The 69,819-nt window shown below is 56.3% G+C and overlaps 1 protein-coding gene and 1 pseudogene across 1 annotated transcript; one reads left to right on the top strand and one right to left on the bottom strand.

Moving 5' to 3' along the window:
- The first annotated feature begins 29,973 nt into the window (after positions 1-29,973).
- On the top strand, positions 29,974-49,620 carry LOC138102371 (zinc finger protein 665-like; annotated as a pseudogene).
- Positions 49,621-65,184: 15,564 nt separating this feature from the next.
- On the bottom strand, positions 65,185-68,151 carry LOC138102369 (serine/threonine-protein kinase pim-1-like). Its single transcript, XM_069000059.1, has 6 exons — positions 68,142-68,151; positions 67,066-67,172; positions 66,898-66,948; positions 66,326-66,692; positions 65,565-65,677; positions 65,185-65,244 (listed from the first exon to the last, which is right to left on the bottom strand). Exons 1-6 carry the CDS (start codon positions 68,149-68,151, stop codon positions 65,185-65,187), a joined length of 708 nt encoding a protein of 235 aa, XP_068856160.1.
- Positions 68,152-69,819: the final 1,668 nt, after the last annotated feature.

Here is a 69,819-nt window from a genome sequence, read left to right as displayed (position 1 = left end):
CATGGAAGCAAGCCTCCATGATGGTTTTGGAGGGCCTCAGGGACCACAGGACCCATTGTGACACAGCAGGACCTGGTGGAACCAAGGAGCCTTTGTGATGCTCCAGATCCACATGGAAGCCAGGGTGCACTGAGACACAGCGGGGCCTTGTGGGAACCAAAGACACCTCTGCAAAAAGCAGGCTAGCTCATAGAAGCAAGGAGTCCATTGTTACAACGTAAAAGCTATGGAAGCAAGGGACCATTGTGACACTGCGGGGCCTCATGGAACCAATTGTCCATGATGACAATGCGGATCAAAGGAGACCATGGTGACACTGCGGAACCTGATGGAACCAAGGAGCCATTGTGACACAGTGGGGCCTCATGGAATCAAGGAGACCATTGTGACCCAGGTGTTGCATGGGAAGGCAAGGAGCCATTGTGACACTTTGGGCTTCTTCCCTTGAGCTCTGCAGCTGGCTGTCCCAGCCCAGCGCACCATGTGCCACCTGCTCTCCTCAGGGCTCTGCCTGCACACAGCCCCAGGAGAAGTTTTCCTGTTTGGAAGGAAAGAATGGAAAAGCCTGAGCAGGTTTCCTAAACAACAAACCCCACTCAGGAGCCACATGCTCAGTACAGGCTGCCTGGAGCGATGTCCCCTTTCTACAAGGGTCAGTGTGAGCAGGAATGAATGATCTCTGGGAGCAGAATTCTCGGAGTCTTTCCACTGAATTCTCTGTCCCTGTGTCTTGGGGTGACTTTATCATGTGTATCCCCTATTGCTGCTCTATGCCCAGAAGTGAACTTTGTGCATTTCTGTGCCTTTCAACTGAGCCTGAGAGGGGGGAGAGGAAAAAAAACCGGACAAACTTCTCAGAGCGTTTGTTCAAGGACACACATACACACTCCTCTGCATCCTGCTTGCAGCAAGAGCAGAGGAAGCAACCTTGTTTCTTTTTAGCCAGTTTTCAGCTCCTTTTCTCTGGAGGGAGATGGAGAGTTGAACTTTGTTTTCCTGGGACTTGGGGGGTTTTTTTCCCTTCTTCTCTTCTTGACTGTTTCCACATCAGAGCACATTGGGAGAATTTTCTCCCGAGGTGGGGGCCCTGAATGTGGGCCCATGAGCCAGCTGCAAGGAGGAGGAGAGAGGCTACACCTACGGAAGTGTTGGGGTTCCTCCCCCCTGCCATGAGGTCATGGGAGAGGGGACCCTGGGGTAGAGGCATGGCCTGGGCACGGGGGTCTCCCTGCTTACATGTGCCCTAATCCTGTTCAGCACTGCTTATTTTGTGTTGCCCTGTGCCAGGAGGGCCCTGTTTGTGCTGTGATTGCTCAGTTCTTTGGCAGTGCCCCGCCCGTGTGGCTGGAGAAGAAAGAGCTCTGAAACTTCTCTCAAGAATCGCTCCCTGTTTCTTTGCACGGGCCTCGCTGTCTATGGATGTTTCAGGAGACCCCACCGAAACACGGAAGGACTCTCAAATTATCCCAGGTTTCTCTCCACAGCGAGAGCTTTTAATATTTAGCATTGGTATCCTTTTCCTGTGTGTTTGTTAAAAAAATAGGTTTTATCTCTTTCACTTTCTTCCCAGGAAAATTCTTTTTTCCCGAACCTGGTGGGGGAGGGCTGGGTGTAACCTGCCTTCTATCAGAGGATATTTTCCTCCAAATTTGTCCAAATTGGCACAGCCTGTCCTTTCCCTGGGTGTCTGTTGCAGATGGAAGCTGCTGGTGCCATTGTCAGCTTGAAGCCCTCTTTTGATGCAAGCAGATGTTGCCAGGTGTGTTCAGCAGCTGTTGCTCAATGCTTATGCAAAGCTATTGTGTTCCTCATGGAACCAAGGAGCCATTGTGACTCTGCAGGGGCTGATGGCATCAAGGAGACCATTGTGAGAGTACAGAACCTCCTAGAAACAAGGCTCCATTGTGACACCGTGGGGAATCATGGAATCAAGGAGCCCATTGTGACACGGCCAGGCCGCACGGAACCAATGGTCCATTGTTACACGGCGGATTCAAGAAGAGCACGGTGACACCACGCAACATCATGGAACCGTACGTCCATTGTGACACAGCGGGGCCTCATGGAAACAAGGGGACCATTGTGGCAAAGCAGGGCCTAATGGAAGCCTGGAGAGCATTGGGAAATTGTGGGGAATCATGGAAACATGGAGAGCATTGTGACACTAAGGAAACTCCTGGAACCAAGATGACCACTGGCACATAATGGAACCTCATGGAAGCAAGCCTCCATGATGACTTTGGAGGGCCTCAGGGACCACAGGACCCATTGTGACACAGCAGGACCTGGTGGAACCAAGGAGCCTTTGTGATACTCCAGATCCACATGGAAGCCAGGGTGCACTGAGACACAGCGGGGCCTTGTGGGAACCAAAGACACCTCTGCAAAAAGCAGGCTAGCTCATAGAAGCAAGGAGTCCATTGTTACAACATAAAAGCTATGGAAGCAAGGGACCATTGTGACACTGCGGGGCCTCATGGAACCAATTGTCCATGATGACAATGCGGATCAAAGGAGACCATGGTGACACTGCGGAACCTGATGGAACCAAGGAGCCATTGTGACACAGTGGGGCCTCATGGAATCAAGGAGACCATTGTGACCCAGGTGTTGCATGGGAAGGCAAGGAGCCATTGTGACACTTTGGGCTTCTTCCCTTGAGCTCTGCAGCTGGCTGTCCCAGCCCAGCGCACCATGTGCCACCTGCTCTCCTCAGGGCTCTGCCTGCACACAGCCCCAGGAGAAGTTTTCCTGTTTGGAAGGAAAGAATGGAAAAGCCTGAGCAGGTTTCCTAAACAACAAACCCCACTCAGGAGCCACATGCTCAGTACAGGCTGCCTGGAGCGATGTCCCCTTTCTACAAGGGTCAGTGTGAGCAGGAATGAATGATCTCTGGGAGCAGAATTCTCGGAGTCTTTCCACTGAATTCTCTGTCCCTGTGTCTTGGGGTGACTTTATCATGTGTATCCCCTATCGCTGCTCTATGCCCAGAAGTGAACTTTGTGCATTTCTGTGCCTTTCAACTGAGCCTGAGAGGGGGGAGAGGAAAAAAAACCGGACAAACTTCTCAGAGCGTTTGTTCAAGGACACACATACACACTCCTCTGCATCCTGCTTGCAGCAAGAGCGGAGGAAGCAACCTTCTTTCTTTTTAGCCAGTTTTCAGCTCCTTTTCTCTGGAGGGAGATGGAGAGTTGAACTTTGTTTTCCTGGGACTTGGGGGGTTTTTTTCCCTTCTTCTCTTCTTGACTCTTTCAACATCAGAGCACATTGGGAGAATTTTCTCCCGAGGTGGGGGCCCTGAATGTGGGCCCATGAGCCAGCTGCAAGGAGGAGGAGAGAGGCTACACCTACAGAAGTGTTGGGGTTCCTCCCCCCTGCCATGAGGTCATGGGAGAGGGGACCCTGGGGTAGAGGCATGGCCTGGGCACGGGGGTCTCCCTGCTTACATGTGCCCTAATCCTGTTCAGCACTGCTTATTTTGTGTTGCCCTGTGTGAGGAGGGCCCTGGTTGTCCCTTGATTGCTCAGTTCTTTGGCAGTGCCCCGCCCGTGTGGCTGGAGAAGAAAGAGCTCTGAAACTTCTCTCAAGAATCGCTCCCTGTTTCTTTGCACGGGCCTCGCTGTCTATGGATGTTTCAGGAGACCCCACCGAAACACAGAAGGACTCTCAAATTATCCCAGCTTTCTCTCCACAGCGAGAGCTTTTAATATTTAGCATTGGTATCCTTTTCCTGTGTGTTTGTTAAAAAAATAGGTTTTATCTCTTTCACTTTCTTCCCAGGAAAATTCTTTTTTCCCGAACCTGGTGGGGGAGGGCTGGGTGTAACCTGCCTTCTATCAGAGGATATTTTCCTCCAAATTTGTCCAAATTGGCACAGCCTGTCCTTTCCCTGGGTGTCTGTTGCAGATGGAAGCTGCTGGTGCCATTGTCAGCTTGAAGCCCTCTTTTGATGCAAGCAGATGTTGCCAGGTGTGTTCAGCAGCTGTTGCTCAATGCTTATGCCAAGCTATTGTGTTCCTCATGGAACCAAGGAGCCATTGTGACACTGCAGGGGCTGATGGCATCAAGGAGACAATTGTGACAGTACAGAACCTCCTAGAAACAAGGCTCCATTGTGACACCGTGGGGAATCATGGAATCAAGGAGCCCATTGTGACACGGCTGCATGGAACCAATGGTCCATTGTTACACGGCGGATTCAAGAAGAGCACGGTGACACCACGCAACATCATGGAACCGTACGTCCATTGTGACACAGCGGGGCCTCATGGAAACAAGGGGACCATTGTGGCAAAGCAGGGCCTAATGGAAGCCTGGAGAGCATTGGGACATTGTGGGGAATCATGGAAGCATGGAGAGCATTGTGACACTAAGGAAACTCCTGGAACCAAGATGACCACTGGCACATAATGGAACCTCATGGAAGCAAGCCTCCATGATGACTTTGGAGGGCCTCAGGGACCACAGGACCCATTGTGACACAGCAGGACCTGGTGGAACCAAGGAGCCTTTGTGATGCTCCAGATCCACATGGAAGCCAGGGTGCACTGAGACACAGCGGGGCCTTGTGGGAACCAAAGACACCTCTGCAAAAAGCAGGCTAGCTCATAGAAGCAAGGAGTCCATTGTTACAACGTAAAAGCTATGGAAGCAAGGGACCATTGTGACACTGCGGGGCCTCATGGAACCAATTGTCCATGATGACAATGCGGATCAAAGGAGACCATGGTGACACTGCGGAACCTGATGGAACCAAGGAGCCATTGTGACACAGTGGGGCCTCATGGAATCAAGGAGACCATTGTGACCCAGGTGTTGCATGGGAAGGCAAGGAGCCATTGTGACACTTTGGGCTTCTTCCCTTGAGCTCTGCAGCTGGCTGTCCCAGCCCAGCGCACCATGTGCCACCTGCTCTCCTCAGGGCTCTGCCTGCACACAGCCCCAGGAGAAGTTTTCCTGTTTGGAAGGAAAGAATGGAAAAGCCTGAGCAGGTTTCCTAAACAACAAACCCCACTCAGGAGCCACATGCTCAGTACAGGCTGCCTGGAGCGATGTCCCCTTTCTACAAGGGTCAGTGTGAGCAGGAATGAATGATCTCTGGGAGCAGAATTCTCGGAGTCTTTCCACTGAATTCTCTGTCCCTGTGTCTTGGGGTGACTTTATCATGTGTATCCCCTATTGCTGCTCTATGCCCAGAAGTGAACTTTGTGCATTTCTGTGCCTTTCAACTGAGCCTGAGAGGGGGGAGAGGAAAAAAAACCGGACAAACTTCTCAGAGCGTTTGTTCAAGGACACACATACACACTCCTCTGCATCCTGCTTGCAGCAAGAGCAGAGGAAGCAACCTTGTTTCTTTTTAGCCAGTTTTCAGCTCCTTTTCTCTGGAGGGAGATGGAGAGTTGAACTTTGTTTTCCTGGGACTTGGGGGGTTTTTTTCCCTTCTTCTCTTCTTGACTGTTTCCACATCAGACCACATTGGGAGAATTTTCTACCGAGGTGGGGGCCCTGAATGTGGGCCCATGAGCCAGCTGCAAGGAGGAGGAGAGAGGCTACACCTACGGAAGTGTTGGGGTTCCTCCCCCCTGCCATGAGGTCATGGGAGAGGGGACCCTGGGGTAGAGGCATGGCCTGAGCACGGGGGTCTCCCTGCTTACATGTGCCCTAATCCTGTTCAGCACTGCTTATTTTGTGTTGCCCTGTGCCAGGAGGGCCCTGTTTGTGCTGTGATTGCTCAGTTCTTTGGCAGTGCCCCGCCCGTGTGGCTGGAGAAGAAAGAGCTCTGAAACTTCTCTCAAGAATCGCTCCCTGTTTCTTTGCACGGGCCTCGCTGTCTATGGATGTTTCAGGAGACCCCACCGAAACACAGAAGGACTCTCAAATTATCCCAGCTTTCTCTCCACAGCGAGAGCTTTTAATATTTAGCATTGGTATCCTTTTCCTGTGTGTTTGTTAAAAAAATAGGTTTTATCTCTTTCACTTTCTTCCCAGGAAAATTCTTTTTTCCCGAACCTGGTGGGGGAGGGCTGGGTGTAACCTGCCTTCTATCAGAGGATATTTTCCTCCAAATTTGTCCAAATTGGCACAGCCTGTCCTTTCCCTGGGTGTCTGTTGCAGATGGAAGCTGCTTGTGCCATTGTCAGCTTGAAGCCCTCTTTTGATGCAAGCAGATGTTGCCAGGTGTGTTCAGCAGCTGTTGCTCAATGCTTATGCCAAGCTATTGTGTTCCTCATGGAACCAAGGAGCCATTGTGACACTGCAGGGGCTGATGGCATCAAGGAGACAATTGTGACAGTACAGAACCTCCTAGAAACAAGGCTCCATTGTGACACCGTGGGGAATCATGGAATCAAGGAGCCCATTGTGACACGGCTGCATGGAACCAATGGTCCATTGTTACACGGCGGATTCAAGAAGAGCACGGTGACACCACGCAACATCCTGGAACCGTACGTCCATTGTGACACAGCGGGGCCTCATGGAAACAAGGGGACCATTGTGGCAAAGCAGGGCCTAATGGAAGCCTGGAGAGCATTGGGACATTGTGGGGAATCATGGAAGCATGGAGAGCATTGTGACACTAAGGAAACTCCTGGAACCAAGATGACCACTGGCACATAATGGAACCTCATGGAAGCAAGCCTCCATGATGACTTTGGAGGTCCTCAGGGACCACAGGACCCATTGTGACACAGCAGGACCTGGTGGAACCAAGGAGCCTTTGTGATACTCCAGATCCACATGGAAGCCAGGGTGCACTGAGACACAGCGGGGCCTTGTGGGAACCAAAGACACCTCTGCAAAAAGCAGGCTAGCTCATAGAAGCAAGGAGTCCATTGTTACAACGTAAAAGCTATGGAAGCAAGGGACCATTGTGACACTGCGGGGCCTCATGGAACCAATTGTCCATGATGACAATGCGGATCAAAGGAGACCATGGTGACACTGCGGAACCTGATGGAACCAAGGAGCCATTGTGACACAGTGGGGCCTCATGGAATCAAGGAGACCATTGTGACCCAGGTGTTGCATGTGAAGGCAAGGAGCCATTGTGACACTTTGGGCTTCTTCCCTTGAGCTCTGCAGCTGGCTGTCCCAGCCCAGCGCACCATGTGCCACCTGCTCTCCTCAGGGCTCTGCCTGCACACAGCCCCAGGAGAAGTTTTCCTGTTTGGAAGGAAAGAATGGAAAAGCCTGAGCAGGTTTCCTAAACAACAAACCCCACTCAGGAGCCACATGCTCAGTACAGGCTGCCTGGAGCGATGTCCCCTTTCTACAAGGGTCAGTGTGAGCAGGAATGAATGATCTCTGGGAGCAGAATTCTCGGAGTCTTTCCACTGAATTCTCTGTCCCTGTGTCTTGGGGTGACTTTATCATGTGTATCCCCTATCGCTGCTCTATGCCCAGAAGTGAACTTTGTGCATTTCTGTGCCTTTCAACTGAGCCTGAGAGGGGGGAGAGGAAAAAAAACCGGACAAACTTCTCAGAGCGTTTGTTCAAGGACACACATACACACTCCTCTGCATCCTGCTTGCAGCAAGAGCGGAGGAAGCAACCTTCTTTCTTTTTAGCCAGTTTTCAGCTCCTTTTCTCTGGAGGGAGATGGAGAGTTGAACTTTGTTTTCCTGGGACTTGGGGGGTTTTTTTCCCTTCTTCTCTTCTTGACTCTTTCAACATCAGAGCACATTGGGAGAATTTTCTCCCGAGGTGGGGGCCCTGAATGTGGGCCCATGAGCCAGCTGCAAGGAGGAGGAGAGAGGCTACACCTACGGAAGTGTTGGGGTTCCTCCCCCCTGCCATGAGGTCATGGGAGAGGGGACCCTGGGGTAGAGGCATGGCCTGGGCACGGGGGTCTCCCTGCTTACATGTGCCCTAATCCTGTTCAGCACTGCTTATTTTGTGTTGCCCTGTGTGAGGAGGGCCCTGGTTGTCCCTTGATTGCTCAGTTCTTTGGCAGTGCCCCGCCCGTGTGGCTGGAGAAGAAAGAGCTCTGAAACTTCTCTCAAGAATCGCTCCCTGTTTCTTTGCACGGGCCTCGCTGTCTATGGATGTTTCAGGAGACCCCACCGAAACACAGAAGGACTCTCAAATTATCCCAGCTTTCTCTCCACAGCGAGAGCTTTTAATATTTAGCATTGGTATCCTTTTCCTGTGTGTTTGTTAAAAAAATAGGTTTTATCTCTTTCACTTTCTTCCCAGGAAAATTCTTTTTTCCCGAACCTGGTGGGGGAGGGCTGGGTGTAACCTGCCTTCTATCAGAGGATATTTTCCTCCAAATTTGTCCAAATTGGCACAGCCTGTCCTTTCCCTGGGTGTCTGTTGCAGATGGAAGCTGCTTGTGCCATTGTCAGCTTGAAGCCCTCTTTTGATGCAAGCAGATGTTGCCAGGTGTGTTCAGCAGCTGTTGCTCAATGCTTATGCCAAGCTATTGTGTTCCTCATGGAACCAAGGAGCCATTGTGACACTGCAGGGGCTGATGGCATCAAGGAGACAATTGTGACAGTACAGAACCTCCTAGAAACAAGGCTCCATTGTGACACCGTGGGGAATCATGGAATCAAGGAGCCCATTGTGACACGGCTGCATGGAACCAATGGTCCATTGTTACACGGCGGATTCAAGAAGAGCACGGTGACACCACGCAACATCCTGGAACCGTACGTCCATTGTGACACAGCGGGGCCTCATGGAAACAAGGGGACCATTGTGGCAAAGCAGGGCCTAATGGAAGCCTGGAGAGCATTGGGACATTGTGGGGAATCATGGAAGCATGGAGAGCATTGTGACACTAAGGAAACTCCTGGAACCAAGATGACCACTGGCACATAATGGAACCTCATGGAAGCAAGCCTCCATGATGGTTTTGGAGGGCCTCAGGGACCACAGGACCCATTGTGACACAGCAGGACCTGGTGGAACCAAGGAGCCTTTGTGATGCTCCAGATCCACATGGAAGCCAGGGTGCACTGAGACACAGCGGGGCCTTGTGGGAACCAAAGACACCTCTGCAAAAAGCAGGCTAGCTCATAGAAGCAAGGAGTCCATTGTTACAACGTAAAAGCTATGGAAGCAAGGGACCATTGTGACACTGCGGGGCCTCATGGAACCAATTGTCCATGATGACAATGCGGATCAAAGGAGACCATGGTGACACTGCGGAACCTGATGGAACCAAGGAGCCATTGTGACACAGTGGGGCCTCATGGAATCAAGGAGACCATTGTGACCCAGGTGTTGCATGGGAAGGCAAGGAGCCATTGTGACACTTTGGGCTTCTTCCCTTGAGCTCTGCAGCTGGCTGTCCCAGCCCAGCGCACCATGTGCCACCTGCTCTCCTCAGGGCTCTGCCTGCACACAGCCCCAGGAGAAGTTTTCCTGTTTGCAAGGAAAGAATGGAAAAGCCTGAGCAGGTTTCCTAAACAACAAACCCCACTCAGGAGCCACATGCTCAGTACAGGCTGCCTGGAGCGATGTCCCCTTTCTACAAGGGTCAGTGTGAGCAGGAATGAATGATCTCTGGGAGCAGAATTCTCGGAGTCTTTCCACTGAATTCTCTGTCCCTGTGTCTTGGGGTGACTTTATCATGTGTATCCCCTATTGCTGCTCTATGCCCAGAAGTGAACTTTGTGCATTTCTGTGCCTTTCAACTGAGCCTGAGAGGGGGGAGAGGAAAAAAAACCGGACAAACTTCTCAGAGCGTTTGTTCAAGGACACACATACACACTCCTCTGCATCCTGCTTGCAGCAAGAGCAGAGGAAGCAACCTTGTTTCTTTTTAGCCAGTTTTCAGCTCCTTTTCTCTGGAGGGAGATGGAGAGTTGAACTTTGTTTTCCTGGGACTTGGGGGGTTTTTTTCCCTTCTTCTCTTCTTGACTGTTTCCACATCAGACCACATTGGGAGAATTTTCTACCGAGGTGGGGGCCCTGAATGTGGGCCCATGAGCCAGCTGCAAGGAGGAGGAGAGAGGCTACACCTACGGAAGTGTTGGGGTTCCTCCCCCCTGCCATGAGGTCATGGGAGAGGGGACCCTGGGGTAGAGGCATGGCCTGAGCACGGGGGTCTCCCTGCTTACATGTGCCCTAATCCTGTTCAGCACTGCTTATTTTGTGTTGCCCTGTGCCAGGAGGGCCCTGTTTGTGCTGTGATTGCTCAGTTCTTTGGCAGTGCCCCGCCCGTGTGGCTGGAGAAGAAAGAGCTCTGAAACTTCTCTCAAGAATCGCTCCCTGTTTCTTTGCACGGGCCTCGCTGTCTATGGATGTTTCAGGAGACCCCACCGAAACACAGAAGGACTCTCAAATTATCCCAGCTTTCTCTCCACAGCGAGAGCTTTTAATATTTAGCATTGGTATCCTTTTCCTGTGTGTTTGTTAAAAAAAATAGGTTTTATCTCTTTCACTTTCTTCCCAGGAAAATTCTTTTTTCCCGAACCTGGTGGGGGAGGGCTGGGTGTAACCTGCCTTCTATCAGAGGATATTTTCCTCCAAATTTGTCCAAATTGGCACAGCCTGTCCTTTCCCTGGGTGTCTGTTGCAGATGGAAGCTGCTTGTGCCATTGTCAGCTTGAAGCCCTCTTTTGATGCAAGCAGATGTTGCCAGGTGTGTTCAGCAGCTGTTGCTCAATGCTTATGCCAAGCTATTGTGTTCCTCATGGAACCAAGGAGCCATTGTGACACTGCAGGGGCTGATGGCATCAAGGAGACAATTGTGACAGTACAGAACCTCCTAGAAACAAGGCTCCATTGTGACACCGTGGGGAATCATGGAATCAAGGAGCCCATTGTGACACGGCTGCATGGAACCAATGGTCCATTGTTACACGGCGGATTCAAGAAGAGCACGGTGACACCACGCAACATCCTGGAACCGTACGTCCATTGTGACACAGCGGGGCCTCATGGAAACAAGGGGACCATTGTGGCAAAGCAGGGCCTAATGGAAGCCTGGAGAGCATTGGGACATTGTGGGGAATCATGGAAGCATGGAGAGCATTGTGACACTAAGGAAACTCCTGGAACCAAGATGACCACTGGCACATAATGGAACCTCATGGAAGCAAGCCTCCATGATGGTTTTGGAGGGCCTCAGGGACCACAGGACCCATTGTGACACAGCAGGACCTGGTGGAACCAAGGAGCCTTTGTGATGCTCCAGATCCACATGGAAGCCAGGGTGCACTGAGACACAGCGGGGCCTTGTGGGAACCAAAGACACCTCTGCAAAAAGCAGGCTAGCTCATAGAAGCAAGGAGTCCATTGTTACAACGTAAAAGCTATGGAAGCAAGGGACCATTGTGACACTGCGGGGCCTCATGGAACCAATTGTCCATGATGACAATGCGGATCAAAGGAGACCATGGTGACACTGCGGAACCTGATGGAACCAAGGAGCCATTGTGACACAGTGGGGCCTCATGGAATCAAGGAGACCATTGTGACCCAGGTGTTGCATGTGAAGGCAAGGAGCCATTGTGACACTTTGGGCTTCTTCCCTTGAGCTCTGCAGCTGGCTGTCCCAGCCCAGCGCACCATGTGCCACCTGCTCTCCTCAGGGCTCTGCCTGCACACAGCCCCAGGAGAAGTTTTCCTGTTTGGAAGGAAAGAATGGAAAAGCCTGAGCAGGTTTCCTAAACAACAAACCCCACTCAGGAGCCACATGCTCAGTACAGGCTGCCTGGAGCGATGTCCCCTTTCTACAAGGGTCAGTGTGAGCAGGAATGAATGATCTCTGGGAGCAGAATTCTCGGAGTCTTTCCACTGAATTCTCTGTCCCTGTGTCTTGGGGTGACTTTATCATGTGTATCCCCTATTGCTGCTCTATGCCCAGAAGTGAACTTTGTGCATTTCTGTGCCTTTCAACTGAGCCTGAGAGGGGGGAGAGGAAAAAAAACCGGACAAACTTCTCAGAGCGTTTGTTCAAGGACACACATACACACTCCTCTGCATCCTGCTTGCAGCAAGAGCAGAGGAAGCAACCTTGTTTCTTTTTAGCCAGTTTTCAGCTCCTTTTCTCTGGAGGGAGATGGAGAGTTGAACTTTGTTTTCCTGGGACTTGGGGGGTTTTTTTCCCTTCTTCTCTTCTTGACTGTTTCCACATCAGAGCACATTGGGAGAATTTTCTCCCGAGGTGGGGGCCCTGAATGTGGGCCCATGAGCCAGCTGCAAGGAGGAGGAGAGAGGCTACACCTACGGAAGTGTTGGGGTTCCTCCCCCCTGCCATGAGGTCATGGGAGAGGGGACCCTGGGGTAGAGGCATGGCCTGAGCACGGGGGTCTCCCTGCTTACATGTGCCCTAATCCTGTTCAGCACTGCTTATTTTGTGTTGCCCTGTGCCAGGAGGGCCCTGTTTGTGCTGTGATTGCTCAGTTCTTTGGCAGTGCCCCGCCCGTGTGGCTGGAGAAGAAAGAGCTCTGAAACTTCTCTCAAGAATCGCTCCCTGTTTCTTTGCACGGGCCTCGCTGTCTATGGATGTTTCAGGAGACCCCACCGAAACACAGAAGGACTCTCAAATTATCCCAGCTTTCTCTCCACAGCGAGAGCTTTTAATATTTAGCATTGGTATCCTTTTCCTGTGTGTTTGTTAAAAAAATAGGTTTTATCTCTTTCACTTTCTTCCCAGGAAAATTCTTTTTTCCCGAACCTGGTGGGGGAGGGCTGGGTGTAACCTGCCTTCTATCAGAGGATATTTTCCTCCAAATTTGTCCAAATTGGCACAGCCTGTCCTTTCCCTGGGTGTCTGTTGCAGATGGAAGCTGCTTGTGCCATTGTCAGCTTGAAGCCCTCTTTTGATGCAAGCAGATGTTGCCAGGTGTGTTCAGCAGCTGTTGCTCAATGCTTATGCCAAGCTATTGTGTTCCTCATGGAACCAAGGAGCCATTGTGACACTGCAGGGGCTGATGGCATCAAGGAGACAATTGTGACAGTACAGAACCTCCTAGAAACAAGGCTCCATTGTGACACCGTGGGGAATCATGGAATCAAGGAGCCCATTGTGACACGGCTGCATGGAACCAATGGTCCATTGTTACACGGCGGATTCAAGAAGAGCACGGTGACACCACGCAACATCCTGGAACCGTACGTCCATTGTGACACAGCGGGGCCTCATGGAAACAAGGGGACCATTGTGGCAAAGCAGGGCCTAATGGAAGCCTGGAGAGCATTGGGACATTGTGGGGAATCATGGAAGCATGGAGAGCATTGTGACACTAAGGAAACTCCTGGAACCAAGATGACCACTGGCACATAATGGAACCTCATGGAAGCAAGCCTCCATGATGACTTTGGAGGTCCTCAGGGACCACAGGACCCATTGTGACACAGCAGGACCTGGTGGAACCAAGGAGCCTTTGTGATACTCCAGATCCACATGGAAGCCAGGGTGCACTGAGACACAGCGGGGCCTTGTGGGAACCAAAGACACCTCTGCAAAAAGCAGGCTAGCTCATAGAAGCAAGGAGTCCATTGTTACAACGTAAAAGCTATGGAAGCAAGGGACCATTGTGACACTGCGGGGCCTCATGGAACCAATTGTCCATGATGACAATGCGGATCAAAGGAGACCATGGTGACACTGCGGAACCTGATGGAACCAAGGAGCCATTGTGACACAGTGGGGCCTCATGGAATCAAGGAGACCATTGTGACCCAGGTGTTGCATGTGAAGGCAAGGAGCCATTGTGACACTTTGGGCTTCTTCCCTTGAGCTCTGCAGCTGGCTGTCCCAGCCCAGCGCACCATGTGCCACCTGCTCTCCTCAGGGCTCTGCCTGCACACAGCCCCAGGAGAAGTTTTCCTGTTTGCAAGGAAAGAATGGAAAAGCCGGAGCAGGTTTCCTAAACAACAAACCCCACTCAGGAGCCACATGCTCAGTACAGGCTGCCTGGAGCGATGTCCCCTTTCTACAAGGGTCAGTGTGAGCAGGAATGAATGATCTCTGGGAGCAGAATTCTCGGAGTCTTTCCACTGAATTCTCTGTCCCTGTGTCTTGGGGTGACTTTATCATGTGTATCCCCTATCGCTGCTCTATGCCCAGAAGTGAACTTTGTGCATTTCTGTGCCTTTCAACTGAGCCTGAGAGGGGGGAGAGGAAAAAAAACCGGACAAACTTCTCAGAGCGTTTGTTCAAGGACACACATACACACTCCTCTGCATCCTGCTTGCAGCAAGAGCAGAGGAAGCAACCTTCTTTCTTTTTAGCCAGTTTTCAGCTCCTTTTCTCTGGAGGGAGATGGAGAGTTGAACTTTGTTTTCCTGGGACTTGGGGGGTTTTTTTCCCTTCTTCTCTTCTTGACTCTTTCAACATCAGAGCACATTGGGAGAATTTTCTCCCGAGGTGGGGGCCCTGAATGTGGGCCCATGAGCCAGCTGCAAGGAGGAGGAGAGAGGCTACACCTACGGAAGTGTTGGGGTTCCTCCCCCCTGCCATGAGGTCATGGGAGAGGGGACCCTGGGGTAGAGGCATGGCCTGGGCACGGGGGTCTCCCTGCTTACATGTGCCCTAATCCTGTTCAGCACTGCTTATTTTGTGTTGCCCTGTGTGAGGAGGGCCCTGGTTGTCCCTTGATTGCTCAGTTCTTTGGCAGTGCCCCGCCCGTGTGGCTGGAGAAGAAAGAGCTCTGAAACTTCTCTCAAGAATCGCTCCCTGTTTCTTTGCACGGGCCTCGCTGTCTATGGATGTTTCAGGAGACCCCACCGAAACACAGAAGGACTCTCAAATTATCCCAGCTTTCTCTCCACAGCGAGAGCTTTTAATATTTAGCATTGGTATCCTTTTCCTGTGTGTTTGTTAAAAAAATAGGTTTTATCTCTTTCACTTTCTTCCCAGGAAAATTCTTTTTTCCCGAACCTGGTGGGGGAGGGCTGGGTGTAACCTGCCTTCTATCAGAGGATATTTTCCTCCAAATTTGTCCAAATTGGCACAGCCTGTCCTTTCCCTGGGTGTCTGTTGCAGATGGAAGCTGCTTGTGCCATTGTCAGCTTGAAGCCCTCTTTTGATGCAAGCAGATGTTGCCAGGTGTGTTCAGCAGCTGTTGCTCAATGCTTATGCCAAGCTATTGTGTTCCTCATGGAACCAAGGAGCCATTGTGACACTGCAGGGGCTGATGGCATCAAGGAGACAATTGTGACAGTACAGAACCTCCTAGAAACAAGGCTCCATTGTGACACCGTGGGGAATCATGGAATCAAGGAGCCCATTGTGACACGGCTGCATGGAACCAATGGTCCATTGTTACACGGCGGATTCAAGAAGAGCACGGTGACACCACGCAACATCCTGGAACCGTACGTCCATTGTGACACAGCGGGGCCTCATGGAAACAAGGGGACCATTGTGGCAAAGCAGGGCCTAATGGAAGCCTGGAGAGCATTGGGACATTGTGGGGAATCATGGAAGCATGGAGAGCATTGTGACACTAAGGAAACTCCTGGAACCAAGATGACCACTGGCACATAATGGAACCTCATGGAAGCAAGCATCCATGATGGTTTTGGAGGGCCTCAGGGACCACAGGACCCATTGTGACACAGCAGGACCTGGTGGAACCAAGGAGCCTTTGTGATGCTCCAGATCCACATGGAAGCCAGGGTGCACTGAGACACAGCGGGGCCTTGTGGGAACCAAAGACACCTCTGCAAAAAGCAGGCTAGCTCATAGAAGCAAGGAGTCCTTTGTTACAACGTAAAAGCTATGGAAGCAAGGGACCATTGTGACACTGCGGGGCCTCATGGAACCAATTGTCCATGATGACAATGCGGATCAAAGGAGACCATGGTGACACTGCGGAACCTGATGGAACCAAGGAGCCATTGTGACACAGTGGGGCCTCATGGAATCAAGGAGACCATTGTGACCCAGGTGTTGCATGGGAAGGCAAGGAGCCATTGTGACACTTTGGGCTTCTTCCCTTGAGCTCTGCAGCTGGCTGTCCCAGCCCAGCGCACCATGTGCCACCTGCTCTCCTCAGGGCTCTGCCTGCACACAGCCCCAGGAGAAGTTTTCCTGTTTGGAAGGAAAGAATGGAAAAGCCTGAGCAGGTTTCCTAAACAACAAACCCCACTCAGGAGCCACATGCTCAGTACAGGCTGCCTGGAGCGATGTCCCCTTTCTACAAGGGTCAGTGTGAGCAGGAATGAATGATCTCTGGGAGCAGAATTCTCGGAGTCTTTCCACTGAATTCTCTGTCCCTGTGTCTTGGGGTGACTTTATCATGTGTATCCCCTATTGCTGCTCTATGCCCAGAAGTGAACTTTGTGCATTTCTGTGCCTTTCAACTGAGCCTGAGAGGGGGGAGAGGAAAAAAAACCGGACAAACTTCTCAGAGCGTTTGTTCAAGGACACACATACACACTCCTCTGCATCCTGCTTGCAGCAAGAGCAGAGGAAGCAACTTTGTTTCTTTTTAGCCAGTTTTCAGCTCCTTTTCTCTGGAGGGAGATGGAGAGTTGAACTTTGTTTTCCTGGGACTTGGGGGGTTTTTTTCCCTTCTTCTCTTCTTGACTGTTTCCACATCAGACCACATTGGGAGAATTTTCTACCGAGGTGGGGGCCCTGAATGTGGGCCCATGAGCCAGCTGCAAGGAGGAGGAGAGAGGCTACACCTACGGAAGTGTTGGGGTTCCTCCCCCCTGCCATGAGGTCATGGGAGAGGGGACCCTGGGGTAGAGGCATGGCCTGGGCACGGGGGTCTCCCTGCTTACATGTGCCCTAATCCTGTTCAGCACTGCTTATTTTGTGTTGCCCTGTGCCAGGAGGGCCCTGTTTGTGCTGTGATTGCTCAGTTCTTTGGCAGTGCCCCGCCCGTGTGGCTGGAGAAGAAAGAGCTCTGAAACTTCTCTCAAGAATTGCTCCCTGTTTCTTTGCACGGGCCTCGCTGTCTATGGATGTTTCAGGAGACCCCACCGAAACACGGAAGGACTCTCAAATTATCCCAGGTTTCTCTCCACAGCGAGAGCTTTTAATATTTAGCATTGGTATCCTTTTCCTGTGTGTTTGTTAAAAAAATAGGTTTTATCTCTTTCACTTTCTTCCCAGGAAAATTCTTTTTTCCCGAACCTGGTGGGGGAGGGCTGGGTGTAACCTGCCTTCTATCAGAGGATATTTTCCTCCAAATTTGTCCAAATTGGCACAGCCTGTCCTTTCCCTGGGTGTCTGTTGCAGATGGAAGCTGCTGGTGCCATTGTCAGCTTGACGCCCTCTTTTGATGCAAGCAGATGTTGCCAGGTGTGTTCAGCAGCTGTTGCTCAATGCTTATGCAAAGCTATTGTGTTCCTCATGGAACCAAGGAGCCATTGTGACTCTGCAGGGGCTGATGGCATCAAGGAGACCATTGTGAGAGTACAGAACCTCCTAGAAACAAGGCTCCATTGTGACACCGTGGGGAATCATGGAATCAAGGAGCCCATTGTGACACGGCCAGGCCGCACGGAACCAATGGTCCATTGTTACACGGCGGATTCAAGAAGAGCACGGTGACACCACGCAACATCCTGGAACCGTACGTCCATTGTGACACAGCGGGGCCTCATGGAAACAAGGGGACCATTGTGGCAAAGCAGGGCCTAATGGAAGCCTGGAGAGCATTGGGAAATTGTGGGGAATCATGGAAACATGGAGAGCATTGTGACACTAAGGAAACTCCTGGAACCAAGATGACCACTGGCACATAATGGAACCTCATGGAAGCAAGCCTCCATGATGACTTTGGAGGGCCTCAGGGACCACAGGACCCATTGTGACACAGCAGGACCTGGTGGAACCAAGGAGCCTTTGTGATACTCCAGATCCACATGGAAGCCAGGGTGCACTGAGACACAGCGGGGCCTTGTGGGAACCAAAGACACCTCTGCAAAAAGCAGGCTAGCTCATAGAAGCAAGGAGTCCATTGTTACAACGTAAAAGCTATGGAAGCAAGGGACCATTGTGACACTGCGGGGCCTCATGGAACCAATTGTCCATGATGACAATGCGGATCAAAGGAGACCATGGTGACACTGCGGAACCTGATGGAACCAAGGAGCCATTGTGACACAGTGGGGCCTCATGGAATCAAGGAGACCATTGTGACCCAGGTGTTGCATGGGAAGGCAAGGAGCCATTGTGACACTTTGGGCTTCTTCCCTTGAGCTCTGCAGCTGGCTGTCCCAGCCCAGCGCACCATGTGCCACCTGCTCTCCTCAGGGCTCTGCCTGCACACAGCCCCAGGAGAAGTTTTCCTGTTTGGAAGGAAAGAATGGAAAAGCCTGAGCAGGTTTCCTAAACAACAAACCCCACTCAGGAGCCACATGCTCAGTACAGGCTGCCTGGAGCGATGTCCCCTTTCTACAAGGGTCAGTGTGAGCAGGAATGAATGATCTCTGGGAGCAGAATTCTCGGAGTCTTTCCACTGAATTCTCTGTCCCTGTGTCTTGGGGTGACTTTATCATGTGTATCCCCTATCGCTGCTCTATGCCCAGAAGTGAACTTTGTGCATTTCTGTGCCTTTCAACTGAGCCTGAGAGGGGGGAGAGGAAAAAAAACCGGACAAACTTCTCAGAGCGTTTGTTCAAGGACACACATACACACTCCTCTGCATCCTGCTTGCAGCAAGAGCGGAGGAAGCAACCTTCTTTCTTTTTAGCCAGTTTTCAGCTCCTTTTCTCTGGAGGGAGATGGAGAGTTGAACTTTGTTTTCCTGGGACTTGGGGGGTTTTTTTCCCTTCTTCTCTTCTTGACTCTTTCAACATCAGAGCACATTGGGAGAATTTTCTCCCGAGGTGGGGGCCCTGAATGTGGGCCCATGAGCCAGCTGCAAGGAGGAGGAGAGAGGCTACACCTACGGAAGTGTTGGGGTTCCTCCCCCCTGCCATGAGGTCATGGGAGAGGGGACCCTGGGGTAGAGGCATGGCCTGGGCACGGGGGTCTCCCTGCTTACATGTGCCCTAATCCTGTTCAGCACTGCTTATTTTGTGTTGCCCTGTGTGAGGAGGGCCCTGGTTGTCCCTTGATTGCTCAGTTCTTTGGCAGTGCCCCGCCCGTGTGGCTGGAGAAGAAAGAGCTCTGAAACTTCTCTCAAGAATCGCTCCCTGTTTCTTTGCACGGGCCTCGCTGTCTATGGATGTTTCAGGAGACCCCACCGAAACACAGAAGGACTCTCAAATTATCCCAGGTTTCTCTCCACAGCGAGAGCTTTTAATATTTAGCATTGGTATCCTTTTCCTGTGTGTTTGTTAAAAAAATAGGTTTTATCTCTTTCACTTTCTTCCCAGGAAAATTCTTTTTTCCCGAACCTGGTGGGGGAGGGCTGGGTGTAACCTGCCTTCTATCAGAGGATATTTTCCTCCAAATTTGTCCAAATTGGCACAGCCTGTCCTTTCCCTGGGTGTCTGTTGCAGATGGAAGCTGCTTGTGCCATTGTCAGCTTGACGCCCTCTTTTGATGCAAGCAGATGTTGCCAGGTGTGTTCAGCAGCTGTTGCTCAATGCTTATGCCAAGCTATTGTGTTCCTCATGGAACCAAGGAGCCATTGTGACACTGCAGGGGCTGATGGCATCAAGGAGACAATTGTGACAGTACAGAACCTCCTAGAAACAAGGCTCCATTGTGACACCGTGGGGAATCATGGAATCAAGGAGCCCATTGTGACACGGCCAGGCCGCACGGAACCAATGGTCCATTGTTACACGGCGGATTCAAGAAGAGCACGGTGACACCACGCAACATCCTGGAACCGTACGTCCATTGTGACACAGCGGGGCCTCATGGAAACAAGGGGACCATTGTGGCAAAGCAGGGCCTAATGGAAGCCTGGAGAGCATTGGGACATTGTGGGGAATCATGGAAGCATGGAGAGCATTGTGACACTAAGGAAACTCCTGGAACCAAGATGACCACTGGCACATAATGGAACCTCATGGAAGCAAGCCTCCATGATGACTTTGGAGGGCCTCAGGGACCACAGGACCCATTGTGACACAGCAGGACCTGGTGGAACCAAGGAGCCTTTGTGATACTCCAGATCCACATGGAAGCCAGGGTGCACTGAGACACAGCGGGGCCTTGTGGGAACCAAAGACACCTCTGCAAAAAGCAGGCTAGCTCATAGAAGCAAGGAGTCCATTGTTACAACGTAAAAGCTATGGAAGCAAGGGACCATTGTGACACTGCGGGGCCTCATGGAACCAATTGTCCATGATGACAATGCGGATCAAAGGAGACCATGGTGACACTGCGGAACCTGATGGAACCAAGGAGCCATTGTGACACAGTGGGGCCTCATGGAATCAAGGAGACCATTGTGACCCAGGTGTTGCATGGGAAGGCAAGGAGCCATTGTGACACTTTGGGCTTCTTCCCTTGAGCTCTGCAGCTGGCTGTCCCAGCCCAGCGCACCATGTGCCACCTGCTCTCCTCAGGGCTCTGCCTGCACACAGCCCCAGGAGAAGTTTTCCTGTTTGGAAGGAAAGAATGGAAAAGCCTGAGCAGGTTTCCTAAACAACAAACCCCACTCAGGAGCCACATGCTCAGTACAGGCTGCCTGGAGCGATGTCCCCTTTCTACAAGGGTCAGTGTGAGCAGGAATGAATGATCTCTGGGAGCAGAATTCTCGGAGTCTTTCCACTGAATTCTCTGTCCCTGTGTCTTGGGGTGACTTTATCATGTGTATCCCCTATTGCTGCTCTATGCCCAGAAGTGAACTTTGTGCATTTCTGTGCCTTTCAACTGAGCCTGAGAGGGGGGAGAGGAAAAAAAACCGGACAAACTTCTCAGAGCGTTTGTTCAAGGACACACATACACACTCCTCTGCATCCTGCTTGCAGCAAGAGCAGAGGAAGCAACCTTGTTTCTTTTTAGCCAGTTTTCAGCTCCTTTTCTCTGGAGGGAGATGGAGAGTTGAACTTTGTTTTCCTGGGACTTGGGGGGTTTTTTTCCCTTCTTCTCTTCTTGACTGTTTCCACATCAGACCACATTGGGAGAATTTTCTACCGAGGTGGGGGCCCTGAATGTGGGCCCATGAGCCAGCTGCAAGGAGGAGGAGAGAGGCTACACCTACGGAAGTGTTGGGGTTCCTCCCCCCTGCCATGAGGTCATGGGAGAGGGGACCCTGGGGTAGAGGCATGGCCTGGGCACGGGGTCTCCCTGCTCCCTGCTTACATGTGCCCTAATCCTGTTCAGCACTGCTTATTTTGTGTTGCCCTGTGCCAGGAGGGCCCTGTTTGTGCTGTGATTGCTCAGTTCTTTGGCAGTGCCCCGCCCGTGTGGCTGGAGAAGAAAGAGCTCTGAAACTTCTCTCAAGAATTGCTCCCTGTTTCTTTGCACGGGCCTCGCTGTCTATGGATGTTTCAGGAGACCCCACCGAAACACGGAAGGACTCTCAAATTATCCCAGGTTTCTCTCCACAGCGAGAGCTTTTAATATTTAGCATTGTTATCCTTTTCCTGTGTGTTTGTTAAAAAAATAGGTTTTATCTCTTTCACTTTCTTCCCAGGAAAATTCTTTTTTCCCGAACCTGGTGGGGGAGGGCTGGGTGTAACCTGCCTTCTATCAGAGGATATTTTCCTCCAAATTTGTCCAAATTGGCACAGCCTGTCCTTTCCCTGGGTGTCTGTTGCAGATGGAAGCTGCTGGTGCCATTGTCAGCTTGACGCCCTCTTTTGATGCAAGCAGATGTTGCCAGGTGTGTTCAGCAGCTGTTGCTCAATGCTTATGCAAAGCTATTGTGTTCCTCATGGAACCAAGGAGCCATTGTGACTCTGCAGGGGCTGATGGCATCAAGGAGACCATTGTGAGAGTACAGAACCTCCTAGAAACAAGGCTCCATTGTGACACCGTGGGGAATCATGGAATCAAGGAGCCCATTGTGACACGGCCAGGCCGCACGGAACCAATGGTCCATTGTTACACGGCGGATTCAAGAAGAGCACGGTGACACCACGCAACATCCTGGAACCGTACGTCCATTGTGACACAGCGGGGCCTCATGGAAACAAGGGGACCATTGTGGCAAAGCAGGGCCTAATGGAAGCCTGGAGAGCATTGGGACATTGTGGGGAATCATGGAAGCATGGAGAGCATTGTGACACTAAGGAAACTCCTGGAACCAAGATGACCACTGGCACATAATGGAACCTCATGGAAGCAAGCCTCCATGATGACTTTGGAGGGCCTCAGGGACCACAGGACCCATTGTGACACAGCAGGACCTGGTGGAACCAAGGAGCCTTTGTGATACTCCACATCCACATGGAAGCCAGGATGCACTGAGACACAGCGGGGCCTTGTGGGAACCAAAGACACCTCTGCAAAAAGCAGGCTAGCTCATAGAAGCAAGGAGTCCATTGTTACAACATAAAAGCTATGGAAGCAAGGGACCATTGTGACACTGCGGGGCCTCATGGAACCAATTGTCCATGATGACAATGCGGATCAAAGGAGACCATGGTGACACTGCGGAACCTGATGGAACCAAGGAGCCATTGTGACACAGTGGGGCCTCATGGAATCAAGGAGACCATTGTGACCCAGGTGTTGCATGTGAAGGCAAGGAGCCATTGTGACACTTTGGGCTTCTTCCCTTGAGCTCTGCAGCTGGCTGTCCCAGCCCAGCGCACCATGTGCCACCTGCTCTCCTCAGGGCTCTGCCTGCACACAGCCCCAGGAGAAGTTTTCCTGTTTGGAAGGAAAGAATGGAAAAGCCTGAGCAGGTTTCCTAAACAACAAACCCCACTCAGGAGCCACATGCTCAGTACAGGCTGCCTGGAGCGATGTCCCCTTTCTACAAGGGTCAGTGTGAGCAGGAATGAATGATCTCTGGGAGCAGAATTCTCGGAGTCTTTCCACTGAATTCTCTGTCCCTGTGTCTTGGGGTGACTTTATCATGTGTATCCCCTATCGCTGCTCTATGCCCAGAAGTGAACTTTGTGCATTTCTGTGCCTTTCAACTGAGCCTGAGAGGGGGGAGAGGAAAAAAAACCGGACAAACTTCTCAGAGCGTTTGTTCAAGGACACACATACACACTCCTCTGCATCCTGCTTGCAGCAAGAGCAGAGGAAGCAACCTTGTTTCTTTTTAGCCAGTTTTCAGCTCCTTTTCTCTGGAGGGAGATGGAGAGTTGAACTTTGTTTTCCTGGGACTTGGGGGGTTTTTTTCCCTTCTTCTCTTCTTGACTGTTTCCACATCAGACCACATTGGGAGAATTTTCTACCGAGGTGGGGGCCCTGAATGTGGGCCCATGAGCCAGCTGCAAGGAGGAGGAGAGAGGCTACACCTACGGAAGTGTTGGGGTTCCTCCCCCCTGCCATGAGGTCATGGGAGAGGGGACCCTGGGGTAGAGGCATGGCCTGGGCACGGGGGTCTCCCTGCTTACATGTGCCCTAATCCTGTTCAGCACTGCTTATTTTGTGTTGCCCTGTGCCAGGAGGGCCCTGTTTGTGCTGTGATTGCTCAGTTCTTTGGCAGTGCCCCGCCCGTGTGGCTGGAGAAGAAAGAGCTCTGAAACTTCTCTCAAGAATTGCTCCCTGTTTCTTTGCACGGGCCTCGCTGTCTATGGATGTTTCAGGAGACCCCACCGAAACACGGAAGGACTCTCAAATTATCCCAGGTTTCTCTCCACAGCGAGAGCTTTTAATATTTAGCATTGGTATCCTTTTCCTGTGTGTTTGTTAAAAAAATAGGTTTTATCTCTTTCACTTTCTTCCCAGGAAAATTCTTTTTTCCCGAACCTGGTGGGGGAGGGCTGGGTGTAACCTGCCTTCTATCAGAGGATATTTTCCTCCAAATTTGTCCAAATTGGCACAGCCTGTCCTTTCCCTGGGTGTCTGTTGCAGATGGAAGCTGCTGGTGCCATTGTCAGCTTGACGCCCTCTTTTGATGCAAGCAGATGTTGCCAGGTGTGTTCAGCAGCTGTTGCTCAATGCTTATGCAAAGCTATTGTGTTCCTCATGGAACCAAGGAGCCATTGTGACTCTGCAGGGGCTGATGGCATCAAGGAGACCATTGTGAGAGTACAGAACCTCCTAGAAACAAGGCTCCATTGTGACACCGTGGGGAATCATGGAATCAAGGAGCCCATTGTGACACGGCCAGGCCGCACGGAACCAATGGTCCATTGTTACACGGCGGATTCAAGAAGAGCACGGTGACACCACGCAACATCATGGAACCGTACGTCCATTGTGACACAGCGGGGCCTCATGGAAACAAGGGGACCATTGTGGCAAAGCAGGGCCTAATGGAAGCCTGGAGAGCATTGGGACATTGTGGGGAATCATGGAAGCATGGAGAGCATTGTGACACTAAGGGAACTCCTGGAACCAAGATGACCACTGGCACATAATGGAACCTCATGGAAGCAAGCCTCCATGATGACTTTGGAGGGCCTCAGGGACCACAGGACCCATTGTGACACAGCAGGACCTGGTGGAACCAAGGAGCCTTTGTGATACTCCACATCCACATGGAAGCCAGGGTGCACTGAGACACAGCGGGGCCTTGTGGGAACCAAAGACACCTCTGCAAAAAGCAGGCTAGCTCATAGAAGCAAGGAGTCCATTGTTACAACATAAAAGCTATGGAAGCAAGGGACCATTGTGACACTGCGGGGCCTCATGGAACCAATTGTCCATGATGACAATGCGGATCAAAGGAGACCATGGTGACACTGCGGAACCTGATGGAACCAAGGAGCCATTGTGACACAGTGGGGCCTCATGGAATCAAGGAGACCATTGTGACCCAGGTGTTGCATGGGAAGGCAAGGAGCCATTGTGACACTTTGGGCTTCTTCCCTTGAGCTCTGCAGCTGGCTGTCCCAGCCCAGCGCACCATGTGCCACCTGCTCTCCTCTGGGTCCGGCGGCCGGTGACGTCACGAGCAGCCCGAGCTGCCATTGGCGGGCAGGAAAGAGCGGCGCCAATGGCGGGGCCGGAGGCGGCTCTGGGGGCGGGGCCGGGCTAGGGGCGGGGCCCAGCGGAGGAGCGCGATGGCTCCAGCGCTGGGGCCGGGGGCGCTTCTGGGGGGGCGAGGGGCGAGTGGGACCCCCGGCACAGGAACCCCCGAACCGCAACTCCCGGGCACGGGAACCTCCTGAGCTCCCATTTCCGGGCACTAGAACACCCTCCACCGCCATTCCCAGACACTGTGACCTCCCTGCATCGCCTACCCCAGCACCGGGACACCCCTGTTCCCCCTTGTCTGGCCCCGGGGCCTCCCCCAAACCCCCTGGACCACTCTTCCCGATACTGTGACCCCCTGCATCCCCCTGCCCAACACCGGGACCCCCTGTTCCCCTTAGCTGGCACGAGGACGTCCCTGAAGCCCCATTCCCGGCAAGGGGACTTCCCTGAACCCACATTCTCCGTCCCAGGAAAACCCCCTGAGCCACCGTTTCTGGGTCCCGGGACCCTCCTGAAACTCTATCTCCGGGCCGGGGACTCCGCCGTCCCCCCCCGTCCACCCAGGTCCCGGCACCGGGACCCCCTGACCCCCCCATTCCCGGCACTGGGACCTCCTTGCACCCCCATATCCAGGTCTGAACCCCCACTCCCGTGCACGGGGACCGCCCGGCACCCCCATCCCCGGAGCTGAGACCCCCCCGAGCCCCCTTATCCCGCACCGATACCCCCTCGCACCCCCTCTTCCCCCGGCCCCGCGCCCCCTCGGGCACTTCCGCGGCTCCCAAACTGCGCCACCGGGATCCGCCCGGCGAGCGGTGACTGCCCCGGCACAGGGACCCCGCTCCCGCCCCCGGCTCCTCCCGGGGCCTTCTGGAAACAGCAGAGGGAAGAGTTCAACAATTCATCATTATTTCAATTGATTTCGTTGGTTTCCGGGGAGAGCCGGTGGGACAGCACCTCACCACAAACCTCCGGGAGGGGAACAAAGGCTGCGTGAGGGGGAATAGAGAACAAAAACGATGTAATAGAAGAAAGAAAGGGGAAAATACCCTAAAAGTAAAATAGATTTTACAGTAAAATAGCATAAAATAACTATGGGGGAAAAAAAGAAAATAACGGCAGAGCTGATTCTGTTGGGACTTTGGGTTTCTTCTCCGAGCTCCGAGCTGGGTCTGAGCCAGGAGCCGGTGGCTGGGAGAGACATCGCTGCTGAGGGGCTGAATATTTCCGAAACTGAAGTATCAAGGGACACCTGGAGGTTCCAGCAGTCCCCGCGCACACGTTCGATTCCCTCATTTCAAGCTGAAAGCTCAGCTCCACTTGTGACTCTGCTTTGTAGCGATGAATGGAAACATTCCCCGCAATTCCCGTCGAAAGAGCCCGGCAAGGTTCGTGTCGGGAGAGCTCCCTCGGGGCAGCCCCGGCTCCTGCCCTGCTTGAGTCCCTCTCGAGCCCGCTGTGGTTTGCAGCTGCTTCGCTCCAGCTGCCCCAAATGCCCGTGAATTGCACGGAACTGGAACAGATGCGAGTCCTCGTGGCTCAGGCTAAGGGCAGGGAGAGGTCACTCAGGGATCGCCATCGCGGCCACAAGAGCCCCGACGTGGGGAATGAACTGGATTTGGGACGGAGCGGATCAGAACAGGAGAGTGAGGAGGAAAATAAACCCTGGTACAGAACTGTCCCCCGACCTCTTTCTCCTTGCCGGAGTTCACTTTATGCCCGGCTCCTCCCTGCTGTGCCCAGCGGGGCAGGGAGAAGGGATGGGAGTCGCGCTCAGTTCGTGCCGCTGCTTCGCCCTCGGGGACAGGAATCCTTCCCTGCTCTGGCCAGCGGGGTCCCTCCCATGGGGTCAGTCCCTGCCCTGGCCAGCGGGGGGACCCTCCCATGGGGTCAGTCCCTGCCCTGGCCAGCGGGGGTCCCTCCCCAGCCGTGCGGTCACTCCCCGGCCCGGCCCTGAGGCGCGGGGCAGTCGCGGGGCAGCCGCGCTCCGGCCCCGTCAGCAGCAGCGCCGCTTCGTGCCGGGCAGGAGCGGCAGAAGGAGCCGGGCGGCGGCGAGGAGGAAGAAGAGGAAGAGGAAGAAGAGGAAGAAGAGGAAGAAGAGGGAAAAGAGGGAAAAGAGGGAAAAGAGGGAAAAGAGGGAAAAGAGGAAAAAGAGGAAAAAGAGGAAAAAGAGGAAAAAGAGGAAAAAGAGGAAGGGGCCGGGGCCGCCTGCGGTGTCCGATCCCCGGCAGCAGCGGGGAGGCCTCGGGCAGCGGTGGCGAGCGGGGCCCTTTGGAGCCGCCCCGAGGGCTCGGTGCCGCCCCGGGCCCCTGAAGGAGCCGCTCGGCGGGACGGGCGAGCTGGGAACGAGAGAAAACCCCGAGGAAAGAAGAGAATCCGATCAAAGAGCCGCACCGAGGTGCGTCTCCGCCGGCCCGTGGCACTGAAGGAGCTGCACCGAGAGACCGGCGAGGAGCCCGGCGGTGATAGAGCCGCAGCGGAGGGCGTGGGATGGGAGATGCGAATGGAATGAAATAAGGAGAATGGAATCATAAATTATAGAAGAAATGCCCGGGGAGTGGCGGCTGCGCGGCGACTGAAAGAGCTGCAGCGAGGGAGCGTCGGGGCAGCAGCGCGGGGTCTCGGCCGCTCCGTGTGACCGAAAGAGCCGCAGCGAGGGACGGGCGGGGCGCGGCTCGGATCGAGCCCTCCAGCTGCGCCAAGAGCGGCGACACCGCGGGACCGCGCCGGGGCCGGGCGGCGGCGGCAAGCCGGAGCCGGGGAAGCGGCTTGGAGCGGCGGAGACGAGCGGGGTGTTCCCGTCAGCTCCGCTCAGCCCTCGGGCACTGGGGGGTTCCGGGGCTTGTTCCCGTCAGCTCCGCTCAGCCCTCGGGCACCGGGGGGTTCCGGGGCGTGTTCCCGTCAGCTCCGCTCAGCCCTCGGGCACCGGGGGGTTCCGGGGCTTGTTCCCGTCAGCTCCGCTCAGCCCTCGGGCACCGCGCTGGGGCCCCGCGCACTTTTCCAGCCCGGCCGCCCCCACGGGCCGGGCCCCGCGGCTCCCGCTGCCGCCGCCTCGACCCCGCCGAGCCCAGAAACCCCGGAACATCGCTCCCATGCACTAAAGAACCTTTCCGTGCGCAGCCAGGGGCGCAGAGGGGGGATCCCTATGGAGTCCCCTCCCCTCAGTCCCTGCTGGGCACGGCCGGGCATTAGCGCAGCTCCCGGGGCTGTGTCCCGGCACCGGCTGCTGCCACAGGGCACGGGGCTGCCGCGCTTGGGCATCAAACGCGACAGATTTGGGGAGCAGGGACAGCCACAGAAACCCTCGGGGAGCCCTCGGGAGCCTGGAGCTGCCCGAGGGGCACAAAGGATGCCCTGGACACAGCGATGGCCCCAGCAGCGGCTCTGCCCCCCAGCACGGGGCTGTGTCCCAGACCCCACGCTCCAGCCCGAGGTTTGGGGGCGGCAGCGGAGCTGCTGGACGGAGGACGGCTGGAGGAGCAGGAGCGGGAGGAAGAGGAGGGATAAAGGGGGAGGGGCGGGAGGAAGAGGCGGGACAGAGGAGGCCGGAAGAGGAGCCTCCACGTGCCTCCATCGCTCTCTGTGTCCGCAGCTCTCGGATCCGGGAGCATCGCTCCCCCCATCCCGCAGGTGACCGGGGAGGGGCAGCTCGCCCCAAAATCTTGGGCGGTGCCTGGGGTTGTTTTGGGAGAGGGGCTTTTTGGAGCTTGGAGGATTCCAGCACCGAGCCCCAAATATCTTTTTTGATTCCTGGGGGAAGGGGGGTTTGGTGCGGCGGGGGGGAGGCGGATGTTTGGATCTTACAGGACTCCGAATGTGAGTCGCAAATGCCCGTTGGGGGATATTGGGGAGTCCCCGGCACGCGGGGTTTTGGGGTCCCGGTGGCGGCTGCCGGGAGAAATGGGATGGGGCGGGATGGGGCCCGGGAAGGGTGGGATGTGGGATGAAGTGTGGCGGAGGGGGATGGGCGGGATGGGGCCTGGGATGAGGCAGGCGAAGGTTGGGGATGATGAGGCCGGGGGGACCCCAGTCCTCAGGGGCCTGCGGGGTATCCGCCAGCTCTGAGGGAGTTTTGGGGCACCCCTAATCCTGAGGGGGTGGTGCTGGCAGCGGGGGACACGTGGCTCCGGCACCTCCGGCCCCAGCTGAGCCCCCCCCGCCCCCAGCGCCCCCCGGAGAGGAATTTGGGGAGGGGGAGGTGGGGGCAGCCAGGCCGGGCCCCCCCGCGCTGTCCCGGCGGGGGCCGAGTGCGGGCGGGAGCCCCGCGGGGCCCGGCCCTGCCCGGGCACGGCTGATGCCGCCCGCCCGCGCTCCGCACTGGTCCGGACTGGTGCTCCCAGTGCCGTGCGGGGCGGGGCCGCTCTGGGGACCCCCCAGGGCACAGCGCGGCTGCTTTGGGGCTGTCGGCAGCGCCCGGCGCTGGGCATGGGGCGTGTGGGGGCAGCTGGGGCCGCACTGGTGGCACTGGTGGTACTGGGAGCCCCCCCGGGCGCGGGGTGAGCGGTGAGAAGGGGGGCGGAGCTGAGACCCCAAATTGAGCGAAATGGGGAATGGAACCCCCAAAGTGAGCAGGAGGGGCCTGGAACCCCCAAAACCAAGGCCGGGGGAGGGGAGGTGGGGATTGGGGATGGGGAAGGTGCAGAAGGAGGAGGGGAAGAGGGGAAGAGGGGGCTGGGACCCCCAAAGAAAGCGGGATGGGGATGGGACACCCAAATTGAGCTGGAATGGGGCTGTGGATTGGGGGAACGCTGAGAAAGGGGAGGAGAGGGGAGGGAAAGGTGGGGTTGGGACAGAAGAAGAGCGGTTCCATGGGGGTGCAGCCCTGTCCCCCAGCACCTGAGCCCTGGAGCGATTCCCTGGGGCTCTGGGGAAGGGAGGGATCCACACTGGGGGGGTCCCCAACCCCCCTGTCCATCCCTGGGGCTGATCAGGGAGCTCCCCCCACACAGCAGCTGGTGCTGCGGCAGCCGTGGGGCAGAGGGGGTGGGAAAGGGGGGGCAGGGTGGGAGTGGAGGAGGAGTGGGAGGAAGAGGAGGGAGAGAGGAGGAGGAGGAGCTGGAGAACCATGAGGTTCCACCGCCCGCCCACTGTGTCCACAGCACCCCCAGCCCCGGTAGCATCTTCCCCCCCATGCTGCAGGTGAGCGGGGAGGGGGAGCTCACCCCAAATCTATCGGGGGGTCACCAGGAGGGGTTTTTTTGGAGGGGTGTTTGGAGCTTGCAGATTCTGGAATCAAGCCCCAGATGTCCTTGCATGTCCCTGGGAGGGATTTTTGGTCCAGAGGGGATATGTGGATCTTGCAGGACTCCAAAGCTGAGCCATAATTGCCCCTTGGGGGTCTTGGGGAGTCCATGTGAGGATCGCCCGGTACTGGCAGGGTGGGACATTGGCTTTGGGGATCCCCAGGAGAGCTGGGGGCTGGAACACGGGATCCCTGGAGTGGGGAGAGCAGAGAGGGATGATACCAGAGCTGGGGGACCCCCAAGAGCCTGGAGGGGTGGGGGGGGGCCTGGAGATGAGGCAGGGCTGGGACCCGTCGTCCCTGAAAGGGGCAGTGAGGAGAGGGGGGAGCCCTGAGTGCCTGGAGTGGAGGGAGGCTGAAGACCCTGGGACCTCTGGGAGCCGAAGCAGAATCAGGAAAAAGGGGCCTGTGGGACCCCTGAAACCCCCCAGCATCCCTAAGCAGGACCCCGGAGAGGGGGGATCTCCAGGACCCACGGGACCCCCAGCAGCCCTGACAAGGGGGACCCCCAGAACCCAAAGTGAGGAGACTGGAAAGGGGGAACTCCTGGAGGCTTTTTTTGGACTCACTGTCAATTTTTTGTTGGTTTTATGGACACCCGGTACCCGGTGACTTCTAGAGGTGGACTTGGGCAGGAGGAAGCCCCAACCCAACACACTCATCCCTTGTTTCTCCCCAAACCAGGATTTCCCATTCCCAGCCCTTGGCCGGATGGAGGAGGAGGCTGTGAGGAGGAGGAAGATGCCCCGGGACCCCCAGGCAGGTGAGGAGGAAGTCAGTGCCCCTTTCCCCCTCTCTCCTGCTCCACCTCCCAGCCCAGCATCGCCCCCGGCTGCAGGACAACCCCGCTGCTGACGCCGTCCTGCCGGGGACAGACTGGGGGGATCTCCTTCCCCTTCCCTGTGGCACGGAGGCAAATCCCATCCTCTCCTTGTCCTTCCTCCCCCAGCCAAGGAGCTGAGGACGGAGCCCAGGGAGGACAAATCCCCGCGGCAGAACCTGGTGGAAGAGGCCGTTTTGAGCGGCTCCACGGTGCAGGAATCCAACGGGGAGGAAAAGCCCCGGAGATCCCCCACGAGGCGGGACTCCAAAACCAGCCCAGGGTGCTCTGAGGAGGGAAGACCCACCCTGTGCCGGGAAGGTGGCCGGAGCTTCAGCTGGATCTCCAACCTGGTGATCCAGCAGCAGCTTCACACCAGGGAGCGGCCCTACAAGTGCCTGGAATGTGGGAAGAGCTTCAGCCACACTTCCAACCTCTTCACCCACCGCTGTGTGCACACGGGGGAGAGGCCCTACAAGTGCCTGGAATGTGGGAAGAGCTTTAGGCGGAGCTCCAGCCTCATCACGCACCAGCACCTGCACTCCGGGGAACGGCCTTATGAGTGTGGGCAGTGTGGGAAGAGCTTCAGGCAGAGCTCAGCACTAGCTGGGCACCAGAGGATCCACACCGGGGAGAGGCCCTACGAGTGTCCCAAGTGTGGGAAGAGGTTTCAGACCAGCTCCAATCTCCTCCTGCACCAGCGAACACACACAGAGGAGAGGCCCTTCAGCTGTCCCGACTGTGGGAAGGGCTTCAGGCAAAACTCCCATCTCATCGCCCACCAGCGCATCCACACTGGGGAGAGGCCCTACAAATGTGAGGAGTGTGGGATGAGCTTCAGCCAAAGCTCCAACCTGACCTCCCACCGGATGACCCACACCAGGGAGAGGCCCTTCAGCTGTCCTGACTGCAGGAAGGGCTTCAACCGCAACTCCCAGCTCGTCACCCACCGGCGCATCCACACCGGGGAGAGGCCCTACGAGTGTCCCCAGTGTGGGAAGAGCTTCTCAGACAGCTCTCTCTTGACCCGGCACCAACGGAGGCACCGCTAAGGGAAGCCCTGCGAGTGCCCCGACTGCGGGAAGAGCTTTGTCCTCTGCTCCAAATTCATCCCCATCAGAGGACCCACGCTGGGAAGAGCCCTGGTGACCCACATTCCTGGTGATTCGTGTTGGGAAGACACCTGGCTGATAGTCCTTTTGTTTTGGCCCTAATTTTCTTTTGATCCATCTTCATCCCTTAAAAACACCCAAAATTGGGGTAAAAATAAAGAAATTGATCAGAGACATCTAAAGTCTCACTTATTTACTGGTATGTGGGGGGAATTTTGGGTTCAAGGTGATATTTGGGAAGATTTGAGGGTTCTATGGGGATTTGAGGGAGTTTGTTCCATCTCTTCAAACTCCAAAAGCCAAGAGGGATCAATCCGTCACCTCAAAATTATAGGAACCCAGAGTGCCAAGAATATTTCTCTGCCTGTTTTTAAGGGTTCTTACCCCCCTGAACAAGACTGTTTTAGCTTCAAACCTTGGAAAAAATTACCAGCAGTCAGACAGGAACTAGAAAATACAGTGGTGTGAATTAGGTGATAGACTACTATGTAAGATTGTCACAGGGTGAAAAATTTAGAGGTTTTAGGCTTCTCTTTGTAGTAAATAGATAAGAGTAAAAAATATCAAAATGGAGGATTGTTATTGTTCTCTAAACCTTCTTCTTCTTCTACTACTCCATATTCTGCAGTAAAAGTAGTTTGGAATGATTGGATGGAAAATTCTGCAGTTCCTAGTCGTGTTACTGAATAATTGGTAGGAAAGTGAAAATAATGTACGTTTTCAGTAACTATTGGTTAAAATATCTTTAAAAGCTGTGTAAATCTTGATAATCAGGGTTCACTCCTGCTTTTCTGTCTTCTATGCTGTACCTGGGTCACGCTAGTGGCTCTGTTCCTCTGATAAGACTTAATAAACAACTATCTGGAAGCATTGAAACGAAAGGAAAAGTCTCACCTTATCTTTGAAACTCCTTGCAAGGACTTTCAGTAAATTCTCTCCCATCCAGAGGGACTAGATTTACGGCATGGTACAGTGTCAAAAATGACCCAATTCCACTGAAAAGGACTCAATTCTGTTCCAAAATGTCTCAATCCCACTCCAAAATGTCTCAATTGCCTTCTAAAATGACTCAATCCCAACCCAAATTTACACGATTCCACAGCCCTTCAAGGTGGGGTGTGGTTGGAAGGGGACTGGCAGAAGTGGGATGCAAATTGGGAGGGGTGGGATGGGCATACACATGGGGGGTGTGGGTGGGATGGGGGAAATAGGGATTGGGAAGGGGGTCTTCCTGCCCAGGAGGGGTGGGATGGGCTCTGGATGAGACAGCTGAAGGCTGGGGATGGTGAGGCTGAGGGGGACTGTTGTGGGGACCCAGCCCTCTGGTGGGCTGTGGCCGTCCAATGCCCATCAAACCCTGGCTATCCAGTGCTGGGAACACCAGGAGGCTGAGGACAGCCCAGAGGGCGGATCCGAGGGCGGCACCGAGGTTTAAGGCCACAGCCTCCCTCTAGAAAGTTCTTCCCAGTTCAACACCCCGTTGGTTCCCTGTTGTAGCTCCCACCTCAGCGTTATCCCCATTGGTTATTGTTCCTATTGTTCCACCCCCTCTGCTGTATCCCGTTGGTTGTTCCCCTTCTCTCCATCCCCTTTCCCTGAGTATAAGAACCCTGGACCCTTCCATTTTCCTTGTCTTTTGTCCCTGGTCCCTCCACCCAATAGTTGTGGTTGGAGCCCATTCAGAAGACTCCTATCGTTCCTTTCCGTCGGGAAGATGCTCACTGGCCGCCTGCAGTTTGGGCCTGCTCCATTTACAGAGCGCCGGCATCGCCGCAGCACCGACAGCAGCTGCGCTGCGTTCCTCGCGGTTTGCAGGAAGGACGCTGCGCCCCTGAATTTGTGGGCAGCCCAACAGCGTCAGGGGGCCCCGTTCCTGAGCGGGTTCTGGGGTATCCCACATGCCTGAAGGGATTTTGGGGTATCTCGTGTTCCTGAGGCAGTTTTGGGGTACCCCATTGCTTAGGGGGGCATTCTCAGGGCGGGGCCTGGTGGCTACGGTACTTGGAACGGGGCCCTGTGGCTTTGTCGAGACGGACAGAACAGCTCACCCTTGTTGTAATCCAAAGCTGTAAAATGTTTTTATTTTCTCTGCTGCTGTTCTTAGCAGTTCTAGCTCTTCCCAATGGCTGTGCCCTGTTGAGATTGGCTGCTTAGCAAACAGTGACAAGGCTGTCTAACAAGCAATGACCATTCAGGCAGTAAAACAATCATCTGTACAAGCAAAGGTATCGTTGTTACATATTATCCACAAGTTCTTCCTTGTACACTCTCAATGTCCCATAACAAGAACATCCTCTCCTCGTGCCCAGAACATCTTCTCTCATCGATTATCTTCTTGGCCTTCTCTGTGGCTTTCACTGAAGCTGCAGAATTTCACTGTAAAATTCTCACGGGTAAACTGACCAATTTCAAGTCTGACTCTGTGGGGCCCCCAGACCAGCTGTCAGCCTCATCAGATTGGCTCTGCCGGACAGAGCAGAAGCTTCCAGCAGCTTCTCACAGAAGCCACCTCCGTGGCCTCTCCCACTACCAAAAACTGGGCTGAGCCCAAATCAGCACAGGGTCATTCCACCGCTGGTGGTTGAGGGCACCGCTCCCAAAACCGCACAAGAGTGAGGCTGCCGTGGGGTGAGGGTGCAGGGGGAGCTGGAGTGCCTGGGAGCCCAGAGCTGGCTGCTGGGGGCTTGGAGGGTGCAGAGCTGGGTGACAGGACCGGGCAGGGACCAGGGCTGACTGATGGGAGCTGGGCTGGGATCCAGGGCTGGTGGGAGCTGGGGGGATCCAGGGCTGGGAGTGGAGGGCTGGTGGTTCCAGAGCTGGGTGAGGGGGCTGGGCAGGTCCAGGGCTGGATGCTGGGAGCTGGGGGGATCCAGGGCTGGATGCTGGGGGTATCCAGGGCCGGATGATGGGAGCTGAGGGGATCCAGGGCTGGATGATGGGAGCTGGGGGAGATCCAGGGCTGGATGCTGGGAGCTGGGGGAATCCAGGGCGGGGTGATGGGAGCTGGGGGAGATCCAGGGCTGGATGCTGGGAGCTGGGGGGATCCAGGGCTGGATGCTGGGAGCTGAGGGGGATCCAGGGCTGGATGCTGGGAGCTGGGGGGGGATCCAGGGCTGGATGCTGGGAGCTGGGGGGGATCCAGGGCTGGATGATGGGAGCTGGGGGGGATCCAGGGCTGGGTGATGGGAGCTGGGGGGATCCAGGGCTGGATGATGGGACCTGAGGGGGATCCAGGGCTGATGCTGGGTGCGAGGTACTCAATGGATGCTGATTCTGGTTGCAGATTCTACTTCACTCTACCTCAGGAAGACTCTCGAGCTGATAGTTGCTTCTGTCACTTCCCTACCTACAAGTCCCTGGCCCTGCCTACCAGCAGATTCACAGGGTCTGTTTGCAGAGACACATTCATCACATTCCTTTCAATGTTTCCCTGAAATCGCTGTATTGTTACACTGAATTCAACAAATCTTTGCTTTTGGTGGATGCCTTTTTCTTGGAATGGACAAGAGACCTTCATGTGTGCAAGCCGTGTGCCTTCCTGCTTGCTCTGCTCTGAGGGCAAAAGTCGCTTTCTCTGTTCAGCTCTGCTGCTCCTTTCCACTGTGGTGGCTCCAACAATGGACACTGGCACTTCAAACCAGTGGGAGGAGTTGGAAAATGTGAGTGAAAATAGATTATCCAGAACCACCCTTGATCTGTCCTCGATCACTCACTGGGCTTGAGGAGATCCTTGATAAGTGCTGCCCGGGAAGCCTGTGAAAACAGGAGTCAATCTGATTTTACCACCCGTGTGCTGTAATGCAGCCTCCAAAAGGATCGATGCTTTTCTGCACCTGTGCACACACGTGTCTAAAGCACGTGAATCCTCCATTAGTTCCACACTCATTCTGAGGTTTTGCACCCAACTGTTGATTTGGTCCTGATGTTGCTCATTTGAGCTTCAATGGTTGCAAAACAAAGCAGATCAGAGGAAACAAGAAATTTAAGTTTAAAAACCCAAGAACAACCTCTGATGAAAATGCAGAAGAAAGATTTTATTACAGTATAGTTTTTCTTTTATTAAATCTTTTGTCAGTGGATGTGTTGTGCCCAACTACTTCTTTATGCCTTTTGAACCACAGCTATTTATCATTATTCCTTTTTAGTATTTATTATGACTTTTGAACGTCATGTACAACAGACTGATGCCATCACAAGTAGTTTTCTGTCCAAAGAGATTAAAAATCACGTTTCATCATCCCAAAGAGACTAAAGCCGGTGTGTTTGGCGTCCCATCTCCCACAGCCGGTCCCGGTATCTCCGCAGGGGATTTCTGCCCTGGGGCAGCCCCGTGGCCATGGTGACACCCTGAAACATAGATTTAAAAGAAACATAAAGATTTTAGTTATAGGCTAGCTGTGTTGAAATTAGTTAGAATTAGAAGGAAGTTGAGCTGGACTAGAGTTAATTAAAATAGTTTGGAGAGCTAGATTTGAAATGGTTTTTAAGATGTTAGTAATTGATTACAGAATAATTGATGCTCTGTCATTTGTATGTTTGTTTAGCTGTGCTTAGAACGAGGAACAGAAATATTGATCAGTTGGTGTAGGGAACAAGGACAATTCCCAATTTCCTCCCTCTGTGGGAACCTATTCAAAAGTCAGGCAAGAGGAAATTGGGAGGTCACTAAAGTAATTAAGATTGTTAAAGTTCAGAAAGGCAAAAAAGGTCCAAGTGGGGGAGATGAGCTTACTTCATCTGTCTGGGACCACCGACCCAATTCGAGAGCAGCGACTCAATTCAGAGCACGCACTACACATGCTAAATGACATTAAAGCTCATTTCCATACGAAGCGGAGAATGGGAGGGGTCACTGTTATAAATATGTATTTGTATTTTGGATATTCATCACTTTTGTGGATAAATGAACTCTGTAACCGTTCATACCTGGACACGGCGCATTAGGAAGCTGTTCCACGCCGCTGTCCGGCGCCAATCAAACATTCACTTTCTAACTCTAAACTGTTAGAGAGCTTTTGTCTGTCTCAGCTGGATATCGATATGAGATCGATATTCACATCTTGGTAAATCAAGCCCCGAGCACGGACACAGGGGCCGGTGTGCGAAGGCGTTTGGGACTGCACGGACGTTCTTTAGCAGCAATGTTTGTCTTTATTCTCTCTCTCTTTATTCCCTCTCTCTTTACTCTCTGTGTCTTTCTATCTTTTTACTCTCTCTCTCTTTACCCTCTCTCCTTTCTCTCTCTTTTCTCTCTCTTTATTCGCTCTCTGAAGAAAATGAATACAAAAGCTAAATTTTTTAGCAATATAATATTGAACATTTATTAGTCGAACAAAACCAAATCACAGCGCTGGGGCGCTTGACAGTATCGCCAGAGGCGCCCTCCATTCATTTTACTGTGGACTTAAGGACTCTCTTAAACTGTTACATATTCATTAAGCCCAGAAAGTCATTTACACTTCACTCAACTTTCCCCCTCTCCGGTCTCTGCCCCTTCCCCCAGCACGCCGCCGCCTCGGTGCTCGGGATCGCTTCAGAACTGAAGGCAGGCACCCCCCTCCGGTGCCTCCCCAGTCTCCAGCCTCATTTGCAGCTGCCAGTTCCCTTGGAAGGTGTGAGTTCTGAGGAGAGAACAGTCTTCCTGGGATGCATGCGGCTTATCTTCTTTGTTTCTCTAAGATATCTCGGCTCCTGGCTCTGTAGTTTCTCAGCTCAAAAGACATTTATTGTCATGTGTTTATTAATACATTTCTTAGCGTATTACAACTATTTCGAAGTTACAATTTACCTTAATCTCGTTTCTACTTAACTACATTTTGCCTTAACACTATTTCTACATAGCACATCATCACTTCTAAATGTTAAAATCAGAGATGCGAAAGACAACATTTATCATTCACTCATTTATCATAATTGGAATCTGGACTGCAAAAGCTGACAGACAGACCCCGAGCGCCGACGGACACCCGTCAGCGGCGTCACGGCCCAAGGGATCGGAGCTGCGGCTGGCGGGGCTGGAAGCTCCGTCCAGCAGCTCCGCTGCCGCCCCCAAACCTCGGGCTGGAGCGGGGGGTCTGGGACACAGCCCCGTGCTGGGGGGCAGAGCCGCTGCTGGGGCCATCGCTGTGTCCAGGGCATCCTTTGTGCCCCTCGGGCAGCTCCAGGCTCCCGAAGGCTCCCCGAGGGTTTCTGTGGCTGTCCCTGCTCCCCAAATCGGTCGCGTTTAATGCCCAAGCGCGGCAGCCCCGTGCCCTGGGGCAGCAGCCGGTGCCGGGACACAGCCCCGGGAGCTGCGCTAATGCCCGGCCGTGCCCAGGAGGGACTGAGGGGAGGGGACTCCATAAGGATCCCCCCTCTGCGCCCCTGGCTGCGCACGGAAAGGTTCTTTAGTGCATGGGAGCGATGTTCCGGGGTTTCTGGGCTCGGCGGGGCCGAGGCGGCGGCAGCGGGAGCTGCGGGGCCCGGCCCGTGGGGGCGGCCGGGCTGGAAAAGTGCGCGGGGCCCCAGCGCGGTGCCCGAGGGCTGAGCGGAGCTGACGGGAACAAGCCCCGGAACCCCCCGGTGCCCGAGGGCTGAGCGGAGCTGACGGGAACAAGCCCCGGAACCCCCCGGTGCCCGAGGGCTGAGCGGAGCTGACGGGAACAAGGCCCGGAACCCCCCGGTGACCGAGGGCTGAGCGGAGCTGACGGGAACACCCCGCTCGTCTCCGCCGCTCCAAGCCGCTTCCCCGGCTCCGGCTGCCGCCGCCGCCCGGCCCCGGCGCGGTCCCGCGGGGTCGCCGCTCTTGGCGCAGCTGGAGGGCTCGATCCGAGCCGCGCCCCGCCCGTCCCTCGCTGCGGCTCTTTCGGTCACACGGAGCGGCCGAGACCCCGCGCTGCTGCCCCGACGCTCCCTCGCTGCAGCTCTTTCAGTCGCCGCGCAGCCGCCACTCCCCGGGCACTTCTTCTAGAATTTATGATTCCATTCTCCTTACTTTATTCCATTCGCATCTCCCATCCCACGCCCTCCGCTGCGGCTCTTTCACCGCCGGGCTCCTCGCCGGTCTCTCGGTGTAGCTCCCTCAGTGCAACGGGCCGGCGGAGACGCCCCTCGGTGCAGCTCTTTGATCGGATTCTCTTCTTTCCTCGGGGTTTTCTCTCGTTCCCAGCTCGCCCGTCCCGCCGAGCGGCTCCTTCAGGGGCCCGGGGCGGCACCGAGCCCTCGGGGCGGCTCCAAAGGGCCCCGCCCGCCGCCGCTGCCCGAGGCCTCCCCGCTGCTGCCGGGGATCGGACACCGCAGGCGGCCTCGGCCCCTTCCTCTTTTTCCTCTTTTTCCTCTTTTTCCTCTTTTTCCTCTTCTTCCTCTTCTTCCTCTTCTTCCTCTTCTTCCTCCTCGCTGCTGCCGGGGTTCAGCCCCCGCCGCCGCCCGGCTCCTTCTGCCGCTCCTGCCCGGCACGAAGCGGCGCTGCCGCTGACGGGGCCGGAGCGCGGCTGCCCCGCGACTGCCCCGCGCCTCAGGGCCGGGCCGGGGAGTGACCGCACGGCTGGGGAGGGACCCCCGCTGGCCAGGGCAGGGACTGACCCCATGGGAGGGTCCCCCCGCTGGCCAGGGCAGGGACTGACCCCATGGGAGGGACCCCGCGCCGGAGCAGGGAAAGATTCCTGTCCCCGAGGGCGAAGCAGCGGCACGAACTGAGCGCGACTCCCATCCCTTCTCCCTGCCCCGCTGGGCACAGCAGGGAGGAGCCGGGGATAAAGTGAACTCCGGCAAGGAGAAAGAGGTCGGGGGACAGTTCTGTACCAGGGTTTATTTTCCTCCTCACTCTCCTGTTCTGATCCGCTCCGTCCCAAATCCAGTTCATTCCCCACGTCGGGGCTCTTGTGGCCGCGATGGCGATCCCTGAGTGACCTCTCCCTGCCCTTAGCCCGAGCCACGAGGACTCGCATCTGTTCCAGTTCCGTGCAATTCACGGGCATTTGGGGCAGCTGGAGCGAAGCAGCTGCAAACCACAGCGGGCTCGAGAGGGACTCAAGCAGGGCAGGAGCCGGGGCTGCCCCGAGGGAGCTCTCCCGACACGAACCTTGCCGGGCTCTTTCGACGGGAATTGCGGGGAATGTTTCCATTCACCGCTACAAAGCAGAGTCACAAGTGGAGCTGAGCTTTCAGCTTGAAATGAGGGAATCGAACGTGTGCGCGGGGACTGCTGGAACCTCCAGGTGCCTCTTGATCCTTTAGTTTCGGAAATATTCAGCCCCTCAGCAGCGATGTCTCTCTCAGCCCACCGGCTCCTGGCTCAGACCCAGCTCAGAGCTTGGAGAAGAGACCCAAGGTCCCAACAGAAGAAGCTCTGCAGGTTTTTTCTTCGTTCATATTTATTTTATGCTATTCTATTTTATAATCTATAACACTCTTTTTTTTTTTTCTTTTATTCTTAGTTTCTTTTTTTTTTCAATTTTTTTTTCTTCTTCTATTACATCGGGTTTTTTCTCTACTTCACCCACACAGCCTTTGTTCCCCTCCCGGAGGTTTGTGGTGAGATGCTGCCCTACCGTTTCTCCCCCGGAAACCAACGAATTCAATCGAAATAATGATGGATTTTTGAAGTCTTCCCGCCGCTGTTTCTAGAAGGTCCCGGCCGGGTCCTGCCAGGAAGACCCGGGCGCGGGGAGGTGCCTCAGGGCTTAATTGGGGAGAACAGTTTAATTGGGGCGAGAAACACTTCAATTCTGGGGAGAAAATGTGAATGAAGGGGAGAGAAAATGAACTGCGGGGAGGAGCCCCCCAGCCCCCGGCTGTGCCCCGAAGGTGCTGCCCGCGGCTCCCCTGCTCCCACCCCCGGGCTGGGGGCGCGGAGCTGCCGCTGCTCCCGGGAACGTCACGGGATAAAAACTCCATTCAAGCTTTTCCAGCCGCAGCAGCGACGCTCAGCATTCCTCGGACCTTCCACTGCCCGTGGACATCCCGTGTCCCTCGGCTGTTCCGCGTCCCCCGGGTGTTCCATGTTCGCCCAGTTTGCTCCCGCACGCTCCCAGCCGCTCCCAGCCGCTGCCAGCTGCACTCAGCACGCTCCCAATTTCTCCAAGTCGCCCTCAGAGTGGTCCCTGTTGCTCGCAGTGTGACCTGTGTTACCCAGTTCTGGTCCCAGTGGGTTCCGGTCCTGGTTCTGGTCCTGGTGTATCCCGGTGTCCCAGTCTGTCCCAGTCCGTCCCGGTCCCTTCCCGGCAGCCGCCGCCGTTTCCCGGATCCTGCCCCTCCCGCCCCCGGAGCTGCCGCCGGACGCCCCCCAAGATGCTGACGGGGGCCGGGGGCTTCGTGTTGGGCTTCGCCCTCCTGGGCTGGGGCTCGGCCTCCACCTCTGGGAGAAGGTGACGGAGGGTCCCCGGGGGTCGTGTCCCCCCCCTCGGAGCGCGTGTGACTCCCCGATGTCCCCCCATGCCGGGGTCACCCCCTTTTCTCTCCCACAGCGCTCCTGACCCAGCTCCTGCTCCCCCCTGGGAGGGGCTTTGGGAGCCCCCCTGGAACCCCCTTGAATCCCATTCCTGGGCACTGGGAACCCTCTGCATTTCCTTCCCCAGCTCCGGGACCTCCCTGCACCCCTCATCCTGCACCAACACCCCCTGCACCCCCTGTCCCGGGTATCCTCCTCTCCCAGCCCCTGCCTCCCCTTTTTCCCTGACCCCTGGACCCCCGGACCCCCATTCCCGGCCATCCCGGGGCACCTCAGCCCCAGGCCTCCCTTTCCTGGGAAACCCGAGCTGGGCACGGGGCTCTGCAGCCGCTCTGGGATTTATGATCACCCAAAGGAAAGGGACAGGAGAGGAGAGAGAGAGAGAAGGAGATTGGGAGTCAGGGATCAGGGTCCCAGCGCCCAGTCCTGCTCCGCCGGGGCTGGGGCCCCGCAGCCGCAGGACAAAATGGATCCGCGGGTCCCGGTGCTTGCCCCGCTTCGGGCCGAACCCAGCGGGTTCCAGGCAGAGTTTGGCCGCGGGGCCCGGGAGCTCAGCCCAGCCTGGCCCGGGGGTCCCGCAGGGCGCGGCCGAGGAGGGTCCGGGGGATGCCAGGAGGGGATCCAGGGGAATTCCCTGGAATTGCCCCGTCCCCTCCCCCGCGCTCCCTCGGTCCCTTTGGCTTCTCCGTCTCATGCCCTGCGCCGCCGGGATCTGCCCGGCGACTGGTGACGTCACGAGCAGCCCGAGCTGCCATTGGCGGGCAGGAAAGAGCGGCGCCAATGGCGGGGCCGGAGGCGGCTCTGGGGGCGGGGCCGGGCTGTGGGCGGGGCCCAGCGGAGCCGCGCGATGGCTCCAGCGCTGGGGCCGGGGGCGCTCCTGGGGGGGCGAGGGGCGAGTGGGACCCCCGGCACGGGAACCCCCGAACCGCAACTCCCGGGCACGGGAACCTCCTGAGCTCCCATTTCCGGGCACTAGAACACCCTCCACCGCCATTCCCAGACACTGTGACCCCCCTGCATCCCCTTCCCCAGCACCGGGACCCCCCTGTTCCCCCTTGTCTAGCCCCGGGGGCCTCCGTGAAACCCCCTGAACCACCATTCCCGGGTGCTGTGACCCCCTGCATCCCCCTGCCCAGCACCGGGACCCCCTGTTCCCCTTACCTGGCACGAGGACGTCCCTGAAGCCCCGTTCCCGGCAAGGGGACTTCCCTGGACCCACGTTCCCCGTCTCAGGAAAACCCCCTGAGCCACTGTTTCTGGGTCCCGGGACCCTCCTGAAACTCTATCTCCGGGCCGAGGACTCCGCCGTCCGCCCCGGTCCCGGCACCGGAACCACCTGACCCCCCCATTCCGGGCACCGGGACCTCCTTGCACCCCCATATCCAGGTCTGAACCCCCACTCCCGTGCACGGGGACCGCCCGGCACCTCCATCCCCGGCGCTGAGACCCCCCCGAGCCCCCTTATCCCGCACCGATACCCCCTCGCACCCCCTCTTCCCCCGCCCCGCGCTCCCTCAGGCACTTCCGCGGCTCCCAAGCTGCGCCACCGGGATCCGCCCGGCGAGCGGTGACTGCCCCGGCACAGGGACCCCGCTCCCGCCCCCGGCTCCTCCCGGAGCCTTCTGGAAACAGCAGAGGGAAGAGTTCAACAATTCATCATTATTTCGATTGATTTCGTTGTTTTCCGGGGGAGAACCGGTGGGACAGCACCTCACCACAAACCTCCGGGAGGGGAACAAAGGCTGCGTTAGGTGAAAATAGCGAAAAAGACGATGAAATGGAAGAAAAAGTAAAACAGATTTTACAGTAAAAGAGCATAAAATAATTATGAATAAAAGAAAATAACAGCAGAACTTCTTCTGTTGGGACCTTGGGTCTCTTCTCCGAGCTCCGAGCCGGGTCTGAGCCAGGAGCCGGTGGGCTGGGAGAGACATCGCTGCTGAGGGGCTGAATATTTCCGAAACTAAAGTATTAAGTGGCACCTGGAGGTTCCAGCAGTCCCCGCGCACACGTTCGATTCCCTCATTTCAAGCTGAAAGCTCAGCTCCACTTGTGACTCTGCTTTGTAGCGATGAATGGAAACATTCCCCGCAATTCCCGTCGAAAGAGCCCGGCAAGGTTCGTGTCGGGAGAGCTCCCTCGGGGCAGCCCCGGCTCCTGCCCTGCTTGAGTCCCTCTCGAGCCCGCTGTGGTTTGCAGCTGCTTCGCTCCAGCTGCCCCAAATGCCCGTGAATTGCACGGAACTGGAACAGATGCGAATCCTCGTGGCTCAGGCTAAGGGCAGGGAGAGGTCACTCAGGGATCGCCATCGCGGCCACAAGTGCCCCGACGTGGGGAATGAACTGGATTTGGGACGGAGCGGATCAGAACAGGAGAGTGAGGAGGAAAATAAACCCTGGTACAGAACCGTCCCCCGACCTCTTTCTCCTTGCCGGAGTTCACTTTATCCCCGGCTCCTCCCTGCTGTGCCCAGCGGGGCAGGGAGAAGGGATGGGAGTCGCGCTCAGTTCGTGCCGCTGCTTCCCCCTCGGGGACAGGAATCCTTCCCTGCTCTGGCCAGCGGGGTCCCTCCCATGGGGTCAGTCCCTGCCCTGGCCAGCGGGGGGTCCCTCCCGACCCGTGCGGTCACTCCCCGGCCCGGGCCTGAGGCGCGGGGCAGTCGCGGGGCAGCCGCGCTCCGGCCCCGTCAGCGGCAGCGCCGCTTCGTGCCGGGCAGGAGCGGCAGAAGGAGCCGGGCGGCGGCGGGGGCTGAATCCCGGCAGCAGCGAGGAGGGAGAAGAGGAAGAAGAAGAAGGAGAGGAAGGGGCCGGGGCCGCCTGCGGTGTCCGATCCCCGGCAGCAGCGGGGAGGCCTCGGGCAGCGGCGGCGGGCGGGGCCCTTTGGAGCCGCCCCGAGGGCTCGGTGCCGCCCCGGGCCCCTGAAGGAGCCGCTCGGCGGGACGGGCGAGCTGGGAACGAGAGAAAACCCCGAGGAAAGAAGAGAATCCGATCAAAGAGCCGCACCGAGGGGCGTCTCCGCCGGCCCGTGGCACTGAAGGAGCTGCACCGAGACACCGGCGAGGAGCCCGGCGCTGAAAGAGCCGCAGCGGAGGGCGTGGGATGGGAGATGCGAATGGAATAAAGTAAGGAGAATGGAATCATAAATTCTAGAAGAAGTGCCCGGGGAGTGGCGGCTGCGCGGCGACTGAAAGAGCTGCAGCGAGGGAGCGTCGGGGCAGCAGCGCGGGGTCTCGGCCGCTCCGTGTGACCGAAAGAGCCGCAGCGAGGGACGGGCGGGGCGCGGCTCGGATCGAGCCCTCCAGCTGCGCCAAGAGCGGCGACCCCGCGGGACCGCGCCGGGGCCGGGCGGCGGCGGCAGCCGGAGCCGGGGAAGCGGCTTGGAGCGGCGGAGACGAGCGGGGTGTTCCCGTCAGCTCCGCTCAGGCCTCGGTCACCGGGGGGTTCCGGGGCTTGTTCCCGTCAGCTCCGCTCAGCCCTCGGGCACCGGGGGGTTCCGGGGCTTGTTCCCGTCAGCTCCGCTCAGCCCTCGGGCACCGGGGGGTTCCGGGGCTTGTTCCCGTCAGCTCCGCTCAGCCCTCGGGCACCGCGCTGGGGCCCCGCGCACTTTTCCAGCCCGGCCGCCCCCACGGGCCGGGCCCCGCGGCTCCCGCTGCCGCCGCCTCGACCCCGCCGAGCCCAGAAACCCCGGAACATCGCTCCCATGCACTAAAGAACCTTTCCGTGCGCAGCCAGGGGCGCAGAGGGGGAATCCTTATGGAGTCCCCTCCCCTCAGTCCCTCCTGGGCACGGCCGGGCATTAGCGCAGCTCCCGGGGCTGTGTCCCGGCACCGGCTGCTGCCCCAGGGCACGGGGCTGCCGCGCTTGGGCATTAAACGCGACCGATTTGGGGAGCAGGGACAGCCACAGAAACCCTCGGGGAGCCCTCGGGAGCCTGGAGCTGCCCGAAGGGCACAAAGGATGCCCTGGACACAGCGATGGCCCCAGCAGCGGCTCTGCCCCCCAGCACGGGGCTGTGTCCCAGACCCCACGCTCCAGCCCGAGGTTTGGGGGCGGCAGCGGAGCTGCTGGACGGAGGACGGCTGGAGGAGCAGGAGCGAGAGGAAGAGGAGGGATAAAGGGGGAGGAGCGGGAGGAAGAGGCGGGACGGAGGGGGCAGGAAGAGGAGCCTCCATGTGCATCCATCTCTCTCTGTGTCCGCAGCTCTGGGCCTCGGGAACACCGCTCCCCCCATCCCGCAGGTGACCGGGGACTGGCAGCTCGCCCCAAATATCTTGGGCGGTGCCTGGGGTTGTTTTGGGAGAGGGGATTTTTGGAGCTTGGAGGATTCCAGCACTGAGCCCCAAATATCTTTTTTGGTTCCTGGGGGAAGGGGGGTTTGGTGCGGCGGGGGGGAGGCGGATGTTTGGATCTTACAGGACTCCGAATGTGAGTCGCAAATGCCCGTTGGGGGATATTGGGGAGTCCCCGGCACGCGGGGTTTTGGGGTCCCGGTGGCGGCTGCCGGGAGAAATGGGATGGGGCGGGATGGGGCCCGGGAAGGGTGGGATGTGGGATGAAGTGTGGCGGAGGGGGATGGGCGGGATGGGGCCTGGGATGAGGCAGGCGAAGGTTGGGGATGATGAGGCCGGGGGGACCCCAGTCCTCAGGGGCCTGCGGGGTATCCGCCAGCTCTGAGGGAGTTTTGGGGCACCCCTAATCCTGAGGGGGTGGTGCTGGCAGCGGGGGACACGTGGCTCCGGCACCTCTGGCCCCAGCTGAGCCCCCCCCGCCCCCAGCGCCCCCCGGAGAGGAATTTGGGGAGGGGGAGGTGGGGGCGGCCAGGCCGGGCCCCCCTGCGCTGTCCCGGCGGGGGCCGAGTGCGGGCGGGAGCCCCGCGGGGCCCGGCCCTGCCCGGGCACGGCTGATGCCGCCCGCCCGCGCTCCGCACTGGTCCGGACTGGTGCTCCCAGTGCCGTGCGGGGCGGGGCCGCTCTGGGCACCCCCCAGGGCACAGCGCGGCTGCTTTGGGGCTGTCGGCAGCGCCCGGCGCTGGGCATGGGGCGTGTGGGGGCAGCTGGGGCCGCACTGGTGGCACTGGTGGTGCTGGGAGCCCCCCCGGGCGCGGGGTGAGCGGTGAGAAAGGGGGCGGAGCTGAGACCCCAAATTGAGCGAAATGGGGAATGGAACCCCCAAAGTGAGCAGGAGGGGCCTGGAACCCCCAAAACCAAGGCCGGGGGAGGGGAGGTGGGGATTGGGGACGGGGAAGGTGCAGAAGGAGGAGGGGAAGAGGGGAAGAGGGGGCTGGGACCCCCAAAGAAAGCGGGATGGGGATGGGACACCCAAATTGAGCTGGAATGGGGCTGTGGACTGGGGGAACGCTGAGAAAGGGGAGGAGAGGGGAGGGAAAGGTGGGGTTGGGACAGAAGAAGAGCGGTTCCATGGGGGTGCAGCCCTGTCCCCCAGCACCTGAGCCCTGGAGCGATTCCCTGGGGCTCTGGGGAAGGGAGGGATCCACACTGGGGGGGTCCCCAACCCCCCTGTCCATCCCTGGGGCTGATCGGGGAGCTCCCCCCACACAGCAGCCGGTGCTGTGGCAGCCGTGGGGCAGAGGGGGTGGGAAAGGGGGGGCAGGGTGGGAGTGGAGGAGGAGCGGGAGGAAGAGGAGGGAGAGAGGAGGAGGAGGAGCTGGAGAACCACGAGGTTCCACCGCCCGCCCACTGTGTCCACAGCACCCCCAGCCCCGGTAGCATCTTCCCCCCATCCTGCAGGTGAGTGGGGAGGGGGAGCTCACCCCAAATCTATCGGGGGGTCACCAGGAGGGGTTTTTTTGGAGGGGTGTTTGGAGCTTGCAGATTCTGGAATCGAGCCCCAGATGTCCTTGCATGTCCCTGGGAGGGATTTTTGGGCCAGAGGGGATATGTGGATCTTGCAGGACTCCAAAGCTGAGCCATAATTGCCCCTTGGGGGTCTTGGGGAGTCCATGTGAGGATCGCCTGGTCCTGGCGGGTTTGGACATTGGCTTTGGGGATCCCCAGGAGAGCTGGGAGCTGGAACACGGGACCCCTGGAGCAGGGAGAGCAGAGAGGGACGATACCAGAGCTGGGGGACCCCCAAGAGCCTGGAGGGGTGGGGGGGGGCGTGGAGATGAGGTGGGGCTGGGACCCGTCGTCCCTGAAAGGGGCAGTGAGGAGAGGGGGGAGCCCTGAGTGCCTGGAGTGGAGGGAGGCTGAAGAGGGAGACCCTGGGACCTCTGGGAGCCAAAGCAGAATCAGGAAAAAGGGGCCTGTGGGACCCCCAAAACCCCCCAGCATCCCTAAGCAGGACCCCGGAGAGGGGGATCCCCAGGACCCACGGGACCCCCAGCAGCCCTGACAAGGGGGTCCCCCAGAACCCAAAGTGAGGAGACTGGAAAGGGGGAACTCCTGGAGGCTTTTTTTGGACTCACTGTCAATTTTTTGTTGGTTTTATGGACACCCGGTACCCGGTGACTTCTAGAGGTGGACTTGGGCAGGAGGAAGCCCCAACCCAACACACTCATCCCTTGTTTCTCCATAAACCAGGATTTCCCATTCCCAACCCTTGGCCGGATGGAGGAGGTGGCTGTGAGGAGGAGGAAGATGCCCCGGGACCCCCAGGCAGGTGAGGAGGAAGTCAGTGCCCCTTTCCCCCTCTCTCCTGCTCCATCTCCCAGCCCAGCATCGCCCCCGGCTGCAGGACAACCCCGCTGCCGACGCCGTCCTGCCGGGGACAGACTGGGGGGATCTCCTTGCCCTTCCCTGTGGCACAGAGGCAAATCCCATCCTCTCCTTGTCCTTCCTCTCCAGACAAGGAGCTGAGCACGGAGCCCAGGGAGGACAAATCCCCGCGGCAGAACCTGGTGGAAGAGGCCGTTTTGAGCGGCTCCACGGCGCAGGAATCCAACGGGGAGGAAAAGCCCTGGAGATCCCACAGGAGAAAGGGCTGCAAACGCAGCCCAGGGTACTCTGAGGAGGGAAGACCCACCCTGTGCCGGGAAGGCGGCCGGAGATCCAGCCAGAGGTCAGAGCTGGTGGTTCATGAGCAGCTTCACGATGGGGAGAAGCCCCACAAGTGTGGGGAATGTGGGAAGAGCTTCAGATGTAACTCCAACCTGATCGACCACCAGAGGGTCCACACCAGGGAGAGGCCCTAGGAGTGTTCCAAGTGTGGGAAGAGGTTTCACACCAGCTCCACTCTCCTCCGGCACGAGCGGATTCACACGGATGAGAGGCCCTTCCGCTGCCCCGACTGCAGGAAGGGCTTCAACCGCAATTCCACCCTCGTCAGGCACCGGCGCATCCACACTGGGGAGAGGCCCTATGTGTGTCCCCAGTGTGGGAAGAGCTTCTCCTGGAGCTCTAACTTGATCATCCACCAGCGCATCCACACCAGGGAGAGGCCCTACGAGTGTCCCCAGTGTGGGAAGAGCTTCTCTCAGAGGTCTCACTTGATCGTCCACCAGCGCATCCACACCAGGGAGAGGCCCTACGAGTGTTCTGAGTGTGGGAAGAGGTTTCACACCAGCTCCACTCTCCTCCGGCACGAGCGGATTCACATGGATGTGAGGCCCTTCCGCTGCCCTGACTGCAGGAAGGGCTTCAACCGCAGCTCCCACCTCGTCACCCACCGGCGCATCCACACCGGGGAGAGGCCCTACGAGTGTCCCCAGTGTGGGAAGAGCTTCTCAGACAGCTCTAACTTGACCCAACACCAATGGAGGCACCACTAAGGGAAGCCCTGCGAGTGCCCCGACTGCGGGAAGGGCTTTGTCCTCTGCTCCAAATTCATCCCCCATTAGAGCACCCACGCTGGGAAGAGCCCTGGTGACCCACATTCCCTGTGATCTGTGTTGGGAAGACCCCTGGCTGGTGCTCTCCACATTCTCCTGGATCCCCGTAGGCACCTGGGTGAACGCAGGGGCAGGAACATCCATCAGGACTCAGATCAACATTGGAAATTCATTGGGAAGAGCTGATTTTTTAACTTTACACCCTAAAAAATTTCATCTACTCTATCCAAATGTTTCTTCTGCTGGCATCAAGCCACCCTGGATGATCTTGGAGGTCTTTTCCAACCTAAGTAATTTCCATGTTTATCCTGTCAAAACAAACAAAATTGGGGTAAAATTAAAGAAATTAAACAAAGAGATCTAAAGCTCCACCATTTTCCCGGAATTTGAGGATGAATTTGTGGTTCAGGGAAATATTTGGGAGGATCTGAGTGCTGCAGGGCTGCGAAGCCAGGCAGATTGGGGCCACAATCTCACAGTTGTGGGGGCAGAACGTGTCCTCCTGAGCCCGTCTGTTCTCCAGGAATTCCGGTTGTCTGTCCCAGTCCCTGGCCTGGGTCTGCCCATCGGGGGTGTCCCCCCCAAAGTGCCCAAATTGCTACTGAAGTGCCTGAGCTGCTCCAGGCTTTGGATGTTCCTGTCCCCCAGCCTGTCCTGGTCGGTGCTATGGGGGCTGGGAGAGGGTCTGGGGGGACTGGGTGGGATGGGATTTGGGGGCTTTTGGGGCAATCTGTGAGGGAGTTTTGTGGTCCTGGCATGGCTTTGTGGCTTTGGGAGAATTTGGGTGGGTGTTGGGGGGATGGGAAGGGGATTTGGTGGCTCTTGGAGCCATTTCTATTGCAGGGAGTGGTTGGGAGAGTCCTGGCTGAGAGCTGTGGGGTGGTTTGAGGGGTCTGGGAGTGGCTGTAGGGCTGGGAGGTGGTTTTAGGGCAGATGTGACCTCTCCAGACCCCCAAAGCTGCCACCAGACCTCACCCCCAAGATGCTGCCGGGGGTCGGGGGTTCCATGTTGGGGTTCATCCTCCTGGCACTGCAGAAGGTGAGGGGGGTCCCCAGAGGACGTGTGTGTCCCCCCCAGAGTGTGTGTGACCCCCCCCCCATCCCGGTGTCACCCCCTTTTCCCTGCCCACAGGGCTCCTGAGCCAGCCCCTGCTGCCCCGGGAGGGAATTTGGGGAGGGGGCAGAGGGGGTGCGCAGCCCCCGCCGGGGGATGACCCCGGCCCAGCGCCCTTCATTCAGCACCGAGCTGGGCTTGGGGCCGCAGGAGGAAGAGGCCGATGGGAAGCAGATCCTGCAGGGGGGACAGGGCTTGGGCTCAGGGCAAGGTCCTGCCCTGCACACCTGTCTCAGGTGTGAGCCTGCCCCAGGAAGGGAGCGGGACATTCCCATCCCCACGGATCAGGGCTGGGAGCAGCACTGGGACCAGGGACATGGAAATACTGGGAGCCACTGGGACCGCACTGAGGGGTGAATTATCCCCCCCAGCACCTTTCCAGGCCGCCCTGCGACCTGAGAAATGCTCGCTGGGCCTCGGCCTTGGCCAAGAGCCCCCGGGCTCAGCTGCTCTGAGCTCAGGCGCTGCCGGCTCCCGCAGCCCGCCCAGGGCCGCCCTGCCCATGCCGGGGCTGTGCTGGAATTCTCTGCTGCTGCTGGGCCACTCGGGGGGTCTGGCCCAGCAGGAAAGGTGACCTTGAGCCAGGAGCTTTCCTTGGCTGCAGCAAAGCCTCAGCATGGAAAGACCTTCCCAGCGCTGTGCCCTGGGCCGGGAGGGATTGTGCCACCAGAGCTGTCCCTCCATTTCTTCTGCCAGGCAGCTCTAGGACATGGAAAGTGGAGAAGCCAGAGCTGCCTCTCCGCTTTCCGCAGTCCTCCAGAGGAATCCTGTGTGGGAAGCAGCCTGGGAACAGGGTTGAGGTGCCAGGGCAGGGGAATTCAGAGCCCTTTCCTCCCCCGTGGGCCCAGGCTCTGGCCCTTGCCCTTTGCAATGGCCCTGCAGCTGCCAGAGGGGCCTTCTTGGCTCAGCTGAGAGCAGTCCTGCTGCAAGGCTGTCCTCGAGCTGCTTGGGCTGCACATGTGCCCAGGGAATGCTCATTGCTTGCAGTCTCAGGTGCTGTGCGTGTGCAGGTGTAACTACTGCAGGAGGGAACAGCTCTGCCGGGGGCAGGTCTCTTTTTCTTGGTGGTTTTTATGTTGAATGAACGTTCCCTGCCAGCTCCGGGCAGAGCTCTGTAGCTGTATGTGCCACTTGTCTGTGGCACTGTGGCTCAGGAGGTGGCCAAGGGGAGCTTGTCCGAGGTGTGGGCAGAGGAATGGCCATCAGGCCAGGCTGGGGGGTCAGCGGCCGGTCAGTTGCGTTGCGTGGCCGCGGCTCTGGACGCTTGTGTGGGAGCGTGTGCAGGGCTGGAAGGCTGGGGCTGCCGCCGCTGTGTCGCAGAGCCGGGAAGGCCGGGGCTGGCCCGGCCCTGGCCCGGCCCCGCCAGCTCTGCCAGCTGCCGGCGGGGACACAAAGGGCAGCTCCGAGCTGCGGCCGCTGCGCTGCGGCCGCACAAACGCAGCGCCCGCAGAGCTCCAGGGCAAGGTGCTGGCCCTGGCTCGGGGCTGGGCCGGGGCCAGCGGCAGAAAATCAACTTGCAGCTCGGGCCCCGCAGCAGGGAGGAGCAGCAATTGCTGGGGGAGAGAGACTCTTGCCAAGGGCCTGCGGGGCCGGGCCCCAGGGAACGGCTTCCCGCTGCCCGAGGGCAGGCTGAGATGGGATGTGGGGCAGCAATGGTTCCCTGGCAGGGCGCTCAGGGCCTGGCACAGGCTGGCCCGAGAAGCTGCGGCTGCCCCCGCATCCCTGCAAGTGTCCCAGGCCGGCTCGGCCATTGGGGCTTCCTGCCCAGGAGGGCTGGGCTGGGCTGGGGCTGCTGAGGGCGGGATGGGCTCTGGCTGAGCCAGCTGAAGGCTGCGCATGATGAGGCCGGGGGGACCCCGTTGCTGAGTGGGTTCTGGGGTATCCCACATTCCTGAAGGGATTTTAGGGTATGTCCCATTCCTGCGGTAGTTTTGGGGTCCCCCCAATGCTTAGGGAGGGGTTCTGAGAGGGGGGCTCTGGTGCTTGGAAGGGGGAGCTATTGTCAGGGAGCCGGGGAGCCCATTTTGGGAAGGATGCTGCTGTTTCTGGCAATGTTGAGAGGTTCTGAATGGGCTGTGGTGCCCTGGCTGTCATTTTGGGACTTGAGGTGAGCCCATGGGCACAGCAAGGGCTGAGGAGAGGTTCCAAGCTCCCATTTGGGATGGAGGGATTGAGCAGGTGCCTCCAATAAACTCAATCCCAGCCCCAATGTGTCGATGGCAGCCCCAAATGGCTCGATCCGTCAGCCCCAAGGCCTGGCTGTGGGGAGTCAGGAGCCACAGAAGGGGAATTGGTGTCCAGGAGGGATGGGATGGGATGGGATGGGATGGGATGGGATGGGATGGGATGGGATGGGATGGGATGGGATGGGATGGGATGGGATGGGGGTGGCATCATGGGGGTGGGATGAAGTTTGGGATTGATGGGGTGGTTTGAACACTTGGAGTGGGGCACTCCAGGGAGGAAAACCAGGAGCTGCTTTTGGGGAGGCTCCTGCTGCTTTTTGACAATTTTGGGGCCTTTAAGTGGCTTCTGGGAGGTTGCAGTGAATTTGGGGAAGGTGCCGTAAGCCCCCCACAATTTGGGGGGCTGAGGTGAAATCCCCACATTTTGGGAGGGTGAGAGAACCCTAATTGGGAGGGGATCCTGCTGCTTTGCACCCCTTCAATGGGTTGGGAAGCGGCTTGTGAGGGAAGGAAGGAAGGAAGGAAGGAAGGAAGGAAGGAAGGAAGGAAGGAAGGAAGGAAGGAAGGAAGGAAGGAAGGAAGGAAGGAAGGAAGGAAGGAAGGAAGGAAGGAAGGAAGGAAGGAAGATGAAAAGTAAAATAGAAGAAAGAAAAAAAGAAAGAAAGCAACAAGAAATAATAAAGAAAAAAAAAAGAAATAAAAGCATTTAAAAATGAAGTAAGGAAGCAAGCAAAATATAATAAAAATTAAAGAAAGAAAAGAAGAAAGGAAGAAAATCAAAAGACAGATATAAAAAAGAAAATGAAAATGATGAAAGAAGAGAAGAAAAAGAAAGAAAGCAAGACTAAATAACATGAAACCAACAAGAAAAAAATTATTAAAAAACAAAGAAAAATCATTAAAAAATGAAGCAAGCACATTAAAAGATAATAAAAATGAAGGAAAGAAAGAAAAGAGGAAAGAAAAAGAAAGAAAGAAAGAAAGAGAAAGAAAGAAAGAAGAAAAATTAACAAGAAAATGAAAAAAGTGAAGAAAACAGAAAAGAAGAAACAAAGAAACAATGAAAGCAAGAGTACATAACATGAAACCAACAGGAAAATAAAAGAAAAAGGAAAAAAAGAAGAAAGAAAGAAGCAAGGAAAAAAGAAAAAAAGAACAGAAAGAAAGACACAAGAATGAAACTAAAGAAGAAAAGAAAGAAAGCAAAAAGAGAAAGAAGACAGAAAGCGGCAATAAAAATTTAAAAGAAAGAAAAAATACAAAATAATGAAGAAAGAAAGCTAAAAGAAATCAACACGAAAATTTAAAAAGCAAACAACAGTAAAAGATAAAAGAAAGATTCAATAACGTGAGACCAAGAAGAAAAACAACAAAAAAAAGAAATGAAGAAGAAAGCAGCAAGAAACAATAGAAAACCAAGAAAAATAATCAAAAATTCAGAAAGAAAAAAGCAAAAAGATAATAAAAATGAAAGAAGGAAAGGAAGAAAAAAAGAAAGACTGAAAACATGAAACCAAGAAGAAAATAAATGTTAAGAAAAGTGAAAAGAAGCAGAAAGAAAGAAACAAGGAAGAAAGAAAATGAAGAAAGAAAGACACGAGAAAAAATAAAAGTACATGAGAAAGAAAGATGAAAGACAGAAAGCAACAAAAAAGAAAGAAAAAGAAAAAAGGTAAAAAAATGAACGAAAGAAAAAAGAAGGAAAGAAAACAAAAAGAAATCAACAAGAAAATTTTAATAGTGAACAAAAAGAGAAGAAAAAAAGACTAAGTAACATGAAACAAAAGAACTTTTAAAAAAGGAGGAAAGAAAGAACCAAAAAAGAAAGAGAAAAGAAAAAAAAAAGAAAGACAAGAAAAAATAAAAGAAGAAAAGAAAGAGAGAAGAAAGAAAGCAACAAAAAAAAAATAGGAAAAAGAAAGAAAAAAGATGAAAGAATGAAGAAAGAAAGAAAGCTAAAAGAAATCAAGAAGAAAATGTAAACCTTGTGCCACTCCGGGACCTTGTGCAGCCAAGGAGAGCATTGTGAGAGTGTGGGGCCATGGAACCAAGGGACCATTGTGACCTTGTGGGGCCTCATGGACTCAAGGGACCATTGCCACACTGTGGGGCCTCATGGAATGAAGGGTCCATTGTGACACTGCAGAACCAAGGACACCATGGTTACACTGTGGGGCCCATGGAACCAAGGGACCATTGGGACACCCCGTGGCCTCATCCTCTTGAATTTCAACAGATCTGAGGGATGGCAGCACCTGCAGGCAGCACTGAAGGATTCTGGGGAGAACCTTTAATCCCTGGTCCAAAGGAAATGAGAGAAAGACCCCTGGTAAGATAAAGACACCTTTTCCTTTCCCGGTGTAAACTGTTGACCTGCCTGTAAGGTGCAGCAAAAGCTTTGCAGGGTTTGGTTCAAGGTACCCAAGGTTGGAACAGGGAAGTGTTCGAGTCCCTTCTAAGAGAAGGGTTGGAGTCTTTGTGCCATGACTGCCTGGGATCCATGGAACAAGTGTGTTCTGGCAGACTCTGGGACCTCCACAGCAATCCCATCCAGGAGCCAGCACTGGACCTGCACCCTGGTGGGAGCAGCGTGGTACGGGTGGAAAACGGGCAGCTGGGTGTGCAGTGGGAACCTCAACCCAGGTCATAGAAGCCCAGGCTTTAGCTTTGAACACAGCAGCACAAAAAGCAGAATGAATGACCTTTCCTAGAAATCACTGAAGGAAAAAGGGTGAACATATGGACTGATTTGAAATCTGGGTTTGGAATAATAGACGCCCAGGGAGCCACATGGAAGGAAAGGACACAGAGGTCTCCAGTGAGTACAAAAAGAAATCAGTCACCTACTGCAGAGTGTGCCAAAGCCAAAAGAAGTGGCCCTGATGCCCTTGTAAAGCCCATGGGTTTGGAGACTCCCCAGTTAATCCAGGGAATCCATTGGCTGACCAAACAGCTCAAGAGGGTGCTGAAAAAGCTCTCCTTGCACTAATACCTAGCAAAAACTGGAATGTTCTGCAACAAAAGCCAGATTCCAGTGATCAGGACAGGCAGTCAGCCCCATCAGCAGCAGCTACGGAAAATCCCAGCAGGTGATCGGTAACCCCGTGTGGGCAGGTAATTGTAGCTCCACAATTAATGTATAATGGAACTAAACCATCAGGAAACACATTAGGAAATGGAGAATATGGTGGCCAGTTTACAAAGGCATCTTGTAAGCACAAAAATGGCAAAAAATAATAGATCAGTTGTTGAGAAAGATGTGATTGGTTTTGAAGGAAGAAGGCTGCCTCCAGGGCTCGTTACATGGGAATCACCAGGTGATCTTGGCCAACTGATTTTGCAGAACTGCCCAGGCAGAAGGGGGACTGGCACATTTTGGCATTGGTGGATACTTTTTCTGGATGGCCAGAAGCTTTCCCATGTGGCACCAACAAGACAAGGGAAGGCTCAGAAGTTTTGCTGCAATGAATATTTAATAGCACTGGGACTAACTCTTGTAAGCCTTAAAAGGTGCATGGTTCTCAACAGATCATTGGGGCTGGACTCGCCTGTACATCCTTTCCAACCAGGAGATGCGGTGTGCATCAGAACCTGGAATTTTGGAACAATCCAGCCAAAGTGGAAGGGACCATCTCAAGTCCTCCTGGTAACCTACCCTGCACTCAAGGTAGAAGGAATCAAACTCAGGGTTCATCACATGCGGGTAAAACCAGCGAGTACACATGAAACACAGCAGAAACAAGACTGACACCGTGGGGTTTGGGGTTTTACATCAATCCTATTGTTTTAGGTATTGAATAGGATTTTCTAAGGGGATACTATTTATTGGATCTAGATGAAGATGATCAATAATTGTGTATCTATAATAATAATAGAAACGATGTTCCTGACTTCTGGGAAGGGAAATGCGGTTTTCAAAGTCAGTGCAAGATGTTGGCAGATGACAGAATGTGACCCCTGTAACAGCTTGTTTGCCAACACCAACCTGTGCAGAAAATCCAGTTCCGTGGGGAGCTTCAGTCAGCAATTTGACAAAAATCTGGGAACACTTGTGGGAAGGAAATAGCACCCAGGGCACCTGGACAGGGATGGAAGGAGAATATTCCTTACCATGGGCACATAAGAACGATACTGCTGAGAATTGTAACATTTCCAAACTGGATCTGGAAATTACCTCAGGGAATATTGATCAGCTGACAGATTGCACTGATACCCCCTGGGGCTGTCAAATTCCAGCAGTATGGAATCACCCTCAGACAGGACAATGGGAATGTTTCCAGCCAGTTCAGGGGTGTCTGGGCTGGGAAGGGAGCCCAGGCCTTCCACGGGACCCCTTACAGGTGGGTATAAAATATCCTGATTTAACAAGGTCAAGGCCAAAGGATCCCAGGACAAAGGAAAAGCGGGATTGCCCTGGGACAGACACTTGAGCTGTTTGGAATCCTGAGGTCCAGCGGCTCCTGGCTGTGGCCCAGGCTCTGAGGCTGGGCTGTGTTTGTAGAAATGATTCTGCCTTTCTCAGTGACACCTGGGCTCAGCCAACAACCAACGAGCCTTGGAGAGGCACAGAGTGTCAGCAGGATGCGGTCAGATCCTTAGGAGCCCCAGGATGGGTGGGAAGTGATGGAATTTGGAGCACACTTTTGGCCCTGGGAGAATCAGGAGCACCATGGACACTGGGGGTATTAACGTTCCGTCCCTCGTGCAAGGAGTCACTACCGGGAACCCGACTGTGGGGAAAGGTTAAAGGGGATGGAACTTGGAAACATCCCAGTGCGGGAACTACAGCGGGATGGATTTTAGAATCCATCTCTGCTCCGCAAAGATCTGCCTTTAGGAACAGACCAGCCACACACCATTGGGCTCTGCAGATGGAAACTTGAGGGAATGCAGCTCCTTTGGGGTTTGCTGAAATAAAGGAACAATTGCCAGCCACAGCTAAAATGACCTTACAGAGCAGATTGGCTTTAGCCCTATTGCTGTGACATGGACAGGGAGTATGTGGATTCTTGAACTGGAACAGCAACACTTGTCGTGTGCACATTCCAAATGTGATGCTGGATTGGGTGATCAGGGAGCGAGGATAAAATCAGTTGCTGCATCCAGCAGGGATTTAAGGGGAGGGTTAGACAGTAACTGGATAAAATATTTCAAGGACTTGGATTTTCTCTGACTGATGGTTGGCCTGACTTTTGCAAAGTCTAACTGGGATCACAGCAATACTTGTGCTTATGACACTTGCTTTGAGCTGTGTAAAGAACATGGTTGTGAAAGCAGCTGAGGAACTCGCGGGATGTGAGTAAAGGAGCAGAGTGCGGCTTACGAAGGCTTGAAGGGAAGAGAAGCTTCCCAACCCTCCAAGGGGGGGAAATTTGCCAGATGAAAAACCGTTTGCACCTGGTGGGTTCATACAATGCTTCTTCTCCAAAAGCCACTGGCCATGGAACCGCACAAGGCTGATTCTGTAGGCAGCAACCAGCCCAGGTGTGCCAACTTTCACCAGTTCACCGGGCAGTCAGGGCTGGCTTTGGGGTCACCGACCACCAGGGACCCCCAAAGAGACCCCCAGGGCAGAAGAATGGGTGTGCAAAGGGGTGGGGGAAATATGCAATGATTTTGGGGAAATGATTATCGTGTGTGTGTTTCTTGTGGGACAATCTGGGAATGAGTCTGTGAAACACAGTCTGCAAACAGGAACATTCCTGAACTCGGCACACACGACCTTGGGAGGGGCTCTCCCCTCGTGCATCCGGCCCAATAAAGAATGCTGCTGCTTCGTGCTGCGCTGGTGCTGAGGAGGTTTTGTTTCACTGAAGTTTTGGTAACACCTCTGTGCCTGGGATTGGGCTCTGAACACAGGGCAGACTATGACATCACAGAGACGGCTGTGACATCACAGGGTGCTGGTGTGACATCACAGATAGGACTGTGACATCATGGGGTGCTTGTGTGACATCACAGGGGAGCTGTACAACATCATAGAGTCAGCTGTGACATCACAGAGTGTCTATGACATCACAGAGTGTCTATGACATCACAGGGTGGCTATGTGACATCACAGAATGAGTTGTGACATCACAGGTTGGCTGTGTGACATCCCAGGGTGGCTGTGTGACATCCCAGGGGGTTGGATGCCATGGCAACCCTCATCAGTTCCAGTTCCCTTGGAAACCCCCCCAGGACCCACTGCTGCACTCAGGGTCCGTGGCCACTTGCCCGCAGACCTGTGGCTGCCCTCGGCTGCCATGGCAGCCCTCAGGACAGAGCGGTGCCGGGGCTGGTGCCAGCTACAATTGCACTGACACTCGCTGATGCCCTCAGGTGCCACGGCAGCGGCCACAGGGACCCGTTCCTCACTTTGGTGCCACCGACACCAACGCTTGGCCCCGCTGCCATGGGGATTGGCACGGTCACCTGCACTCAGGGTCCATGGCCGGGCACTGCTGCCATGGACACGGGCATGGAGCCCTGGGCCACAGTCGGCTGCCGTGGCCACCAGCCCAACGTCCCATGGCCAGGGCCGGGGCCAAGGAAAGGAACCCGTGGAGCCGTGGTGATGGTGGATGGCCATGGGGTGCTGCTGTGGGCTGGGGCAGAGGGAATTTCCTTGCCAGGCCTTTCTCTGGGGCTGTGTTTGGCTCTGTGCTGAGCACAGCGTTGCTCACACAGAGATGGTTTTGTTCTTGCTGAGCTTGCACAGAGCCAAGGCCTTTCCTGCCTCTTGTTCGGCCACGCTGGGGAGGGGCTGGGGGTGCGGGGGAGCTTGGCAGGGGTCACAGCCAGGACAGGTGACTCCAACTGACCCCAGGGATATCCCAGACCACAGGACACCATGCTCAGTGTATAAAGTGGGGGGAACAAGGAGGAAGGGGGGACATTTGGAGTGAGGGTTTTTGTCTTCCCAGGTAACACTCAGGCAGGACGGGGCCCTGATTTGCTGGTGGGCAGGGTCAGCACCAAAGACACAGACACCAACTGAAGGAACTGTGCAATTTATAAAATGCAAATCTGCAAAAAGTCACAGAAGCATAAGCTCAGCAAAGCACATAATCATTAGCAAAGAATCACAGCAGGAGCAGCTCAGCAATGCCCCCAATCATCAGTGCCAAAGATTGCCTGCAGTGATTAACCAAGATCCAGCCCCAGTGACCCTCAGACTTTACCATCCCCCAGAGCCACCCATCAGCTGGGGGAAGCTGTCCCAGCCAAGGACTGGAGAGCCACTCCCGGACACTGGGAATTCCTGCAGCTGCCTCCAGCCACAGCTGAGGCTCCAACCCCGCTGGGAGAGGGCCCAGCTTTGACAGTGCTGGAGAAACAAACTGACAGCACTTCTAGTGCGGGAACATCTGCTTTCATCCTCCTCTTGGCTTCCTCCTAAGCCTGGCCAGGGCTCAAGGAGGAGCCAAGGGAGCTGACTTTGACCATACAGCCCCAAACAAGGCCAGATGTTGGATTTCATGGCCTTGTCTGGCTTCTAAACACAGAAAGGTCAATACATGTTTCACTAATGAGGGGATACATCAATCACAGCGCTAATGATCATGCAAATTTCAGTAATGAGGAGATACAAAGAACCTTTGGTTGGAAGGTTCATCCAGAGGTCACCTTTGGCTCAGGGCCTGTTGTTCAGGCCTCAGTCAGGCCTCTTGTCCAGGCCTTGGCACTTCAGGGATGTGGTTTAGTACTGGGCTTGACAGTGCTGGATTAACAGTTGGACTTGATGAGCTCAGAGGTCTTTTCCAACAGAAAGGATTCTGTAATTCCAGGATTCAGCCAGGTCCATGTTAGCAGCATTACTTTGGTCAAAAAGGCTCCTCTTGCTCAGCCTAAGGCTTGTGGCCTAAGGCTTCAGCTTGTGGCCTAAGGCTTCAGCTCCTTCAGCTCCTGGTGCTGAGCTGCTCATGCTGAACGAGACGACTCGGAGACAAGAATACAGTTCATCCAATTCCTTCTGGCACACGGAGAGGGGAGGCTGCGAAAACAGAAGCATTGTTTGCTGTGGCCTCCTCTGTGCTCTTCACGCCTTTCAGCGCTTTGAAACAGCCAAGAGCTTTCTCCAAGAGTGCAATGAAGCAGCTGTTCCTGCTCCCAGCTCTCGCCCTTCCCAGTCTGTGCCCTTGACTGCTTTTGTCCCTCTTGCTGTGCCCTCTGTGGCCCCGGGGCTCGGTGGCTGCTGCCCAGGGCTGTGGCACTGGCACAGCTCCAGTGCTCGAGACCCTCCTTTCCTGCCCTCCGAGCTGCCTGCTCACAGCAGCCTTTTCCACCTGCAAGCTCCACATGGACAGGGAGTGCCCACCTCTGCTCCTTGCACACCCTCCAGGAGCCCAGGGCTGCCATCTCCAGTCCCTGCTGGCACTGAGGGCTCCCAGGTGCCCCAGGCTGCTGTGACACCGCTGCCAACGGGAGGGAACAGCGGCAGGGGCTGTGCTGAAAGTCAGCTCCATTTGCTGCTGCTGCTGCTGCTGCTGTGGGGGTCATTTGTCCAGCCCTGCCCCAGAGTCAGGGATCAGCTCCAGGCCCTGCTGCTGCTCCCTCGGGATCAGCCACAGTTTGGGTGTTGCTGTCAGTGCCAGCAGGAGCGGGCGCTGGAGCAGCGGGTGCTGACAGTGCCCCAAGCCCCGGGGCCCGAGGGGTGCCTGGGCTGCGGGGCTGGCAGGGAGCTGCCCCTTGTTCTCCCTGTGCCTCACGCAAAGCTGGGCCGCTCACAAGTGGGGCAGCACAGCAAACAGGGAGCCTGCGAGTCTCTGCCAGCCGTGTCTGCTCTGAGATTGGGCCTTGGAGCTGCAGGGGGACAAAGGCAGCTGCTTCTGGTCCCTCTGTGTGGCCTCGTGTTCAGCAGTGCTGCTCCATCACTCTGTGCACAGCAACGGGGAAAAGCCTCAACCCTGCAGGGTCAGGAGCTGCCGGGCTCTGCCTGAGCAGCTCAGCCAGCGGGAAGGGAGCTGCTCCACACGGGAACAAGGAGTAAAGGATACTCCTTTTTTAGGACATGTTTTCCGTTTAAAATAATGGGGAAAAAACTAAATAAATAAAAGAAAAAGATAAAATCAAACCCCAAATGTGTAGTGGAAAATCTTCTGTAACTCTGGATTAAGAGGTCTTTTTACAAAGAGAACTGAGGTATTTACTTTGCAAATGTGCTGATGGTGTGGATCCATCTAACTGAGCTCTTCAGCCTTTTTTAAAGATTATGAGGTTTGTTTCCAATATTGTAAATTTAAATTGTGGCTGAAGCAATAGGAAATTGAAATATGAATTGGGCATGACTTGTGTCTTGAGGGTAAAACTATTGCAGTTTGTAACATGGACCTAAAATCTCACAAATAGAGATTATCAACCCCAGTGGGATGTGTGACAGCAGCTTTTCCTGGAGGATGTGCAGCATCCCAGAGACTTCAGCAGTGTGGCTGTGGGTGCTTGGAGCTTTGTCCTGTGCCCCTCCAGGATGTCCTGAAACAGGACCTCACTGGCCACCAGCCCAGGTCACCCTCTGCCACCGCAGCTCCTTGGACCTTGTGTCCCCAAAAGCAGACACAAAGTGTTTCTGCTGCTCCCCCTTTGCACAAATCCACAGAGAGCTGGGATTTCTCCTAGTCTCATGTCTCCCTTGTGCCATATTCCTAAAGAAGCAGCAGCCCCTCCCGATGAATACAGCGAGTTCCACGGATGTTTGTCAGCTCTGCTTCCTGCCTTAGAAGTCTGGAAACTGCTTCTAAATGCTGCTCCCTTCAGCTCTTGGACACCTACTGACACAGAGCTGGGAAAAAACATCCCCTGGCCGCCAGCTTACAAGGTGAGTTCCGCCAAAGCAAGAGCTCTGTGGGAAATCTCTATCCATGCCCATCCTTTTAATCCATCTGTGCACATAGGGGCTGCCCATAGATGTGTCTGGTATCTGAAGAAGGAGTGCACAAGCACCGGGACTGACACTTTCCCTCTCCATGTGCATTCCACATCCACGGGTACACAGACGTGATGGAAAGCCTGGAACAGCCAGAGCCTTCTGTCCCTGCAGAACGGAGCGCGGCGGGTGGGGGCGGTTGGTGGGCAGCGAGTCCCGGACAGCGGGCGAGATCCGGCTCCACAGGTGCCAGGCCCCGCTAAGGCTTAATGCCGGCTCCTCTGCAACAGCAAAGACCTTCAGCCGTGTCACTGGCCAGAGGGGCGGTGCTGGCCCGGCCGCACAGCTCCTTTTGCCCACAGGTTGCAGGAGATGAGAACACAACGCTTGCAAACACCGACTGCGAGCCACAGCTCTGGGTGCTCAGCGTTAAGCTCAGCTCTGGGAGCGCTGCACCAAGCTTCAGGGGATGCACTGGGAGCCCGGCTGGGCTCTGCCCTGGGGCCATCCTCCAGGGACAGCTGCACACAGGGAGCATTTGGTTGCCACAAAGAGCCAAGCCATGGCTGCAGGGGAGCTGCTCCGGCTGCGGCCTGCACTGTTGTGTGCTGTGCTCTGGGGCTGCTGCTCCCCGCAGAGGGGACTGCACTGGGGTGCCAGAGGAGACAGAGAAGCTCCAGCTTAAGCCTAACTGGGCTGGGTGGCTGGGCTGGGAAGAGTGGCGAGGGTCAAGGGCATTCCCAGAGCTCATCCTGCTCTGTGAAGAACGAGGAAAAGGAAGTGGGAACCCAGCAGTGAGCAGAGCTGAGGCCTGGAGAGCAGCTCTGAATGACCCCCAAATCTCAGCAGACCTCTGAGACATTGCTGTTCTTCAGCCAGTGACAGCATGAGTCCCTAAACCTGGGGCTCACTCTTCCTCGTGGCCACGGGCATCAAGGAAGGCTACAGTGCAATGGGGACTGCGGTGAGCTGGGAACTCACTGGGGGAAAGAGGGAGCACTTGTGGAGCAAAAGGCAGGTGGGGGAGAGAACTGTTCAGAGAAGAGCTGAGCTTCAGCTTGAGCAAGCTGAAAAATGGCATTGGGGGTCATCCCAGACTGATTTCATTTCAGAAGTTACTGAACAAGTTTATTTTTTGGGGGTGGCATGTGTTCCCCTGGAGGTGCACGCTCTGCAAACTTGAGCTGCACTGCCAGAATGCTCAAGCACGTCTCTGCTGCAGGTCACGGCGTTTCTTCTTTGGCTTCTCGTGGCCCCGGGGCTGAGCCGCAGCAGAGCCCTGGCAGAGCCCAGAGCAGCCTCAGCATCCACAGAGCCCGGCTGCAAGGAGAGAAAGCAGAAAGCGCCCGTCAGCTGAAGGCTCCCGTCCCCCTTGTCCCAGCCGCCCGCGGTGCCCAGGCCGTGCTGGCCGCGCTCAGAGCGCTGCCCAAAGCTGCCCAGCATTGCTGCCTCTGGCAGGAGAGCAGGAGGGCAGGACACGTGCCCAGCCTGCAGCCGGCCGTGGCACAGCCACCTCCTCAGCAGCTGCCCAGAGCAGGATGCCGCTGCGCTCGCTGCCACCTCCCAAAAGCCCTTATCCCAGCCGTGCCAAGAGGACGGGCACCCACCTCACGCCACCTGCCACTGGAAGAAAAGCTGCTCCCAAACGCTATCCTCAGCCTTCTCCAAGGGCACGTCCCACCCATGCTGCAGCTGCTCCCAAGCGCTTCCCCATCCAGACCGGACACCACCTAGAACGCTTCCTTTAACAAAACAAACAACACATCAATGAAAAGAGATTACAGACAAAAAGGGGAAACAAGGAAAAATGTAAAAAAATCTCCTCTCCATCAGGGGTATGAGGAAGGCCCAAGCCCTACATGCTGAGGAATAACCCACCCACGGGCCAGGGCAGCCCACGCTTTCTCCCTTCCCCCCTGCACTGCCCCCCAAAAGTCATGCTGAGCCCAAAGCCAACAAGGGCAGTGGAGCAGCCCAAGCCCCTCCTTGCCTGCAGAGCAAGGTGTGTACAGCCTCTGGAGTCCCACCTGTGCTCGCCATGGGGCTTTGTTTATGTCGGGCTGGCTGCCCCAGCCCCAGCCTGCGGCACGCTGGGTGCTCGGGGCTGTTGGCAGGGCCAGGAGCCAACTCCCATTTCGGAACCACCCCAGCCCCTCCCGCCAGCTGTGCCGAAAAGCAGCTTGGCAGCCGACTGAAGAATTGGTTGCATCCGCCCCAGCAAAGGGGGAAACCTTTGCTTCCCGGCCAGGCTGTGCAATGCACAAATCTGGGAGCATCCCCCTGCGTGTGGACTCATCTGCAAATTCGCTGTGGAGCCTGGCTTTGGAGAAGGTGCCACAATTGAAGTCCATCATCTTCAGCTTGCCAGGTGGAGGAAGAGCTTGTCATCCTTGATGTCACCCTCCATGTCTCCGGCAGCAGGAGCCGCACCTGGCACAGCTTCTCCAGGGGCTCCTTCTTCCCTGGGGCTGGAGCAGGCTGTCAGTGCTCTGCCCAGGGCCCCGGCTGTCGCTGAAGCAGAACAAGCAAAAGCAGCTGGCATGGGGGCCACCAGTGCTGGGAAGAGCAGCTCAGCTCCAGCAGCAGGGCTGCGCGTGCCCAGCTGAGGAGCCCTGCGCAGCGATTCAGGCAGGACAAAATCTCTGCCCTTCTTTGCTGCTTCCTGCCAAGGCGCGTGTGCAGCTGGAACTTACCGGCTCCCTGGGTCAAAGCGTGCGTGTGGCTCTCTCCCTTCTCCTATGGCACATGGATATCATGCATCCAAGGATCACACAACAGGTCTTCTAATGAGGGCCTTTCCGAGGAGAGCACAGATAAACATCGTTGGATGAGATTCTGGCACTCTGCGGAGAGAAAGCAGAAAGCGCCAGTCAGTTGCAGAAGGCTCCTGTCCGCTTTGCCCCACTCTTGCCATGGCCAGGCCATGCTGCGTGTGCTCAGGGCTGTGCCTAAACTTTGCCATCAATTCTTTCTTTTGGAGGAGAGCAGGAGAGCAGGACATTGCCACCTCCTCAGCAGCTGCCAGTGCGGGATGCTCCTGAGCCCGCTGCTGCCTCCCAGCACTGCTATTCCCCCCGTGCTGCAGAGACGAGGATCCACCTGGAGAGAGCCGTCGTGGGAGCGAGAGCCGGCCCCAGGTGCTGTGCCAGCCCCTCCGGAAAGGGTGCTCCCCGCAGACCATCTGGTGCAGCACGATGCCCAGGGACCAGACGGTCGCTGCCTCGCCGTGGTACCAGCCTAACAGGGTCCATTCCGGGGGGCTGTAGGACGGTGTTCCTATGGAATAGAGATGGAGTTCTTCAGGGGGACGCTGCCTGCTCCCAGAGCCTCGCCCCAGCATCCCTGGGCATGCGGGGGCCGCAGCAGCGGCACGCGGTGTGACCCGCTGCCCTCTTGCCAGCACCTGTGACTTGTGTACAAACTGGGGGTTGGAAAAGAAACCACTGGTGTTGCAAGAGGGCAGCGGAAGCCCTGAAAAAGACCCCAGCATTCCATGCAAGGGGAAAACCCACTCCATGCTGGGGAAAACCCATGCCTTCGTCCTCCCTGCCTGCACTGCCCCAGAAAACGTTCTTAAGCCAAGGCAAACAAGGCGAGCGGAGCAGTCCAAGCCCTTTCTTGCCTGCACACCAAACCAGCTGCTGCACAGGTTCTGGACCCCCCTTCTCTGCTACGCCCACCCCGCGTGTTTTTGTCATGCTGGCTGCCCCAGCACCAGTCCTGGGCAGAGGGGCTGGCGAAGGCTGCCAGCAGGGCTGGAATATGGCCCCCCAGCCACCCCAGCTCACAAGCAACTTGGCTGAAGACTCAGACTGCCAGAACAGGCAGCAAAAGGGAGAATCCCTGCTGCCACAGCCAGGTTCGGCTGCGAGATGTTGGACCGCGAGACGCTGCCACCAGGAGCCTCCCCCTGCGTGGGCTCACCTGCAAAGCTGGTGTAGGCTGCAGCTTGCAGGTAGGTGCCACAGCCAAAGTCAATGAGTTTGGCCTGCCCGGTGGCCAGGTCAACCAGGATGTTCTCTGGTTTGATGTCCCGGTGCAGGACCCCGCAGCTGGTGCAGTGCCGCACGGCCTCCAGCACCTGGCGGAACAGGTGCCGCGCCACCTCCTCGCACAGGAAGCCCCGTGCCCGAATGAAATGAAGGAGGTCCTGGGACCGCTCCGGACGCTCCAGCACCAGCACCACGTTGTTGGGGAGCTCAAGCCACTCGAGGAGCTGGACGATGCCAGGGAAGCCGGTGGACACCTTGTGCAGCAGCACGACCTCGAGTGGTGCGCTGGTGCCGTCGGGCTGCGGGAGGAGCACGATGCCGTCAGCGGGGCTGATGCCGTGCCAGACCTCGGGAAGTCCTCAGCCAGCCGGGGACGCTCGGCGCCCTCCGCTGGCCCCACGGCCGCTCTCCCTCGAGGCGTTCTGGCGGCTTCCACCCTGCCGGGCCTCGGCTCATCCCCGCCCGTCGCGCCCCGGCTTCTCCCGCTGCCCCTCGCTCACTCACCAGCTCGCCCCAATGGCCGATGCGGTTCCGCGGCACCCGTTTGATGGCCACCTGCAAGGCAAGGGGAGCAGCGGGCTGAGCTCGCCGCCCGCCGTGCCGAGCCCCATGCTCCTTCTCCTCCTCCTTTGCCCCCCGCCTCCTGCGCCCGCCGCCGGCCCCGCCACTCACCGGGGCGCCGTCCGAGAGCCGCGTGGCCGCGAAGACGCTGCCGAAGCCGCCGCGCCCCAGCAGCGAACCCAGCCGGTACGGCTCCTTCAGGCCCTGCAGCGCATTCCCTGCCGGCGAGACGCAGCCGTCAGCGCTCGGCCCGGGGCCAGGAACGGCCCCCGAGCGCCGCTCAACCGCCCCGGGCCGGCCATCCCCACATGGGGGCTCTTTTGGAAGGGCCACCGGCGGCTCGGGGCCGGCGGCCGCGCTCAAGAGCGGCGGAGCTCGGAGCGGGGAAGACGCTGCGGAGGCGGCGGGAGCGGCCGCGCCGCCTGTGTCCCCGGCGGGCCCCGGGAGGAGCCGAGGCCGGGACCGGGACCGGGACCGGGACCGGGGCCGGGGTAGGGGTCGGGCCAGCCGGAGCCAGGGGCTGGCGATGCTGCCCAGGAGCCAGGCACTGATGCCCGCCCAGCAGCGCCACAGCCAGGACGGCGAGAGCCGGGCGGAGGCGGGACCGCGGCGGGACGGCCGGGGGCGGGGAGGGGGCAGCCCCGCCCGGGGCCGGGGGCGGGCCGGGGGCATGGCCCGGCCGGGCCTGGGGAGAGGGAGGCCGCGGGAGGGGGGGTTGGGGGACGAAAGGGAGAGCGGGAGAGGGTGCGAGACACTGGGAGAGGGAGAGGAGGAGCAGGAGAAGGGACGCAGAGGGTTCGTGGACTCGCTGCTTTTGCGCTGCTGCCGCTGCTGCCGCTGCTGCTGCTGCTGCCGCTGCTGCCGCTGAAGCGCTGGGAGCGTTTGTCCGCGTGTCCGTGTGTCCGGTGCCCGTGTGTCCGTTCCCCCCCGCGCGCCCCACGGCCGAGCCCCGCGCGTCCCGGGGCAGCACGGGCCGCTCCGCTCCGGGGCTGAACCGGAGTCACTGTGAAAAACGAGGTTCACTCTTTGTAAAAATTAAAAAAAAAAAAAAAAAAAATAAAAGGGACAATTAGGAGACAATAGCAAAAAGGGTATTACGGCCGGGTGCTTTGGCAGAGAGCCAAAGGCACACCTCTACATCCAAAAGATCGTCTTTAAAAGTACATCTCTTATTGCATATTCATTACAGTCATGCATGATTCATAAATTCTTCGGCTTTTCTATGTATCATCCCATCAGCCTTATCTTCCTCCTTGGCTCCACTATGTCTCTGCTCTCTCCATGAATTCTTCTCTCTGGTTTCTGGTTTTCTTCTTCTCTTATAGGATACACAAGGAGAGTGAAGACATTCTCTGCCTATCTTTTCTTAATTGACGACATAAACAATATACATTCGATGTCATGTATTACATTACAGAATCCAGGTGAAGTTTATCTCACATTAAGTAACATGTGAAAAGTCAACATCACAATACGTCCATAACAATACATCCCGATTCCTTTTTTTAGAGATCATTTGGCTTGAGCAGTATCCCTTGTTTTCTAGCCTTTACTATTTGCTAACATCCAGAACGTATTTACAGAGCTGTGGCCATAGTCTCTGTCAGTCCTGGTAAAAAGGAAGCAGCATGGTCACTGCGGGCTGTTGCCTGTGTCCCCAGGCTGGCACACGCTGGCAGAGCAGGACTCCCCTGAGCACTGAGCCTGGCTGGGGCTGGGAGCTGGGCCCCAAGCACTGGCATAGGGCTGGTGTGTTCCTGAGCGGGGCCGGCCAGCCCAGCCCCAGCCTGGCGGCAGGGGACCCACTCTGCCTGTGGGCAGGGCATGGCCAACATCTGCCTGTCCGGCTGCTGGAGGGTCCATTTTCATCGCAGGATCATGGGCTGCTCCTTCTCTTTCTCATTGACCTCCGCATCCTTGATGTTGTCCTTCACATCAATGTCCATGTCCTCGATGTTGTCCTCCACATCAACGTCCATGTCCTCAATTTCATCCTCCACATCAACCTCCATATTCTCGATGACGTCCTCCACATCCACCTCCATATCCTCAATAGACTCTTCCACATCCACCTCCATCATTTCTTCCCTATCCACCACCATGGCCACTTCCATGTCCTCTACGGTGTCTCTGGCACGCTGCATCAGGGAGCACAAGCTCTCAGTGGGCTCCCTGTCCCACCCCATCCCCACAGGGCTGCAGTCCACCCACTCGCTCAGGGTGTGTCCACCTCCCTGGAATGGCACTGTACCTTGGCTGGGACAGGAGTGGACGTCCTGCTGCGATTGGTGCTTCAGTGCAGGCAGGAGAAGTCCAGGCAGCGGGAACAGCTCAGCACCGACAGATGTAGCGAAGAGCGAGTGAGAACTGACCACTGGCAGCGGGTGCATTGTCCACTGTGTTCGTTTCCAGGTCCTGCATGTTCCATCTGGAACAGTCTGTGATGTCGCAGAAGTTTCAGGGCCACTCCATGGTGGGACATGGGGATCATAGAGTGATCCAATCCTTGAATGGTTTGGCTTGGAAGTGACCCTCAAGATCATCTGCTTCCAAGCTGAACAACCTCCCAGCTGAGCAGGTTGCTGCGGAGCTTGTCCAGCCTGGCCTTGGATGTTCCCAGGGATGGGGCGTCCTCAGCCTCTCTGCACAGCCCGTGCCAGGGACCACCACCCTGGCAGTAAAGAACTTCTTCCCATCATCAAATCTATTCCAAGTCTCTTTCATTTTCATCCCATTACTCCTTGTCCTGTCCCTACAGCTCCCGAGGAAGAGTCGCTCTCCCGCTTCCCTGTAGCCCCCTCACACACTGGGAAGGGGCTCTGAGCTCTCCACACAAGCTTCTCTTCTCCAGCCTCAACAGCCCCA

This window comes from Aphelocoma coerulescens, unplaced genomic scaffold (assembly GCF_041296385.1).
Source record: "Aphelocoma coerulescens isolate FSJ_1873_10779 unplaced genomic scaffold, UR_Acoe_1.0 HiC_scaffold_73, whole genome shotgun sequence".
Classification (NCBI taxonomy): Eukaryota; Metazoa; Chordata; class Aves; order Passeriformes; family Corvidae; genus Aphelocoma; species Aphelocoma coerulescens.
This window is presented reverse-complemented; position numbering and strand designations above follow the sequence as displayed.

Excerpts from the sequence above, each read along its gene's own strand:
- LOC138102369 (XM_069000059.1), bottom strand. Across the intron at positions 66,949-67,065 it reads GGCTCTCGGACGGCGCCCCG|GTGGCCATCAAACGGGTGCC; the intron begins GTGAGTGGCGGG and ends CTTGCCTTGCAG. Across the intron at positions 66,693-66,897 it reads TCGGCCATTGGGGCGAGCTG|CCCGACGGCACCAGCGCACC; the intron begins GTGAGTGAGCGA and ends CTCCTCCCGCAG.